This window comes from Amphiura filiformis, chromosome 13, assembly GCF_039555335.1.
Source record: "Amphiura filiformis chromosome 13, Afil_fr2py, whole genome shotgun sequence".
Taxonomy (NCBI): Eukaryota; Metazoa; Echinodermata; class Ophiuroidea; order Amphilepidida; family Amphiuridae; genus Amphiura; species Amphiura filiformis.
Genome location: NC_092640.1, coordinates 4401784 through 4473872, shown reverse-complemented (window position 1 = coordinate 4473872; position 72089 = coordinate 4401784). Strand labels below are relative to the sequence as shown.

Sequence of the window (72089 nt, the reverse complement as noted above, 5' to 3'; positions counted from 1 at the left end):
TGAATGTGAGTATATAAACCAGGAATATTATAAAATATGGAACCAATTGATACATCATTAAGGTGCGTAAATTTGATTTAGAGTTACGGCCAAATCGAGTTTTCAACTAGGCAGCATATGTACTTGCTATCGAGCGCTTTTGAAAACATGAAATTGTACCAAAGTCCGGCGCTTTACCAACTGAGCTAATGGGGTTGAGACACGCATTTGCAGGTTTACCTGTTCGTATATAACTATGTGTATCGCTGATTTGCACAAAACCCTTTTCACTTTTGTGGATTGGGCTCTTCATGTTTTCATGTATTAAAAGCACTCGATAGTATGCTAACTATCGGGTTTTTACAGTACTCATTTAGTCATGTTAGTGATCTGTGTTAATTAGACAGGTCAACCGCTCCCATTTACTCCACTCGGCTTTTTTTTTCAGCTACATACAGTGTAAGTACAAATCATTACATTTATAAAGTTTACTGTCCAAAAATGTCAATTTTGAATAATTTGCCATAATATTTGTTTACATCGCGAATTTAAAAAATAAACCTTTTTTTGATATCAGAAGGACAATCCTCGTATTATTGTTATTATTACAAAGGTGGGTGATGAGCCCTTAAGGGGTCGAGCTGTATTGTTTCAAATATCTCCGAAATGAGAGAAATTTGCCATGTTTGATGTGAATTTTTGCCTAGCAATATTGATCATAGGTTCAAAATTGATGGTACATATCAATGACCAAACTCTCTAGTTTTATATTTGAGCCTGATCACTTGTGTAAGGTCTTAGGAAATTATGTAAACAGGCGTGTATATTTGATGTTACATTATTGCTCACGCACTTTCTAGTGGCAACGAAGATTTCATGAATTGACTTTGTAGTTAGGGGAAAAAGTTCACTTTGGTGACCACTCTCTGGCTAGTAAGATTTGACGATTGATTCGACTTCTATGGACCATTTAGAAAAAAATAGCCACCATGTCCCTCGCGAAAATCCCGGCATTTTTCGCTAGAGGCCAAAATCCAAAATGGCCGCCACCACCATTTTGAAAATTTAAGTTTTGAACCAGAGCACCTATAATCATGCACAAAGACACTTTTTCGGATATGTCGAGTACAAGGATTCCGATTCTGACATTAGTTTGACATTACGGCATCATTTTCACCCAGAAATCCAAGATGGTGGCCGGCACCATCTTGAAAAATTTAGTTTTGAACAAGAGGACCTTAAATCGTGTACAAAGACACTTTTTTGGATAAGTCGACCACAAGGATTTCAAATTTGACATTACTTTGACATTACGAACTCATATTTACCCAGAAATCCAAGATGGTGGCCGCCGGCGCCATCTTTAAAAAAATAAGTTTTGAACCATATTACCTAAAAGCGTGTACAAAGACACTTTTTCCGGTAAGTCGACCCCAAGAAATCCGAATCTGACATTAATTTGACGTTACAAAATATTTTTTTTTTTGGTAGAGCGTAAATGTGATTTTTGAATGAAAGCAGAAGCATAAATGTGTCATTTCCGCCTTATCTGGGGTTCATGTCCCTTATATGGGGTTTAAACTGCCTTATCTTGGGTTTACATTCCTTATCTAGGGATAAGGCGCCTTACCTGTGGTTTAGACGGCCTTATCCTGGGTTTACGTTCCTTACCTGTGGCTAAGATGCCTTAACCTTAGCATATCGCAATCTAAACCCAGATAAGGCATCTAAACCCCAGATAATGCGCCGTAACCCCAGATAAGGGACGTAGACCGTCGATAAAGCAGTCCACCCCCAAATAAGGCGATTTAACCCTAAATGAGGAACATAAACATAAGATAAGGCATCTAAACCCCACATAAGGTGCCCAAACTCTAGATACGGGTCGTTAACCCCAGATAAGGGTCGTAAACCTCAGATAAGACATCTAAACCCAAGATAAGGCGCCTTAACCCCAGATAAGAGACGTAAACTCAGATATGACAGTTTAAACCCCCGATAAGGCGCCGTAACCCCAGATAAGGGACGTACACCTCAGATAAACCAGTCCCAACCCCAAATAAGGCGCCTTAACCATAAATAAGGAACATAAACCTAATATAAGAGAAGTAAACCCCAGACGGCGCCTTATATGGGGTTTAGACTGCCATATCTGAGTTTACGTCTCTTATCTGAGGTTAAGGCGCCTTATCTTGGGTTTAGATGCCTTATCTGAGGTTTACGACCCTTATCTGGGGTTAACAACCCTTATCTAGAGTTAAGGCACCTTATGTGGGGTTTAGATACCTTTTCTGGGGTTTATGTTCCTTATTTAGGGTTAAGGCGCCTTATTTGGGGTTTAGACTGCTTTATCTGGGGTCTACGTCGCTTATCTGGGGTTACGGCGCATTATCTGGGGTTTATATGCCTTATCTGGGTTTAGACTGCGATATGCTAAGGTTAAGGCATCTTAGCCACAGGTAAGGAACGTAAACCCAGGATAAGGCCGTCTAAACCACAGATAAGGCGCCTTATCCCTAGATAAGGGATGTAAACCCAAGATAAGGCAGTTGAAACCCCATATAAGAGACATGAACCCCAGATAAGGCGGAAATGACACATTTATGCTTCTGCTTTCATTCAAAAATCACATTTACGCTCTACCAAATGGGGGCCATCTTGGATTTCTGGGCAAAAAATATTTTGTAACGTCAAATTAATGTCAGATTCGGATTTCTTGGGGTCGACTTACCGGAAAAAGTGTCTTTGTACACGCTTTTAGGTAATCTGGTTCAAAACTTTTTTTTTTCAAGATGGCGCCGGCGGCCACCAACTTGGATTTCTGGGTAAATATGAGTTCGTAATGTCAAAGTAATGTCAAATTTGAAATCCTTGTGGTCGACTTATCCAAAAAAGTGTCTTTGTACACGATTTAAGGTCCTCTTGTTCAAAACTAAATTTTTCAAGATGGTGCCGGCCACCATCTTGGATTTCTGGGTGAAAATGATGCCGTAATGTCAAACTAATGTCAGAATCGGAATCCTTGTACTCGACATATCCGAAAACTGTGCATGATTATAGGTGCTCTGGTTCAAAACTTAAATTTTCAAAATGGTGGTGGCGGCCATTTTGGATTTTGGCCTCTAGCGAAAAATGCCGGGATTTTTGCGAGGGACATGGTGGCTATTTTTTTTTCTAAATGGTCCATAGAAGTCGAATCAATCGTCAAACCTTACTAGCCAGAGAGTGGTCACCAAAGTGAACTTTTTCCCCTAACTATTGCATCGATTTCGCCAGAAGTTCGCCTTAATATGTTGCACACTCTATATAAATAATTACGGTACTTACTTTCAACTTGAGGGTAAGGCATGTGTCTTAATTGGTATCGTTTGTGCACACAATTCATCGTAATTTTGCAACCTTGGAAACGCCTATTTCTTATTGCAATTTTGTCCATCAAAATTTAAAAAATGTCCCACTTTTTTAACGAAAAAGACTTCTACACCCATTCCGTTAGCGAAGAAACCCAAATTTGTTTGTATTTAGTAAATGCATCCTATTCAAAACGTCCACTTTAGTGCTGAGTTTTGCCTTTATATGTCATATCTACAGAATTGATGTTATGGAATTTTTTAGCATAAATTCATTGATTTTATTTTTTTTACTCACCGCCTTGCCTCGAAATTTCACACATAAGAAGGCCAAACACAAGCGTTGCACAGTAGTTACTATGTTTCTTCCGATTGGTGTCTTGAATTAGTCTAAATCCACATTTTCCTGGTAACAGTCCATTGCAATACTTCATAACTAAAAACATGTGTCACTCTGAGCAGCTCTGGATTCAGTGTCGATATATTTATCATCATTTCAAGGGGTCTCAATGTAGGTTGTAAATATACGCTTAATGTATAAAACCGAACTTAGTCTCTGGCCGCGATACTGCCCAGATCATTTTTCTACTGCCAAAATATGTTCTAAAAGCCTTCTAAACATTGATCGCTTCGGCTAACGACTAAAATTTACAGGGACCGGCTTATTCTATACACTGTTCAATAGCCTTATTGTGATCTGGAGCTAGCATTTTTCATAAATATCGCTTTCAGCCTCTATTGGACTATAAACCATTCGATAAAGTAGGCGGGGCATACATCGGAAAAAACGACAACCAATTTTTTATATTCCAACATGTATAATTATTTCTAGAGTAATTTAGTGAGAGTTATTAGTAGAATTTAGTGTCGAGTTATTAGTAGAATTAGAGTTAGACCCGAATGGGGTAGGCCTATTTGGGGGGTAGCCCGGGGTAGGTGTGTGTTTTAAGTCGACGGAGTGTGGATTTATTGATATGGGTGCTGTAGGGGGTGTGTGGGATGTGCGTGTGTGAGTATTAAGGGTTGCGAGGTGGAATGTGTGCATAGGTGAGGAGTTGGAAGTCAGAATTGGGATTCAGAGAGTCAGGGGTTAGATAAGGTTTGGGGCTAGGTTTAGGTTTAGGATTAAAACTTAGGTTACAGGTTAAGGCGACGTTTAGGGTTATGGTTGTGGTTAGGTTTAGGATATATTTGTGTCTTATCATTAATTGTGAACAAAAAGAAAGAAAGAAAAACAATAAAAAGATGCATTTCAGCATATACCTTCATATTACATAAATGTTTCATTCAGTCAAACATTTTACCTCAATCACCCTAAGAAAATAATACCACAAGGCAAGAGCAAAAATTAGGAAAATGTACATTTTTCGGCAGGCATAATTGATGACGTTTTAACGTGAAATGTGTACAATATTTCAAAACCAAATTGTTTTTGTATAGGACAACGGATCAAGTTTTAATATGCCACAAATGGCCATATTAAAAGATAAGCGCACCCTAAAACAAGCAACCCGCCCTACACACCATCACATGTTACGCCACACTATAGGCCTACATGCTACCACACAGAGAATGCTGCAGTAAACTCTGCAAAGTAAATCACAACTCGCCAATACTATATTCCACAAATATGGACATTAATGTATTCGGATCACTGAGGTGTGTCCAATTTAAACATTGGAACTGATTTCTATAAACCTTAACAATATCAATTGTTATACCTTTACGGTTAAGCTCGGTTGGTGTATTCAGGGATGAGACATGGGACAGCTTTAAGGTGATAGAGGCACAGGTGTGTAGTTCGATTCCAAAACCACTAACTACCATTCATACCCATCACCTGTTTTTATCTGTATTATCATTCGAATTGCCCGTGGTACCTTATACGATGTCAATATTTTATATTGATGATGAGGTTGACATGAGTGACATTATATTGTATACCCTCTGTTGCTTTAGACTTGACCAAGTCTTTTGACATGGTTAGAACAGTAAAATTAATTTGCAGAGAAAATTCATGATGTAGGCTGTATATGCCTAAGCCTAAATTACTAAGATATAAGAGGTGTGCGACATATTATCATTATCATTATCAAGATATCATAGGCCTATTATTTTGTATTTAACATAGGCCCTACTTTACAGTTAACATGGTACTTTATGAAGTAGTATTAATGAATCATCAAAAATTCAAAATTAAATTCATGTAGGCCTATATACCAAAATTATTAACTTCAAAATCTTCCAAACAGGACATAAAAGGTATAATTTACGAGGATACTATTTTGGTGCCACACTCTACATGCATGTAATCTAAGACCAATTGTAGGATATTGAGTTTGGATCTATGATTTGTTCAGTTTCTTGTGAGTACACAATTTTTGGTCCTACATGTATGTAATCATGGAAGTAAGAGACATGGAAGCTGGTCGATCCAACACCTATTGAATTATTTACGTAACATTCTATAGAGGGTACGTATCAAGCTATTGTGATAACAATGTAGTCATCGTGTCTTTGATGTGGATCAGACTTGCCGCCTTTATTGCCAGTTCGTTTATTTACAGGTTTATTATTTTGAGCAAAAATCGTGTTTTTCTTGATTATGTTTCAAGTATGTTGTTTTTATTCGGAGAAAAGTGACAGGGATGTTAGATTTGTAATCCATAATTACAGAAATCCAATCAAAATATCGATTTCTATCCTGTACTTGCAGATTTTCTTAAACTTCAAAATATTGGAAATCATGCATTTACGTCTAAACCGCTAATTAGCGGTAATAATTGATATGCGCACTTGGCACATGCTTTACATTATAAAATGAATCCCGCATCTATTTGTGTGCCCGGGGCTGCCCGAAATTGCTGTTGACCAGAATGTTCCAGAGTCGGGTATTATCTTTACATTTTGCGTAAAATAAATTGTATTTATTTCATTTTCTGTTTTAAAACTGCTATCTGAAAGTCTAGCATATATATACATTTAATCGGTAGGTTTTCACATAATTACATACTTTTAATAAAATTGTATAAATTAAACTGATAGCATTCTGACCATTACGTAGGGATTTTATAAAATCGGTTTGTGTTCATAAAACTAGTCATGCACTGCGGTAATATAACACAGCCCATTGTCAGGACTTGGTACACGACCTCGTACTGCTATTGATTTTTAAGCGGGAACTTTGATTTTAGACATGGTACACGTTGACCATGCGATGACTCAATTGTTCCACTTTCAACTGTACTGCTTTTGTTCAGTATCGCGGCAAGTATGATACTCACTTTAATGTAGTATTTGACCAGCTTCCATGTGTATTACTTCCATGATGTAATCTAACAGTATGGAAAATGGTGCCAGGTGCAATGCTAGCCATTTACATGTAAACATTAAAGAAACCACCATGAGTTAATATCAGCACATTTATATTTTTGCAAGCTGGATTTGACCAGAGATATGAGACAACACAAGGGGGGGGCATATAAGCAATTATTGAATAGGCCTATATTGTATGCTTTCCCACATGTGACTTATAGAACCAAAGCCTTGGGCCAAGGCTACTATAATTGCTTTAAGCAATGCATTATGTAAAGCCACAAAATTTATTATTCAAGGTCTGACCGTCTGTTAATGACCTGGCAAAAAACACGCCCACGGTACAAATAGTTGTAGCTTGTAAACATGGTAAAAGATACTGTTTGTCGCAAAAAACATTAAAAAATGATACTTTAAGGTATTGTTTTGTTAATTTTTGTATGGCACATCATACATACACATGTGCTGAGGTCAAAAAGGTATCAATTTTGCTTTTGACCCCTGACTCACCTGTCATTCAAAACAACCCCTTAATTGAGCAATGCGTTCAAGAATTATATTGTATTACTATAAATGTAATGTTTCAGACTTGTGAGCATCCTCATCACTTTATGCTTTCCTTGGGCCACATCCTTTCCTCATGTCTTAACCCTCTGACCAAGGATTCATAATATAATAATCTCCGATACATGTGGAATCAGGCTGATGGAGTTGTGCTTATATTTCGTCTAGCAACATATAAAATATTTATATATTTCATTAATAGTAATCCTAAAAAATAATGGAATATTCATCTTATTAATATAACCAAGTAGCACGGTGGCAATGCGGAACGGGCTCTGACTGATAATCGTAAGGTTGTGGGTTCGAGCCTCGGCGACGCCATTGTGTCGTGCTCTCGAGTAAGGCACTTTATCTCGATTACTCGTCTCCACCCAGGTGTATAAATGGGTAATGACATTCTTAAATGATGGGAAGGTAACAGACTCGCTGTGGAGGAGGTGTGGTGATCCCCACAACAACATTTCACTGTGGAGTCTGGTCTAATCGATAACGAAAGAGAGATGGGCACATTTACCTTAAAGTTAAGTAGCAATCTTGGTGAAAACCTTTTATCACATTTATTCCTCATCTCTCTTTGCAGTTACTGGTTCCCTGTGCGAATCATTACAATATGCAACCTGTACAGACACCACTCTGAATCCATACTGCATAGATGGGGTCATTCAATGTCAGTCTCCCTGTAAACATGGATATTGTAAGAATGACGGGGTCTGTCAACATGTGCAACAAAAATCACCGACATGCAGGTAAGTGTTACACTCCAACCAAAGAATGTGCTGTATTTAGAGAATAAAGGTGTTGTTTTTAGCCGCTGTCGTGCATCTATCGTCTCATATAACACGGGCAACATCATTATTTTAAGTAAAACAACGAGACGAAGCCGAGTTGTTTTACGCCTAAAATAATGGCGTGTTATCTGATTGGTCCAAATAGACCTGACCCGTGTGATATCGTGTCATATCACACGAGTAAAGCTGGGTAAGAACCAATAAGATTGCAGGAACGTTCTCGAGTGTTTAAGAATAAAATATACGGACATTTCCGGCAGTTATGAAGCGCAATACACAATAGTCTCAAATGTAGCCACACACTCGTTTATTTTCATTACTCAGCTGTCATTTCAAAGTGACGTAAGCGGCGATGTTTGGGTTAAAAATGAAGATTTTGTAATTTTTTTTACCATGTCATATATCAGAATATATTTACCAAAAATATTATAATAGTTATAACTGAATATAAATTATAGCAATAAGTGATTTGCATAAAGAATAGATTCCTATTTAAATGTTAGTTTTCACTAATGACATTTTCTATTTTTAATTTCGAGCCAAACAAACAAATGAGGTAAAACGAACAAAATCACTATTTCATTTCAATGCTTTAAACATTATTGTGAGGATTATTCATCCAGTAGTTTTAAACCTTAAAAAAATAATTGAATAGTGAAACTAAATGTTTGTAACTCATGTTGCCTCATTGAGTCCGATACTACCGGCCTTCTTCAGTCATCTAAATTGATGGTGGTGTGAAACTTCTACTCTGTCACACGCTTGGTACTCGGCACTGCGAGGCAATATCCTCGACGTCTTTCACACAACCGCCATTCAGTTGCCTGATGAATTCCGATGGAACGTAGCAAAGCGAGTTGCAAAAATTTAGTTCCAGCATTAGTAAAAAAAAACGAAAACAAAAGAGGTAGGGCTACTTTCAACAGTTAGGCATGTCCCTTTACAATAAATTATGTGTAGATTTGAATTTTTATTAATGCCTTACTTTTTTTTAATGTTATACTTTTTTAATGTTTTTATTTCAGCTGCCGACAAACACAAAATGGACATTTCATAGGAGACACTTGCCAATACTACGTTAATACCACAGGTGCTATAGTTGGTATAACGTTAGGTGCATTTTCTGTATTAGTCGTCATCATAATACTAAGTATATGTGTGTTACAACGAGGACGGCTACCGAATGTGTTGAAATCTAGATCGGACTCTAGGAGAAACGATTCAACATCCTACACATTAACGGAGAAAAGGTATATGATAAGAAACTCAGCAAACAGAATAAGTGTTCGAAAAAAAAAAGAGATAACAGTGTAAGAGACAGTGGCGGCACCGGGAATTTTTTTTCTGGGGGGGGGGGCAACGTGAATTTCAGGGGGTGCAAAAAAGAGAAAATATACGTAATTTGGGGCGTTTTCCTCAAAACTTGGGGGAGGGGCACGAAAAAAAATACGAAAAATGCCCCCTTGCCCCCCGTAGCGCCGCCACTGGTAAGAGAGAATATAATTAGGATAGCTGAGGAATAATATGAGCTTTATTAATATTCCGCGATCTTTTTATTATTCGTCTTACACTAATATAAAGTATACATCCAGAAATGATTGGTTTTTTAGAACCTCTTCTTTACCTAAAGTTAGATTAGGTTATAAATCTTTGCAACTGGACTTACTGTTTTTGTTGACTACAGTATCACGTCATATCTCTGACGCTTCATCAGGCCTAGTGATGTGAATTGGCTCTGTGTTATTGACCTGTGACGTCACGGTGGTAGGAGTGACGTCACACTGGAGTCGCCCAGGAATTTTCCTGATCGTTGGTTCGTAGCTGTGAGACAGGTTGTGGCGTAGTCCCCTCCGCGATTCAAAGTTGGTTCCTCCCTGCGAACATATATTGCTTCCTTTACCCCTCTTTCGAACCACCTATGTTCTTTGTCGAGCACAATAAGATTTATAACCTAATCTAACTTTATTCAACTACCTGGATGATTGAGAATATTCATAGATATACTCTTCTTTACCTGTTGGGTGTTGAAAAATGTTTTAAAAAGTTTGCAAAAACACTTTACAATATCATTTTGACAACAATCTATATAAATACTTTGTTGCAGTGTTCTTTCAAAACAAAGCCATTTAAAAACATGAAATGTTAGCACAATCGTTTTGACAAGTTAATGTTTAAAGAAAACATTTTTGTGTTTGTCGTGAAGCGTTATGGTTAATATAAAAAGCCATGAAAAACATAACACATAATACAAATGGTCAAATGCCTTAAAGAATAATGTTAAAAGAGGAAATGGCAAAATGGTGGCAACATTGTGTAAGCAATGGTGCGCTGTCAACGCTTGTTAACGATACTGCGTCGTTATCGGATCTGTAAAATATAAGCGCCGAGGTCAGTATTATCTGAAGGGATTTGTATGTAAATTGTATGTAAATTGTGTCCTGACATCTTCGTAAAAGCTGAAAATTCGACCCTTTATGAAAGATACCGAGATTCCCACAGACGATATACCTATGACGTCATCGGTAAGACTTTTTTTTAAATTATATGATTTTTGCAGCTAAATTTCAAATAATTTTGTATTATAATCTGTTTGCAGTTAAGTTAGCTCATGCAGTTGGTAAGCCTTTATAATAAGGCAGATGCATTGCCGACGAGAGTTCAAGTCCATGTTTGTTTTCGTGAACTGATTGAGCTAAGTTGCGATTCCCGTGGACAGGGAACAAACTGCTTATAGCTTCGAAGGCTCGGATTACCCCGCATAATAACTCGGGGAGCTGATCATGGCTGCGATGGTTCAATGTATAGTATGTAAATGTGTGCGTTTCTTAGCTGCAAGTCTCCGATTGTTGCTAAATGGTTTGCATTGTGTGCCTTGGGCCACAATGGTCAACAAATTCTTATGAAGTCGTTAAGGTGTGCTGAGTGTTTTGTTCACATGGTTCATTATACCACCATTTCAATCAATCAATCAAATTTATTTCCATCAAAATTAAAACATATAAAACACAAAACATGATAAAACACGATGAAGGAGACACAACGAGAAGCAGAAGCCTGTAAAATGCTGTGCCCCCTGAAATACTTAAAAGAAGGGCCTAAATATATAAACACAGATACACAAAATGAAAAAACAAACCAATATACCAAACCTGAAGGGAAAAAATAAAATACACTTGATTTCTCACCTCACACTCACACCCGCACACCCTACCACAAAAAAGGCATGTAATAAAAAGGTATACACATAAAATTAAATATAATAAATATTATTCATATCAAATTCAGTAGTATTAACCAAATGTTACCATATCAATGAATAAACATAATTCTACTTGTAAATATCAAAAACAGATTTCAAGTTTGACTTAAAATGACCTAAGGTTGCTGACATTTTAACATTTTTTGGCAATGTATTCCAAACTTTTGGTCCAACCGTTAAGACACTGTTGATTTTGTGGATAGGTATTTTATAATCATTCCTATTCCGTGTATTATAGTTATGATTTTCTTTGTGAGTCTGGAAGAAATTTTCAAAAGATCTTTTTCAAAAAACATTTTGTTATTATACTTAAAAATAAATATAGCAACTTCCTTAGTGAACATATCAAAGATATTTAATATCTTAAACATTTTGAAAATTGGTTCAGTGTGACTAAGATACTCACTATTGGAGATTACTCTTATGGCACGTTTTTGGAGGCGGTACATTTTATTCGTGTGTTCTCTATTTGCATTTCCCCACAATAAAAAACCATAATTAAGATAAGGTAATATTAGAGTACAATATAATTTATACATGGCGTCTCTTGGCAGGAATAATTTAACTTTGTTACACCAATATTTCTGGTACATATTTTACAAATATTTTGAACATGTTTTTTCCAAGTCAAATTTTCATCTATAGTAATTCCCAGAAATTTTGCTTCACTAACTCGACTTAATTTACACCCATCCAAGATGATATCAAATTCTTTGTTATTTATTACACTACTAGTCTGTGCACGTGTACCAAGATACGAAGGGGTGGGTGTAATATAGTCCTAACCCTCCCCCTTTTTCGGTGCACTTGTTACTGGTTTCAAATCAGTTGCAGTTTAAACATACAGATTGGACAACTACTTAATCCATTTTTATAAAAAGTAATCCTTATATTGTACTTATTAAAATAATGTGTAATTTTTGCACCAATATGAACTTATTGGCATGATTACAGCTATATTATGTTCCCTGTTTTTCTTCAAAAAAGAAATGTGGGTTAGCACTATATTGCTACCGACTTTAAACCTGGGGTTCTAGATATTCTATGAACAACAATTTTGATCTGGAATCATTGAGAATGAAATTGAGATATTTTTTTCAAAGAAATATCCATCTCATAAGTAGTTCTAGAAACTAGTGTGGAATTCTTGGGGCAAAAAGATCCTAACCCACAAATTTACAAGTGACCGGTTTGTGTGTAAAAATTGTACGAATGATTGCAACAAAACAGTTAGTCTGTTGAAGAAATCCTATACTTTATACTTATGGAAATTCTCATGTACTTGGTCAAAAAACAACTTATAACGAAACCAGTATCATGTGTTTTAGGTTGGTTAGGACTTTATAACACCCACCCCTTCATACATTAAATTTGTTTTCTTTGCATTTAATGACAATTTATTTGCTTTGAACCAATTTGAAACCTCTTGAATGTCTGTGTTTACACGTTTACATAATACAGACACATCTTTGTGAGAATAAAAAAACTGTGGTATCATCAGCAAACAAAATTGTATTTAAGATCGGTGATGTGTTGCTGATGTCATTCATATACAGAATGAATAAAAGAGGACCTAGTATTGATCCTTGCGGAACACCACAAGAAACGATTTCATGAGGAGATTTGCAGGAGTTATATAGAACATATTGTTTTCTATTAGAAAGATAATTTCGAAACCAGTCATGAGATACTCCCTAAAACCATAGTGATACAATTTATGCAATAAAATATTATGATCAATAGTGTCAAAGGCTTTTGATAAATCCATGAAGATACCTAAGGTCTTCATGCCTTCATCACTGGCCTTAGTAACATCATTTAAAAAATCTAAAACCGCCATATATGTTGAATGATTAGTTCTGAAACCATATTGTTTTTTATACAGAATATTATATTTTTGTAAGAAGTCATATGACCTATTGTATATTATGCGCTCAAGAATTTTTGACAGGCATGGTAGAACCGATACAGGTCTATAGTTGCCAAAAACTTCCGGATTATCTTTTTTATATATTGGCACAACTTTTGCGATCTTTAATTCGTCGGGTACAACTCCTGAATAAATTGATTGGTTGAAAATAAGCATGAGCGGATAGGCTATTTCATTTGCAACTTGCTTTACTAAATCAGATTTCATACCATCATAACCTGGACTTTTACCACTTCCAAGTTTGATGATAATTTCATCTTCATTAGTAGGTTTAAAAAAACAGGTCTTATCATTTGCCTCCTTAAGATATGATGAATAGTCATTTCCTGATTGCTTAAAAGTAGATGCTAAAGAAGGACCTATATTTGCAAAATATTTATTAAATTCAGTTGCAATCGCTGATGGGCATGTATAGGAACTATTTTTTGATACAAACTTTTCAGAACATTTACTGGTATTATTACTCAAATTTAACCTATACTTTTGTTTTTATTTATTACACAGAACAAAATTCCACGACCACAGGTTAGAATAACAAGTGAATCACTTGGGCGAGACAATATAGCATTAGAAACAGACGCTCTGGTAAGTTCTAAATTTACATTGCAATAAAGAATAACATAACTTTTGTTGCATATAGGGAGCCTATACATAATATGAAATGGATCATACACCAATAGTCTGACTATCTAATTACTGTGTAGCTCAGTGATTAGAGCATTCGCCCGACAAGCGAAAGGTCTGGGGTTCCGAAGTCCCCGCATATGCATGTATTTTCGCTGGTTGATCTGCCTATGCATGTTATGTTTCGATTGTAATTTCATGTTTAAGTGTGTTAGTGTGCGATGCGTGGTTTTCTTTCCCCTGTTTAATTAACTGAATATCGGTAATTCAGTAATAAAATTATATGCATGACTAAATGATGGAAACTTAATTAAAGGAGGATTTCGTGATTCTAGCATCCACTTTTTATGAAATTTTTCAGTAGATATCCACGAAAAAAGCTTATTTGCAAAATTTCAGTTAATTCCGACTTTTCGTTTGCGAGTTATATGCATGATTATGTGTATTACACTGTTCCATAGGCGACTGTTGTAATTTCGTTCTGGTATACCAGAACGACATTAAAATTTGACAATAATTTTGCTAAACGAATTAATCTGCAAGAAATCCCAGAATTTTTTTGTACATAAACATAAATGTAGCCAGAGGTTTCAAGTGGTATAAAAATCTCAACTTTTTTTGAGAAAAGTGTGGGGATGAGGCTGTGGATCACGAAATGCCCTTTTAATGTTGTGCTAAAGCCTATAATGAATGAATGGATGATTATTGTTCAGTAACTTGTTAATTAATAAACTAATCAATGAATAAAAAAAGAACATGACTGTCAGTTGAATGTCTGAATGAACGAAAGGAAGGAACGAAGTTACGAAGGAAAGAAATGAAGTAAGAAGGAAGGAATAAAGGAACCGGTACGAATTATTAAATGAAGGAAATTAATATTGATGAAGGGAGCAAAGAGCAAAAGAAAGAAAAAAAAAGAAAGAAATATAATGAATGAATTATGAACGAAATTAATATTGATAACGAAGGAAATGAGGAAGGAAGGAGGAAGGACAGAAAGAAAGAAAATGAAGGAAAGAAAAAAGCGACATGAATATCAAATGAACGTATCTAGATAAACACGCAACAAGCCATACTCGAATATTAATAGTTCATAATCTAAATTAAAGTTGAACCTGTGATCTTGATATTGCTGTGTTCATTGTTTGCATACACCCAGACACGCACGCGCCACAAGTTGATTCAACTTGGGTTTGCCTGACCTACATGTAATTCATTAAAAATATGAAAAGAGTGCAATGATCCATGAAATAGAATTCTGTTAGTTATTTTTTCAGAAAATATTTATTCTAATTGTAATGTCAAATACTGATTCGTGCAAGAAGTCAAGGTAAAGGGAAATATTCTATTTGACTGACTAATAACAGTGACTTGTTCCGTGCGAAATGTCAAGAAATTATAATAATCTAGAAAATGTTCTATTTATCCATGTTACCTGTCTTAATAACAGTGTATCGGCACCGTGCAAAATGTCAAGAAATTATGATTGTCTGCAAAATTGTTCTGTAAATAACAGTGAAATACAACATGACACGATGTCCCACAAACTACTAGCGCGATGCGCAGCCTTGCAATGGGTATAACTAGAGCTAAGATTTTGAACTATATTTACAATAACAAAACGATAAAGCGAATAGGAATTTCCAGTCGAAATCCATACATGCCTTATGAGAGACATAACCTTAATCTTCCACAAAATTATGTACTTAAATAGGTGACTCCATTTGAAATTTAAACCCACTGTCTGGGAGATTAACAACGTAACTACGGTATTATTATGTATGTATATTGCAGTGGGAACCCAAACTTTAATCACAATGTATGTCATCACACATAGGCCCATGTTAACAAGAACATGGAATTTGTATGTATGGTTGATCACAGATTCTAGAACTGTGGTTCCGATGCAGTTAATTACAAAAAGACGCAACTTAAAATGTCGCTTGACTTTAAAACTTCAGTTGAAAGGGATGACCTTTTTTTGTAAATCTGTTTCAATACAGAAAAACAAACAAACAAACAAAACACAACAACAACAACAAAAAAACAAAAACAAAAAAAACAAAAAAAAACAAATAAACAAACCAAAAATACCACTCAAACATCGCCCTCTAACCTGGGCCTGCAAAATAAAATCGGAGGTTTGCCATACAGTTTAAACGTGAAACTTGCAAAAGGTTGCTATATTTGAGGGCGGCATTCCTGTTAGCCTTTCGAAAGTACATCATAATAATTTAAATGGATAAAAAAACCCCATTAATTATGCCATGTAACTTCCATCAAAACTTTATAAATAAAGAAATAGAAATACATTAAAATTTATATTAATGTGAAAACCAAGGTAGAGGTTATAATTATGTCACTCAAGCCATGTGAGGTCCTTGTTTCAATTCCCGGGCAGGATTAGTTTTCCTTATTCCTTTAAAATGTATTGCTTTCCCACAGGAATTACATGACAGACCAAGAATAAGATTTGAAGAAGAAATAATTGACGAGATGAACCCAGGTGCTGTAGTTAGCGTAAGTTAAGTAGGAAGACTATTAGCAGACAAAATATGTCTACAGGTTTGTTTGTTTTTTCAAAAACAAAATACGAACATAACGGTAACTCACATCACAACCATGCACAGCTCATGTAACCTACTTCGTATAGCAACTATGCTCTGTGCATGACGTACCGCATGCACTCCGAACCAAGTTAACTGAAACTTGTAATTGTTAAAGGTAATTAAAGGTTAAAGTTGCCAACGTAACGTTAATCAATGTAGTTGCCAAAACAGGTAAAACTGCATTATCAATCGTTAATGATAGGTCGTAGCTAGTATAAACTATACCTGTTTTACATCCTTGTGATCGGACGAACAATCACTCAAAAAAGTTGGAGACACTTTTAATGTGTACCCCTGTATGACCTTTTGTGACCTCTAGTGGTCACTAGGAGTCAAGTCCAAAATACCTCAACATCTAAAATAAACTTTGGACCATGTATTACATGTGTGGAAATTCCGGAACAGGGAGGCTCACACTTGTAATTTAGGCCTATCGAAGAAAATCATGATTTCACCGGCGCGTGTTCTTGTCAACCATGTAACGTCCATACCCCTTTTAGTAGCGTACCGGCCCAAAATTTTAAATGGCTTTATAATTATGTCAGAAAATTTTATATCAAGCACGAATTACGTGGTTTTATTTGAAACAAACTCATATTGACCATAAAAACGAATTAATACATCAGCCGTCTCTCAACATGCGATATTCAAAATTCCCGGGCGCCGAAATTGTCCAGTGCAATGACGTTCCAGTATTACAATGAAGGCTGACAACAAGTGAGTACAAATATCAATGACGTCATTGCACTCGACAATTTCGGCGCGGGAATATTGAATATCGCGTGTTGAGAGCCTACTGTTTTTATTCGTTTTTATGGTCCAAATGAGTTTGTTTTAAATAAAACCATGCGATTCGTGCTTTTCTAACATAGGTATAAGGCATAATTTTGTGATTGCCGGAGACACCCTTTAATAGGTTACCTTTTGGAATGAAACAGCACAAAAAGACCATGATATCACTTGGCTATGCAGTCACAAACCCCCTCCCCATACCATATAATTTGTCACACTTGAACGTAATTGGTCACTTGTCTTTGTAAACTAATGGACAACAAAATGTGGCACTTTTTAATCGTTTGTTTCGTTTTTGTAATTCTATCTCGCAGGGCCCATGGGAGGATGTGGAGCTATAGTATTCACGGATCTACAGTGTCACAGTGTTAATGTATTTTATTAAACGATAGGCTGGCTCCTATCTTATGTATTCCAAATAGTGATAAAGTTCTACTTTGTCATTGATTAACTTATTTTTCTTAGACATTTAATGTAAATTTTATGTCATGCCCATTTAGGCAATAGAACCAAATTAGTTCGATCTTTCGTTCGACCATCGATATTTGGTCGATCCTTCCTATTTATAAAATCAGTTAATTGACTATTGTTATTTGTGATTACATAATTATTAATCGGTTCATATGATGATATTGACCAATATAAATTTACCAGTAATTCTAATTAAAGCCATATTATAACATTTGCTGAGGAGAACGCCCTCAAAAAAAAAATTCTGTTTTTTACACGATTGTAAGGGAACAACACAAAAGTTCGATGAAGCCCTATAAACGAAAGTCCTTTCGTTAGGGAGGGAGGGGGTCAAAAAGGCGGATTACGTTTGTAAAGAAGTAGTTAAAACATCGGTCAAAGTTGATCTTTTTTAAGGATTTAATATATAGGCCTAATTGTAAAATTTTAGTATTTTCTGAAGTACGATATTGACATTTTACAGTGGTTGCTTCAAAATGATTTCAAATAAATATAGAGTGCAGTACTCACAACCTGCAACTTGTAAGTTGATTTTTTTAAAGCAGCTGTACTGCACTTTGATTCTTTTTTATTTGAAAATCCAGCAAGTCCTAATTTTTTATGAAGAAAAATATTTCAAAATAAAATAGAATTATTGTTTCTTAAACGTGATCAATATCCTAGCAATGTCGCACCCCACACCGACATCCGCGCCCGGTTAATATATAATTACATTATACAGCCAGAGACACTGATGAATACCCGGGATCGATACACGTGAATGTGCTATGCACGATTGATATTCAGACGATAAATCTTTGGATACCGGGGTAGAAAATGATGAATATCTCCCGTAAATGATTTCGTATAAAGAAACCAGATTTGGTTCCTTGCACTTGAACATAATATGTTCAACGGATATTATCGTCGTTAGCTAGCGTCTTGAGAAAGAACCTTACGGCTTGACTCAAAAACTGACAGAAATATTATGATTTTCTGATGTGAGCGCTCACTCACATGGCGTATACACACAGAGGTCACACACAGCGTAGTGTGAGCACTCACTCACATGGCGTATACAAGCTCACTTTACACACAGAGAAGTCAATTACCGAGCTATTGTCAGTAGCCTTAGTCGGGATGTCCCTCGGCTCATTATGCGTCTCAAAGGTCGGAAAAAATGGCCATGCGTGGCTGTGGATTCAACCTACTATGACGATTTCTGCCATGAAGATATCGGGGCGATGACACTGTGCACCCCTCCACAACCCCATTCATCGACCATAGCGACGGCCCTGTGTCCAATGAAAACGGGTTGGATTTTTCGATATTTGACACTTACGTTAGAGGGGGGGGGGTTAGCCTTCTAACGAAAGGACTTTCGTTTATTGGGCTTCATCGAACTTTTGGGTTGTTCCCTAATGTACTTTAGTCAATAAAGATAGGCCTACTCTGCAAAAATCAAGACTTAGGTGCTGTAGATTTGTCAAAATCCGAGATTTTGAATAAAACGATGGAACCGGCGTTTTATTATTACGATGGAAATATTAGTCGAACACGTATGCACAGTACATACACGGCGTGCGGGATACACATACACACGCCCCGAGGATCGTACCGTATTACAACCGCGGGAGTAACATGCATGGGCGCTAGTAGTAAATTCCAATTTGTTATGCTTTACCTCACTCGTTCGGCTCAAAATTAAAAGGGGGCATATCTGACAGTAAAAGCTAACATGTTATGGAAAATAAATTTTATGGAAAATAAATACTAATCTATTTTTACAGAAATGTTATAATGCGGCTTTAATTAGTTGGTAGTTCATTAATTACAAACATAGAAGCAGCATCGAACAAATTTGGTTCTGATACCTTAAAGACCCATTCAGTGATCCCATAGAAAGTGTAAACAAATTAAAATTGTTTATAAATTGATTAAAAGTGAAGGATAAGTCATTCAAATTTTCATTTGGTATTTTTGACATGAAAAACTTAGCAAAAAACAAAGAAAACGGCAGTATTAACAAAGTTGAAGCCCCATTCGAATACATGTAGCTAATTTAGATACTGTCAGTATCTAAATTACAGATTCGTGTAAATTCCTTATTTTTGTCTTAAATACACGGCTTTCAGCTGAACCACTAGCAGGCTATGTTTACATATTTATGACAATGACAAAGGTACCAAAATCTGAATTTTGATGATTTTTACGATCATCCCGATGAGCAAATCACTGAATGGGTCTTTAAGTAGGCTAATATTTAGGCTATTTTATATGTCAAGAAGGTTATGTAAGTATAAACTATAATAATGATTCACACACGAAGAGCTTATACATAGGCTATTCCAGAAAATAGCTTCTATAGAGGAGTTCGGTTTTCCTGACTTTTAGTTCAGTTATGATTGCTGAAAATCCAGAGTTTCAGAGTAAAAATTAAAAACAAAACAGTAATAAATATAGTTCACAGTCGAAACTTTATATTATTTGAGAGGCTCATTGCGGACAATTCCGTGATTTTTATACACTTAAATGCATTTTTGAGGATTTTCAAGTAACATTGGTAATTGGAAATACAGTCGTTTACAGGAAGCAAACCTGGAAATCCAGACATTTCTTTTCTTGAAAATTTACTACTCTCATGATAATCATGTGCTCTTATTTCCTGGAATAGTTCGTTGATTGCATCGGGGAATCTTGGAAGAGGAGATATAATGCAACATAATAACACTCGTAGGAAAAGGTTCCAAACCGGGGGAGAACCTTACACCTGAACCCTCCAAAAGTTCATGAAATTAATTTCAAGAACCCCTAATGGACCCATGACTCATTACAGGTTCCTTTTTTGGTTCCCTTTAAGAGTCATCAATGATGCTCCTGAGAAGACAAATAAAGAACCTTTTGGAACCTTTTTTCTATATATGAGTGAACTATTATAGTTCACTCATATAATAGACATTGTTTAACATGATAAGGTACCGTTCACAAACACTTGTTAGGGAGACCTGATGCAAAAATATTTTAGAACGAAAGTTTTTCGAGGCCCACCTTTTGAGATCTAAAAATTTCAGCCCCCAGTTTTTTTTTACATGAAAATTATGGGTCAACCCGATAGAAAAGCATATACTCAATTTTCCCAGGAAAATTTGTGGTCATTTTTGTCAGGGCCCCCTTAGGAGGGTCAAAACGTTTCAGCCCCCCCCCTTTTTTTGCATCAGCCCCCCCCCCCCATAAGTGTTTGTGAACGGTCCCTAATAATTAGGGGAAAGGAGGAGTGACCAAATAACCTTTAGTATGGTTCCTTTTAAGAACCATCCAGGGTTCTCCTGAGAGAACAACTAAAGAACCCTTTTGAAACTTGTTTACTTAGAGTGAATCATAGGCACTATTCAACATGATAAAAAGGGAGAAAAGGAGGAGAACATACATGAAGATACCTTTGAAGAAATGGTGGCGAGGTTATACAAATTTGCCATCATTATCAATTAAGAAAGTGTGGCAGGTGTACGCTGTCAGGTACCATTGGTACAGAACATCCATTTTCACATCTAATTTCATTACATTACCAAATTGTGATGTCATATCACATTTGACGTCACAACATCATCAATCAGATGCCTGATGAAGTCCGATATTTTTGGACGTAACGAAACAAAGTGAGTTGCAAATTTCTTTCGGCTTGCAAAAAATTACTTGTCTCCCCTTTTTGGGTGGCCAAAAATAATTTGCCTCCCCCAATGAAATATATAAACATATTAAGTGAAATAGAGTTGTATGCATTAAAATACTATAAACCACAAAATATGCACCAATATATAGCATATAAACTGGCCTCAAAAAGAAACTTATAATTTTTCACAAGGTCATATCTTAAAATCCTGTCTTAAAATGAACCAAAATTACACATGATTACTTCAATACTCTACTCTAAACACATGTTAGTAACCAATCAGTTGTCCAACTGACACAACAGCAAAACGCACTGACACGGAACAGCTTCCTGGACCACATTCACAGGCGAATAATTGGCACACAGCAAAAGAAATCTGTGCGAATGCATACAAGATCCTTAAACAGGTGACAATTTCCAAAGAGTAGGTGGAATAGTGAGGAACGGGGCTGCTTCTGCTTTTCACACATTTTCTTCAAGAAACAGGTCTTGTTCCACACTATTCCACTTACTCACATATTTCTTGTGTTGGGTGCCAAATATTAAGCTGTGAATGTGGTCCAGGAAGCTGTTCCATATCAGTGCATTTTGCTGTTGTGTCAGTTGGCCAACTGTTTGGTTTAATATTGACCAGTGTTTAGAGAAGAGTATTGAAGTAATCATGTGTGCAATGTTGGTTCATTTTTATGGACAGGATTGTAAGATATAACCCAGTGGCTCCAGAACCGGGGGACTGGGGGCCCGGCCCCCTCAATAATTTTGGTGAGGGGGCTCAAGTACCCTAGGGCCCCCCAATAATCTGAGGTAAAATTCATAATTTTAGGGTAAAATTCTTAATTTTAGGTATAATTTATTTATAACAATTCGGTCAGAGACCAGGTGAAAACCCAATAGTGCCAGATGCACTAAATTAAAGGGTGGCCTAATTACACCAAACACAAAATAAAAGGGACAGACATAAAATGGATAAACCAAAAGGATGAGAAAAATAAATACAAGACAAAACAAATGAGGTGGAGGAGGAGATGGCTAGCACACCATAATTCAAAATGTAAGGAAAATGTAGAATTCATGTAAAAAATGTATGCATTTATTTAGCCTGTTGCCCTCATTTTAAAGTTGAATGGACGTGTTATGAACATTAACACGTATTGGTGGAGACAGCTTATTAAGCCTTATTCCACATTGTAGGCAGAATAGTAGGTACGCCTTCCAGGACATCGCCACTTCCGGTTACGGGACTCGAAGTCGACAGGGTCGCTTTCAGACATTATAATCAACATAATTATCAGTGCATATGAGATGTCCAAGACAAGTTGCTATCGAATTTGGTACTACCAAGAATGATACCAAGAATGAAATAGCAGAGCAGCACTTAATATATATTTGAACACTTAATAAACACTTAATTGTTAGCTACTTGTTTGTACATTGAAGGTACAGGGTGTTAATTTATAAACACTAGTGTTTATTAAGTGTTGCTCTGCTGTTTTGCCCCCCTCGCCCCGTCTCATTTCAACCTGCCCACCAAATTTAGCTTAGTTGCCCCCCTTTTTATAAGCTATAAAAATATTTTTGAAGACTCTTCTGGAGTATGCCTATTATGCCACTCAAATAAACCCCTTTGCCCTCAGTATTTTATGCATGCAGTCCCTTGTTCCTGCTTCGATTTCCGATTTCCAATACGTGGGGAATCCCCACCTCTTGCAAGTGACTGCTGCAATTGCGGGCTGCACATGTTCTGTCAAAGTTCATTTGGCTAAAGGTTGTAGCATACAAGATCGAGGCTGTGCAGATATAGGGAAGGCGTGACACCACGGTGCTACATCCCAGCAGTGTACTAATACATTTTCTCGGGCTGTTTTTGGCATCATTGTAATACTGAGTGGCTTACTTCTGAACTTGAGATCAACTGTTCATAGCAGCTGGCCCAGTCAGGTACAGTATAATCATGGTATATATAATGTACATGATGTAGTTATGTACGTAGAATAGCTTATAGAAAGAACAAGTACAGTCAGGGATCTACACGAAGGGATAAGCATCCTAGACTGCTGCCCTCATTCGGAATATGTATCCTAGGTCTAGACAATAGGCTGTTTGGCGGCCATTTTTTCTTCGACATGATTTTATTCACGTGTCCTTATACTTTAGTACACAAATATATAAGTTAACAGGTTTACAATATTAAAATTATATTTTAAATATACAATATATTCTGTAGTAAATCGATCAAATGACAATGATTGTTCAGGTATTATATTCCAGACACTCCACGTACCGTGTTGCGAAGGTGGAGGAGACTAAAGCTGTATTGACGAACACGCATGCGTTAAAAAATATGTAGCCTAGGTCGAACAATAGCGTGACGTAGTTTCCGGCATTGTTCATATGCACTTTCACCCTCCTGGTACTAGTGTACATGGACTCGTACGTACTGTGTGTATACTCATTTCGAGGGTTGAGAACCAGAAAGCCTCATATAAATACCCAATGGAAAACGATATGCATTGTGTGTTTAAGCTTTCTGTTTCTCAACCCTCGCTTTATATTAATTTATGTTGTGATGTGCCCTGAGTAATTTAATTTGATTATTTATATAAGCTATGTCATGAGAAATAAGCCAGAGAATGGGGAAAACAAAGAGTTAGTGTGTTATGACATGTTTTAGGGGAAACCCCTTTGGTTATACAGTAAACAAACTCAGTCAGAGTTATTAATAATCTTGGAAAATCCCCACTATTGTTCAGTGTTGTAAATGTTAACTGGGAAAACAACTTTTGCTACAATAAGCTGAATGTGACAGAATGGTCTATTTATAGATTGTGGGTTTTGGGGGAATATAAAAAGGTGAAAGCATTGGAGTTCGCTCTAGACAGAATATGAAGAGAGTTTGGGGACTCTCTATGTGTTGGTCGTCGTTGTGCTTAAAAAAGGAGGTACATTTGAACCAGTTTGCATAGCCAATAATGTGCTATTCTAATGCATAAACGAAGGAGATTTTGAGTGTATGAAAGACTTGCTAGAGTCTGGCCATGGTTTATAAAACAACACATCTGTCAATAAAGTGGAGCAGTGCAGAAAGAAGCCTGTTTCACGGAGAAAGAGAGTGATTGGTGAAAGAAGCACCATTTTTGCTGGGACATGGGCCTTTTCATCAATATATATTTTCTTTTTGTTTTGATCAATATAAATAGTATAGTTAAAGCCATATTATAACATTTCTGTAAAAATAGATTAGTATTTATTTTCCATAAAATGTTAGCCTTTACTGTCAGATATGTCCCTTTTAATTTTGAGCCGAACAAGCGAGGTAAAGCATAGAAATTGGAATTTACTACTAGCGCCCATGCATGTTAGGCTACTCCCGCGGTTGTAATACGGTACGATCCTCGGGGGGGGGGGGGTATGTGTATCCCGCACGCCGTGTACGTACTGTGCATACGTGTTCGACTAATATTTCCATCCTAATGATAAAACGCCGCGGCGTTTTACGTTCCATCGTTTTATTCAAAATCTCGGATTTTGACAAAACTACAGCACCTAAAGTCTTGATTTTTGGGGAGTATCTTTATTGACTAAAATACATTACAATCGTGTAGAAACCAGAATTCAAAATTTTTTGAGGGCGTTTTCCTCAGCAAATGTTATAATATGGCTTTAATGAGCTAAAATTACTGCAACGTTCTTTAATTTTTTTTTTGATAAAATTTTACTAAAAATCAATGCATTTTTTTTATTTTGCCTTGAAAATTGGTCGAAGTATTTCTAATGTGCTCTAATGTATTGTCTAGTCGCCATCATTTACATATTTCTAGTGATAATGTGGATCCATTGACATAAGAAATCAAGTTAAGTCTTCACTGAGAATTTGGGAACTTGAAAGTGACCGATTTTGAGAGAATAGCAGTAAATGGATTTTTCACTCAAAATGTTTGAACAACCATAATCTTAACATTTATAAATTATTTTTATCATATATTAATATTGTAGGAAGTCTGATATTACTCATTATAATTATCCCATTTATTTCAGCTCATTTTTAAATTATACAGAGTTCAACAAAGATGGCGTCTGCAGCACCACCGAGAGAAGATTTGACACGATGTAGTATCTGTAAAGAAATCATTAACCAACCCAAAGCCCTGCAATGTCTACACACGTTTTGCTTAGAGTGTCTAAGAGAATGGAGTCAACGTGACAAAGAATCTGTGACGTGTCCTGTCTTGTCTTGTAAAAAGACCACACTCATGCCATCTGATGGAGTGGATGGTCTTCCTGGAAACGTTTTTGTCGCATCTCTTATTGAGAACAGGTGAGTTAAAGTTACTCACAAATCAGCCTGTCTTGATGTGTTTTTTGTTGGTCGGTCGGGTCTTTGAACGTTTTTATTAGTTTCTCCATGTCTAAAATGTAACATCCTTGCATTGTGGGCATCAGGTCGGCATCAGGTCAGAAACGTTTACGTTTCTCTAATGGGTCTTTTAATCTGTTTAAATGGCGCTTATTAATGTGTGAACTTGTTTGAAACTCTTAAACAAAATTTTAAGCAACTGGCCGTTCTGTTTACCCGTTAATTAGCGCTGTTTAAACTTTTAAACAGCGTTTTAACAGTGTATATACAGTTATCTCTCAACTCTAATCTCTGGTCTATACTGATCAAATTGTCTGAACAGCATTTTGTTGTTGATATTTTGCAGCCCGACACGAAGCAAGAAGGTTCCATGTGTATGCTGTGAAGAAAAAGACAACGTTGTAATTGCGAAATGCCTGGATTGTAATGGGTTCTTATGTCAAGAATGCATCGATATGCACAAGAAACCATTCTTGAGGTCCCACCAGGTGATAAATTTAGAAGATATCAAGACTGGCAAGGTTGACTTAAAGAGGTTGTCTGGTAAGAAGAAACCCACCTGCAGCAAGCACGAAGGTCAGCCAATGTGGTTCTTCTGTGAGACGTGTCAAATACTCATATGTCGCGACTGTACCGTCGTTAACCATCGGAATCCCGAGCATAAGTACGTGGAACTTGAGAGCGTCGTTTCAGGACACAAGGAGAAACTTGAGCAACTTGTGAAACTGAACGAAGTCGTAAAGACAGAGGTCGAGAAGAGTATACAAGAAACGATAGACTTACGGAAAACGATAGGTGTTCATATGAATGATCTTACTGATGAAATTGATCAAATTACGGAGCAATTCAAAAAGCAAGTAGAAGCAGTTTGTCGCGCGGAAAAAGAAAGGTTGGCCAAAGAACGAGCTGATTTTGAATCTGAAGCAAATAAAGAGCTAGACTTCGCGGAAGAAAGTCTAAGTATTCAGAAAGAAGCGCTCCAAACTGCTTTAAATATGGCTAAGCAAGTCCTACAAGCAGGATCCGACTATGATATCGCTGCTGTGTATCAACAAATCTCTTCGGTACTAGAAACAAATAGTCAGATCAAACCAGTAATGTTGACACGAGCCACAAGAAATCCACCGGAGTTCTCAGCTAATCCTAGTTTTAACAGCTTTAGAAACATTGGAAACCTGAAACAAAGATTGCCTTTTACATCTTGCATTTCAGATGGTAGATTTGGTAAAGAAGATGCAATTAAAGAACCTGGGAAGCTTGGCAACGTCAGGGGCATTGCAAAATCCTCTGAAGGCGATATTGCTATTGCCAATCTGTCTCATGGCAGACCTGTTAAGGTGTTTAGCATCAATGGACAGTACAAATTTAGCCTAGACAAACAATCTGTCAATGCGTGGGACGTAGCGACCAGTTCCGATGGACGGTTCTATGTGACAACTACCACGAACAAATACGTCACAGTATACGGATCAGATGGCCATTACCAGTCTAAATTTGCAGCAGTGTCTCCAGGTGGTGTGACGTCAGATGCCGAAGATACAGAATTTAAAGGTATTGCTGTCAATAATGCCAAGAGTCAAGTTTTTATTGGAGAGATCAAGAAGAAGTATATCAGCATACATAGCCTGAATGGTGTACATTGCAGTAGCATTACACTTAAAATAGCTCCCCATTACATTACCACGACACGGCAAGGGGCAATTATCGTGAGTCCGTATAGCATAAATCAAGGCGTACAGATTCTTGACTGTAGTGGGGCAGTTTTGCATACAATCAATGCTCCTAAGGGTGTGTCCAAATGGTATCCGGTGGGAGTATGTTGCGATTATTATGACGGTATCTTTGTTTGCAATCGTGGATCCCCATTGGGCATCTATCGTTTCTCATCTTCTGGTAGCTACTTGGGTTGCATCAACGAAGCCATTGTAGGTAACATTGGTAGCTGCGGTGGACTTACCTTTTCGCAAAACGAAGAAAAACTTATTGTTGCTGATGCAGATGACACTATTCACGTTTGCCGTAGAGAATAGAGAGATTGCGATTTCCAAACGCAGTGATCGGACGCACGCCGATCTATTCAAAACCACTCTCCTGTATCGAAGCGAGGTCGCGTATTTAACCAGTTTTGAAGATTTTGCACGTGCGAAATTAACGTAAATACAATCGTTGAAAATGCACAGAATTTATCCATTTCCTAATTATGTTAAAGGCAATCAAGTATATATAATGAACATAAAAAGGAAATTCTAACTATTATTTTTGTCCTTTTTGTTTGTGACAAATCATTATAACAAAGCTACAGCGATGTGTTAAAAAATGACTTCATTTATACGCGATCTTCACACGCAGAGATTATCCATTGAACTTAAACATTTGTTACATGTGTGTTTCCGTATTAAATGACATTGCGATATCACATTTTGGACACCGACGTCGTATAAAACGCACGTGTTACGTGGAAATATGCTGATTTTACGCCCCTTCAAACTTGCCATTTGCCTGTGTATAATAAGATGAAAAAGGGGTCCGTTCCATCAAATTCAAGCTAACAATTTCAATAGTAAAACTATTTCAAGTGTTTGTCAACATCAAGTTGTCATTTGATACAGACTGAATAAAGTCATCAACTGAATGACAGATCAAAAATAAGAAGTCGCCATGACAAATTGTCTTTCTTCATTTGTTGCCCTACATCGCAGTATTTATGTATATTTTTGCCCCCTCGAGGTCATCATCAATTTGCTGTGACATATCTTTCCTCTTCTGTCGTTATCGTTTCATTTCAACCCTTGAAGGGTGCATTACGATCATGGCAAGGAAGTGTGTTGACAGCTTCCCATATGGTGATATCTGATTTGAACTGATATCTGTATCAAAATTAGCAGCCACAACTTGTACCAATCCTTCATGAGCACCTTAAATTAATATTAATATCAATTCCTTAACGACTAATATATACCATGTATACTCCAGTGGATTTCTTGAAGTGTATGACCGATCATTGATCATCGATCTTTGGGATCGGGGTCATTTTGAGTTTGAGTTTCTTTGTGATCAGGGTCATTCGGGACTTAAGTGTTGTATGCCATTGCAGGTTTTTTTCTTTTTTTGGGGGAGGGGTCATTTGAGGTCGGGGTTATTTGGGTCATTGTCATTTTGGACATGTGTCACTTTCACTGTTAGAAATGTTCTGTAAATTTTACGGTAAAATACATGGCAGTTCTATTACCAACCTTTTCCCCGTAAAAACAATGATTTAACATGCACTCCGAGTTAACTGAAACTTGTAATTGTTAAAAGTAATAAGGTTAAAAAAAAGTTGCCAACGTAACGTTAATCAATGTAGTTTCCAAAACAGGTAAAACTATATTACCAATCGTTAATGATAGGTCGCAGATAGTACAAACTATACCTTTTTGACATGTTCTTGCCAAGCATGTAACTTCCATCTCAGCAAACACAAAACGTTTTCGACATCATTCGCAAAAGGTTATAAAAGGTTGTCAGAAAACGTTTAAATGTCGGGTTATATAAAGGGTATATTAAGGTTATAAAACGTTTTCATAACCTTAAAAAACATTTTATGATAATCTACTGCTCAGCAAACAAAAATGTTCTACAAAAAACGTTTAAATGTCGGGTTATATAAAGGGTATAAAAACATTTTAATAAAATTCCAAAAACATTCTTGAAAACTTGATACAAAACATTCTAAACAGAATGTTATTTTGGGGTTGAAAAAAAATTTTGCGAAAAATGTTTGCCCAAAATATTTTCAATAACGTTTTAAAACATTTTCATGACCTTTATATAACACGACATTTAAATGTTATTAAAAGGTTTTGAAAAAAACATTTTAAGAACATTTCTGTGTTTGCTGGGTTCAAATATTTTAACATAATGTTATTTAAGTATTGACTCAATATTTGGCAAAAATGTTTGCAAAAATAGTTCACAATAACATTTTTTGAAAACATTTAAAAATATTGTTGTAGTGTGTTTTCATACAAAACGTTTTAAAACGTTATCATGACCTTTAAATAACCCGACATTTTAATGTTATTAAAACGTTTTTACCTGAACCAAAAGCCAAAATATAACTTATTTAAAACGTGTTTAAAACGTTTTTGTGTTTGCTGGGATGCCCCCATGGTAGTGCGTTGTATGGCGTATCGGCCCAAAATTTTAAAATGGCTTTATTAAATGTGCACGAAGCGTACTGAAATTTGTGATAATTATGAATGCTTAAAATTGGCAAACTTAAAGGGTGTCTCCGGCAATCACAACATTATGCCTTATATGTTAGAAAAATAATTATCAAGCACGAATCACGTGGTTTTATTTGAAACACTTAAACTGAAATTGACCATAAAAACGAATTATTCAGAGGCTCCGGAAGATTTTGAATATGGGGGGGGGGGGGGCCGCGACCGCGTGACGGTGAAGGGGTGGGTGCGGGAGGGGGCGAAGCGCGAAACCTTTTGAAATGCATACATTTTTACATGAATTGTACCTTACATTTTGAATTATATCCTAAAATTATGAATTTTACCTTAAAATTATGAAGCTGATTCTATAATTATGAATTTTACCCTAAAATTATGAATTTTACGTCAGATTATTGGGGGGCTCTAGGGTACTTGGGCCCCCTCACCAAAATTAATGAGGGGGCCGCCCCAAGGCCCCCCGGTTCCGGAGCCACTGTTAATAGAGGAGTCTCTCAACACGCGATATTCAAAGTTTCCGCGCCGAAATTGTCCAGTCCAATAACGTACCATTATCACAATGAAGGTTGACAACAATTGAGCACAAACAACAATGACGTCGCACAGTGTCATCACCCCGATATCTTCATGGCAGAAAATGCCATGGTAGGTTGAATGCACAGCCACGCATGGACATTGTGTTCTCACCTGTTTAATAGTTTTTAAACGGATAATGGGCTAAGGACATCCGACTAAGACTAATGACATTAGACTGTGACTGACCTCTGTACGGTCAGCGAGCATACATACGCCATTTTCATCTGCTTTTAAACTGCCTCTACGATAGTCTCCGACACAGCCAGTTTGTGTCAGTCGGTCTGACACTAGTCGATCCTGTATGTTCGTGATAGCCACATACAGTCTGGCCCGAGACTACCTCCACGAGGGTCTACGCTGCGCTATTTAAAATCTGAATTTTGGTCACTTTTTCAGCTCAAGACGCACGCTAGTTTCTCAAGCCGCTAGCTAACGACGATAATATCTGTTGAACATATATGTTCAAGTGCAAGGAACCAGATCTGGTTTCTTTATACGAAATCATTTACGGGAGATATTCATCATTTTGTACCCCGGTATCCAAAGATTTATCGTCTGAATATCAATCGTGCATAGCACATTTACGTGTATCGATCCCGTGTATTCATTTCAGTGTCTCTGGTTGTATAATGTAATTATTAACCGGGCGATGTCGGTGTGCGTCGTTGCACTCGACATATTTCGGCGCGGGGATTTTGAATATCGCGTGTTGAGGGCCGACTGTTTTTATTCGTTTTGATGGTCAAAATGAGTTTGTTTCAAATAAAACCATGCGATTCGTGCTTGATATTATTTATTATTTTGTTGTGATTGCCGGAGACACCCTTTAATAGGTTACTTTTTGGAATGGACCAGTACAAAAAGATCATGATATCACTTGGTTATGCAGTCACATCCCCCCTCCCCATACCATATAATTTGTCACACATGAACTTGAACCTAATTAGGTCACTTGTCTTCAAGAACCCCTAATGGACCCATTACTCATTACAGGTTCCTTTTTGATTCCCTTTTGAGACATCAATGATGCTCCTGAGAAGACAAATAAAGAACATTTTGGAACCTTTTTTCTATGAGTGAACTAGACATTGTTTAACATGATAAGGTACCGTTCACAAACACTTGTTAGGGGGGACCTGATGCAAAAAAAAAAAATCAGTGCGAAAAGTTTTCGAGGCCCTCTTAAAAAGAAAAAAAAATTTCAGTCCCCCGCCTCCCTTTTTTTTGACATGAAAATTAGGGTCAACCCAGAAAAGCATACTCAATTTTCAAAGGACAATTTGTGGTCATTTTTTAAGGGCCTCCTTAGGAGGGTCAAAACTTTTAAGGCCCCCTTTTTTGCATCAACCCCCCTAAGTGTTTGTGAACGGTCCCTTATAATTAAGAGGAAAGGAGGAGTGAGCAAATAACCTTTAGTATGGTTCCTTTTAAGAACCATCAAGAGTTCTCCTGAGAGACAAACTAAAGAACCCTTTTGAAACTAGATTTCTTAAAGTGAATCATAGGCACTATTCAACATGATGAAAAGGGAGAAAAGGAGGGGAAAATATGAAGATAGGCCTACCTTTGAAGAAATAGTCGTAAAGTTGTACTAATTACCAATGAAAAAAGTGTAGCTGGTCACCGCTGTCAGGTACAATGGGTACAGAACATCCATTTTCACATCTAATTTAACATTACCAAATTGTGACGTGATATCACATCTGACGTCACAACATCATCAATCAGATGCCTGATGAAGTCAGATATTTCGGACGCAACGAAGCAAAGTGAGTTGCAAATTTTAGTTCCAGTATTAGATTTGATTTACAGTATTAGATTTCATTTACAAAATAACGTTTCCGTACTGTTTTCTAAAGCCTTTTAGAGCGTTTTATTAAAAGGCGCCCGTGAATGTATGCTAAAAAATCGCTTGTTCTCGCTTCTCGGCTTGCAAAAATATGGCCGAAAATATTTTGCCTCCCCCAATGAATATATAAACATATTAAATGAAATAGAGTTGTATGCATTAAAATACTATAAACTACAAAATATGCACGCAATATATAGCATATAAACTGGCATCAAAAAGAAACTTATAATTTTTACAAGGTCATATCTTAAAATCCTGTCCTTAAAAATGAACCAAAATTACACACAGGATTACTTCAATACTCTACTCTAAACACATGTTTAGTAACCAATCAGTTGTCCAACTGACACAACAGCAAAATGCACTGACACGGAACAGCTTCCTGGACTACATTCACAGGCGAATAATTGGCACCCAGCAAAAGAAATTTGTGCGAATGCATACAAGATCCTTAAACAGGTGACAATTTCCAAAGAGTAGGTGGAATAGTGAGGAACGGGGCTGCTTCTGCTTTTCACACATTTTCTTAAAGAAACAGTTCTTGTTCCACACTTACTCACATATTTTTTGTGCCAATTATTAAGCTGTGAATGTGGTCTAGGAAGCTGTTCCATATCAGTGCATTTTGCTATTGTCGTTGGTCAACTGTTTAGTTACTGTCCGGTGTTTAGAGAAGAGTATTGAAGTAATCATGTGTGCAATGTTGCTTCATTTTTATGGACAGGATTTTAAGAAAAATTATAAGTTTCTTTTTGAGGCCAGTTTATTTAGCCTGTTGCCCTCATTTTAAGTTCTTGAATTGACGTGTTATGAACTTTAACACGTATTGATGGAGACAGCTTATTAAGTCTTATTCACATTGTAGGCAGAATTAGTAGGTACGCCTTCCAGGATATCGCCACTTCCGGTTACGGGTCTTGAAGTCAACAGGGTCACTTTATAATCAACATAATTATCAGTGCATATGAGATGTACAAGACAAGTTGCTATCGAATTTGGTACTACCAAGAATGATACCAAGAATGAAATAGCAGAGCAGCACTTAATATATACTTGAATACTTAATTAACACTTTTTTGTACAGTGAAGGTGCAGGGTGTTAATTTATAAACACTAAAATGACACTAAAATATGAAGATGTTTTTTAACAAGATAGTATTTAGGGGCACAGTTTTAACAATATCTTGTGCTAAAACATATTTAATTGTTAAAAAACATCTTCATATTTTTACGTGTTATTTTAGTGTTTATAAATTAACACCCCAAGTATACCTTCACTGTACAAACAAGTGTTTATTAAGTATTCTAGTGTTTATTAAGTGTTGCTCAGCTGTTTTGCCCCCCTCGCCCGTCTCATTTCAACCTGCCCACCAAATTTAGCTTGCCCCCCACCCTCCCTGTTTTACACCCGGCGGGAACAGATATAAGCTATAAAAATTATTTTGAAGACTCTGGAGTATGCCTATTATGCTACTCAAATAAACCCATTCGCTCTCATTACAGGGTGTCCCAGAATGATTTATACCGAGAAAGATGGAATTTGTTAGGTATGAACGGCATTTCTATTGGTCATATTGTTTTGCATTTTAAGTTTTACATATATTTAGCTTTCTTTAATAGATATTTTAGATTTTAAAAATGGGACGTTTCTAGTAGAAGTTAGAGAGGATTGCGTAAAAATGGTGAATTACAAGTTTTGACAAAACAACCCGGCCCTGATTTGGTAAAACGATCTAACTTGAAATTTGGACATTTTGAGATAAATCCATATCTTGGGTAATGTGAGGGAGCTCTTTCCATTGGTGACATCCTCAAACCACCACCGTGCTTCATTTTGAAGATAGCAGAACCTATCTCGACACTTTTTTGTCACTTTTCGTGTATTTAATGTGGTAAAATGAGCTATCTCAAAGTTAGATCATTTCTCCACATTAGCCAAGACCCTCTAGAGAGCGTCAGATAAACCCTACCGCATTGATGATAACACGGCAAAACAACCTATCTCAAGATAGATCATTTTACCAAATTAATGAGTCTCGCTATGTTAATTTTTGTTACAAGGTAAAACAATCTAACTTCCTAAAAATGGATGTCATTTCAAAATTACCCACATTTTTGCGAACAAAAAGATTTTTATATTTTCTAAGATATTAGATGTGTTTAATAATTTATTTTATTCAAAAAGAAAAACATCAAGTGTTCAAACTTAAATGCGCTTTTTCTTGAAACAGCTATTTTCAAGTTAGATCATTTTACCAAATCAGGGCCGAACCTATTTTGAAATAAAATTACTAACCGTTCAGCACAAAGTAATGCAGTATATTGCTGTGTCCTGTTCTTACTTCGACTATTCGATATTTATCGTTTATTTATGATGTTACGAAGCAATCATTGCATGATATAAGGATTTGCTGCGCTTGAGTGACCTTAAACTATTCTTTCTTTGGCAGCAATTGTGAAGACAATTATTGAGGTGTGTGAGTTTCATCATTTGAAATGGCGGCAGAGATGGATTTTTCATAAAAGTATAGAGAAGGTTCATCCTTAGTGTCACAGCATGCATTTATGTCAACAGTATATGGGCAATCCCACAGCTACGTAACGAAGAAGATTAAAATTTACTGCGGAGGATCCTTGAGGAAGTTATATCCTCTGTAATAATGACATTTTTGGGAAAAAATTGTGGTAAAAATCACATAAAAAGTATGTTTTTCAACCTTAACATCTAATGTCATATTGAAATGTTTCACTTAATCCCATATGAGGAATTATTGAGAATTGTAAGCTCTACATCTGTGCCAAATTTGGTGTATTTCCTATTAAAGAATGTAGGATTTCTCCAATATATTACACAGTGCGGCTGGAAGATAAAGGATCCATGTGTTATGCCTTTGCACTGTAAATTACACACATGCAGTTTTCGTCCATTTTCAGTAATAGCAATGTCACGCCAAAACGAATCAAGCTATTTCCATGAAAGTCACAGAATAAGTAGAAGACATGTGTGGCATATTGTATTGCACTTATTTAAATTAGATACACTGTTGACTATATATTTTTGATATTTTGTTCAAACACGGTATAAATCATTCTGGGACACTCCACACGGAGTGTTACTTTTTATCGAGTTTCGAGTTTCGAGTATCGAGTTTCGAGTTTCGAGTTACAATTTTCGAGTTTCGAGTTTCGAGTTCGAGTTTCGAGTTTCAAGTTCGAGTTTCGAGTTCAAGTTTCGAGTTTCGAGTTCGAGTTTCGAGTTCGAGGTTCGAGTTTCGAGTTCGAGTTTCGAGTTCGAGTTTCGAGTTCGAGTTTCGAGTTCGAGTTTCGAGTTCGAGTTTCGAGTTTCGAGTTTCGAGTTCGAGTTTCGAGTTCGAGTTTCGAGTTGCAACCTCAGTATCAACATTGGATCATAAATATTATCATTATCATCATTCTCATTATCATCATTCTCATTACAAGAAACAAACCTTCTTTTCTAAGCCTTATTGCTTCATAATAACGTTAATGTTTCATAATAATGGTTCATAAAAAGTACGTCATATGATAGCTTGATTGTTATAATACAATTTTATTCACTGTGTTTATTTGCATTTCAATGTGCCCAGTCCCGCTTTTGTGACGTTCTTTCTTCCTTTCTTGCTTCTTTTCTCTTTGTTTCTTTCTTTTCTTTCTTTCTTTCTTTCTTTCTTTCTTTCTTTCTTTCTTTCTTTCTTTCTTTCTTTCTTTCTTTCTTTATTTCATTCTTTCTCTATTTATTCATTTAATTCTTTCATTCTGTTTCCTTCCTACTGTTTCTTTCTTTGATGATTCAATCTTTCTTTTTTCTTTCATCCTTTCTTTGATGATCATTTCACACACTTTCTTTCACAATGTTCAAGAAAGAAGGAAAGAATTTCGAGGTTGACATTGTGAAAGAACGAAAGAAAAAGAAAGAAAGAAAGAAAGAAAGAAAGAACAAAGAACGAAAAAAAATGGCATTGATGGCGACTCACTAATGGCTTTAGGGAATTTATTCCATTCCCTTGGGCCAGAGACAGAGAAGGTATACCAGCTGCTCTACATGCCCTAGGCTGACTAAGCAGAGTCTTATCGGAAGAAGATCTCAATCCTTCTCTTCCGGGAGCACAGGCTGAAAGAAGCTCACAATTAGGGGCACGGCCCTGAGAGCACTTGAAAACATAAAGCAGAAGTTTAAAAAGAATAATTCGGTTCTGGATTGGAAACCAATGCAATTGAATGAGAAGGTTGGAGGTACCAGTTGAGCGAGGGACAGAGAATATCAAACGCACCTTGAGTGATACCATAGAGGATTGCATTACCATAAGATGTAGCAAGGCGAGATGTTAATAAATAAACATTTGTACATAAATTAACACGGAATAAAGCTAAATTAACTTTGAAATATGATTTTCTCAAAATCAATTGATTTTACAAATGATCTACCACAAAAAAAAAATGTCGAATGATACCAGCCTCTTTCGTCACGCCTAATAATGAAACTGCTGTTGAAATATTAATTTAACCATTTTTACACTCAAACGGTACTCATCGTAGGCCTATGCAAGGTTATAAATAAAAATATGTAGGCCTAGGTCTAGGTATAATCATTTTCAAATAAACGCAATCTACAGCTGCTATAATAAGTTCTCAAGAAAGTTTTTTATATTTTTTGCTTACGTTACTTGAATTCAATGTTGTTTATTACTAATTACCCACAAATTTATTTTAACATACGTCAAGTATATTCAAATAATTTACCTTTTTTATTTTGATAATTTCATAATAGTTAAAATCATAACAAACTGACAAAAACAGTTATGTTTTATCTTTTCAAACCTATACACCGCGCACCACTTGACATGTACATACGGAAGTAAATAAGGGCCATGTGGGTTCGCTTTGTAGCGCAAGAAGTCAGGATCTTGTGATCACAAATCCCGACTTCTTGCGTTCCTGACTTAGCCAGTTTGAAATAAAGATATAGTAAAGATATAAAAATAAAGAAATAGTTAAGACAACTCAGGATCTCAAGAACTCATGAAATCTGTTCAACTTTCACGGCGTTAGTATTTTAATTGTAAGCCCATCCACTTTAGTTATCTCGAGATCCTATTTTCATGACTTAAAGTCAGGAACTCGTGAACTCAAGCCGCGCTTGAGTTCCTGACTTGACTTCAAGTCAGACTTCATGACTTTAAAGAACATGCTGTTCGAAGAAAATCGAAACTTATTTAGGCCTATATATTTGTTGTTGTTTTTATTAATATTGAGAACATCCAAAAGTACAAAAAGTTACTACTACAAATTTGGGCAATTTCGACCGTAGCCTTCACCCCAGTGTTGCGATTCTCTCATTTCTTCTTCCCCTCAAAAAAAGGCGTACGTGTAACATCTACACAAACAGGCCTGTAGGCAGGATTTTGGATATTTTGAACAGCTCAAATTAGCACGAAGAGCAGTCCTTTATGAAATCTTTTTTTACTTGGGATCTCCTTTGATATTTTACCCCCCCCCCCCCTCCATCACCCCTTTTTGGTGGATTTTCGCCCAGTATAAAATTAAAGATAGTTTGTTGAGTACAAATTTCACTGTGCATGTGTTTGAATATAGTTGGGGTTTTTGAAAATTTTACCCATTCATATTTTGACAACTAACCATGCAATGCACAGTGTAAATTGAATCTGTCATCACTGCTCAGCAGGTAGGCCTTATTCCTAATTATTTTGAACATGGAGTTTTAACTCGAAATTTGAACAAACTGAATATCGCGTTTAAACTCGAAATTTGAACAAATTGAATATCGAGTTTCGAGTTCGAGTTTCGAGTTCGAGTTTCGAGTTCGAGTTTCGAGTTCGAGTTTCGAGTTCGAGTTTCGAGTTCGAGTTTCGAGTTTTAAACAAAATACAAATATCAACTTTAGATGATAAACAACTTTATCATCTAAATCAACTTTAAATGGACGGGTGTAGCCTACCGGCGTCGAGAAGTAGGGACCTATCGGTATTAAATTATGTTTTTAAAAAGGGGTTATATTGGGTACAACAAAAGAATAAAAAATACATTCATACATAAAGATATTTATAAAGCGTCTTTAATATTTATCAAAGCGCTGAACAACGAGAGAAAAGATGTGAAAAAGAAACACAGAAGAAGCTAACTGAAAAGGTGAGTTTTCAGTTTCTTTCTGAAAACTGGCATTGATGGCGACTCACTAATGGCTTTAGGGAGTTTATTCCATTCCATCGGGCCAGACACAGAGAAGGTATAATACCAGCTGCTCTACGTGCCCTAGGCTGACTAAGCAAAGTCTTATCGGAAGAAGATCTCAATCCTTCTCTTCCGGGAGCACAGGCTGAAAGAAGCTCACAATTAGGGGCACGGCCCTGACAGGGGGGGGGGTCCAAATTTGAGGTGACGCGTATGTAGGGCTGTTAAGACCCCCTTTTTCAGCGTCGCTGTCACCCAAAGACCCCATATTTTTGTACGATTACATGCTCTGTCACCCGAAGACCTCATATTGTTCCATTTGATCTGTCACCCAAAGACTCTTACTATAGTTCAATTTGAACAGCAACTTTCATTTATCACTGATTTTGTTACTTATTTTGAAAAAAAAACAAAGAAATATGAAGCCATTTAGAACTAGAAATTCGATTTTCAAGGTTTCTGTGGCGCTTTTTCGGCTCTCACCCAAAGATTCCATTTTAAAAAGGTCATGTTCTCACCCAATGACCCCATATTTTTTACATTTTGCTCTCACCGAATGCCAAAAATCATGCTCTCACCCAATGACCTCATATTTTTTACATTTTGCTCTCACCGAATGCCCCTTAGTGCGAAAGTGCCAGCCCTACACCTATATCCATTTCATATTGAAGTGCCCCCCCCCGGGCCCTGAGAGCACCTGAAAACATAAAGCAGAAGTTTAAAAAGAATTCGGTCCTGGATTGGAAGCCAATGCAATTGAATGAGAAGGTTGGAGGTACCAGTAGAGCGAGGGACAGAGAATATCAAACGCACCTTGAGTGATACCATAGAGGATTGCATTGCCATAAGATGTAGCAAGGCGAGATGTTAATAAATAAACATAAACATTTGTACATAAATTAACACGGAATAAAGCTAAATTAACTTTGAAATGTGATTTTCTCAAAATCATTTGATTTTGCAAATGATCTACGACAAACGAAAAAATGTCGAATGATACCAGCCTCTTTCGTCATGCCTAATAATGAAACTGCTGTTGAAATATTAATTTAACCATTGTTACACTCAAACGGTAGTTATCGTAGGCCTACTCATGGTTATAAATAAAAATAAGTAGGCCTAGGCCTAGGTATAATCATTTTCAAATAAACGCAATCTACAGCTGCTATAACTTTTCTCAAGAAAGTTTTTATATTTTTTGCTTACGTTACTTGAATTCAATGTTGTTTATTATTAATTTACCCAAAAATTTATTTTAACATACGTCAAGTATATTCGAATAATTTACCTTTTTTATTTTGATAATTTCATAGTAGTTTAAATCATAACAAACTGACATAAACAGTTATGTTTTATCTTTTCAAACCTACACGCCGCGCGCCACTTGACATGTACATAAATTATACGGAAGTAACTAAGGGCCATATGGGTTCGCTTTGTAACGCAAGAAGTTAGGATCTTGTGATCACAAATCCCGACTTCTTGTGTTCCTGTCTTAGCCACTTTGAAATAAAGAGATAGTAAAGATATAAAAATAAAGAAATAGTTAAGACAACTCAGGATCTCAAGAACTCATGAAATCTGTTCAACTTTCACGGCGTTAGTATTGTAATTGCAAGCCCATCGAGATCCTATTTTCATGACTTAAAGTCAGGAACTCGTGAACTCAAGCCGCGCTTGAGTTCCTGACTTCAAGTCAGGAACACAGGATCACGAGATCCTGACTTCATGACTTTAAAGAACATGCTGTTCGAAGAAATCGAAACTTATTTAGGCCTATATATTTGTTGTTGTTTTTATATAAATATTGAGAACATCCAAAAAGTTACTACAAATATACTACAAATTTGGGCAATTTCGACCCTAGCCCTCACCCAGTGTTGCGATTCTCTCATTTCTTCTTCCCTCAAAAAAGGCGTACGTGTAACATCTACACAAACAGGCCTGTAGGCAGGATTTTGGATATTTTGAACAGCTCAAATTAGCATGAAAAGCAGTCCTTTGTGAAATATTCTTTTTACTTGGGATCTTCTTTGATATTTACCCCCCCATCACCCCTTTTTGGTGGATTTTCTCCCAGTATAAAATTAAAGAAGATAGTTTGTTGAGTGCAAATTTCACTGTGCATGTGTTTGAATTTAGTTGGGTTTTTTGAAAATTTTACCCATACATATTTTGACAACTAACCATGCAATGCACAGTGTAAATTGAATCTGTCATCACTGCTCAGCAGGTAGGTCTTATTCCTAATTATTTTGAACATGGAGTTTTAACTCGAAATTTAAACAAACTGAATATCGAGTTTAAACTCGAAATTTGAACAAATTGAATATCGAGTTTCGAGTTCGAGTTTCGAGTTCGAGTTTCGAGTTCGAGTTTCGAGTTCGAGTTTCGAGTTTTAAACAAAAATACAAATATCAACTTTAGATGATAAACAACTTTATCATCTAAATCAACTTTAAATGGACGGGTGTGTGCCTACCGGCGTCGAGAGGTAGGGACCTATCGGTATTAAAATGGGGGTGGGGGTGTTATATTGGGTACAACAAAAGAAGAAAAAATACATTCACACATAAAGATATTTATAAAGCGTCTTTAATATTTATCAAAGCGCTGAACAACGAGAGAAAAGATGTGAAAAAGAAACACAGAAGAAGCTAACTGAAAAGGTGAGTTTTCAGTTTCTTTCTGAAAACTGGCATTGATGGCGACTCACTAATGGCTTTAGGGAGTTTATTCCATTCCCTCGGGCCAGACACAGAGAAGGTATACCAGCTGCTCTACGTGCCATAGGCTGACTAAGCAGAGTCTTATCGGAAGAAGATCTCGATCCTTCTCTTCCGGGAGAACAGGCTGAAGGAAGCTCACAATTAGGGACACTGCCCTGCCCCGGGGGGGGGGGGGGCACTCCAACATTGGAGGTGACGCGTATGTAGGGCTGTTAAGACCCCCCTTTTCAGCGTCGCTGTCACCCAAAGACCCCATATTTTTAACGAACACATGCTCTGTCACCCGAAGACCCCTATTTTTCCATTTGATCTGTCACCCAAAGACCCTTGCTAGTTCAATTTGAACAGCAACTCATTTATCACTGATTTTGTTACTTATTTTGAAAAAACAAAGAAATTTGAAGCCATTTAGAACTAGAAATTCGATTTTCAAGGTTTCTGTGGCGCTATTTCGGCTCTCACCCAAAGATTCCATTTTAAAAAAGGTCATGTTCTCACCCAATGACCCCATAGTTTTTATATTTGCTCTCACCGAATGCCAAAAATCATGCTCTCACCCAATGACCTCATATTTTTTACATTTTGCTCTCACGGAATTCCCCTTAGTGCGAAAGTGCCAGCCCTACACCTATATCCATTTCATATTGAAGTATCCCCACCCCCCGGAGGCCCTGAGAGCACTTGAAAACATAAAGCAGAAGTTTAAAAAGAATTCGGTCCTGGATTGGAAGTCAATGTAATTCAATGAGATGGTTGGAGGTACCAGTTGAGCGAGGGACAGAGAATATCAAACGCACCTTGAGTGATACCATAGAGGATTGCATTGCCATAAGATGTAGCAAGGCGAGATGTTAATAAATAAACATAAACATTTGTACATAAATTAACGCGGAATAAAGCTAAATTAACTTTGAAATATGATTTTCTCAAAATCAATTGATATTGCAAATGATCTACGACAAACGAAAAAATGTCGAATGATACCAGCCTCTTTCGTCATGCCTAATAATGAAACTGCTGTTGAAATATTAATTTAACCATTATTTACACTCAAACGGTAGGCCTACTCATCGTAGGCCTACTCATGGTTATAAATAAAAATATGTAGGCCTAGGCCTAGGTATAATCATTTTTAAATAAACGCAATCTACAGCTGCTATAATAAGTTCTCAAGAAAGTTTTTATATTTTTTGCTTACGTTACTTGAATTCAATGTTGTTTAATATTAATTTACCCACAAATTTATTTTAACATACGTCAAGTATATTCGAATAATTAACCTTTTTTATTTTGATAATTTCATAGTAGTTTAAATCATAACAAACTGACAAAAACAGTTATGTTTTATCTTTTCAAACCTACACGCCGCGCGCCACTTGACATGTACATAAATTATACGGAAGTAACTAAGGGCCATATGGGTTCGCTTTGTAACGCAAGAAGTTAGGATCTTGTGATCACAAATCCCGACTTCTTGTGTTCCTGTCTTAGCCAGTTTGAAATAAAAAGATAGTAAAGATATAAAAATAAAGAAATAGTTAAGACAACTCAGGATCTCAAGAACTCATGAAATCTGTTCAACTTTCACGGCGTTAGTATTGTAATTGCAAGCCCATCGAGATCCTATTTTCATGACTTAAAGTCAGGAACTCGTGAACTCAAGCCGCGCTTGAGTTCCTGACTTCAAGTCAGGAACACAGGATCACGAGATCCTGACTTCATGACTTTAAAGAACATGCTGTTCGAAGAAAATCGAAACTTTTTTAGGCCTATATATTTGTTCTTGTTTTTATATAAATATTGAGAACATCCAAAAGTAGAAAAAGTTACTACAAATATACTACAAATTTGGGCAATTTCGACCCTAGCCCTCACCCAGTGTTACGATTCTCTCATTTCTTCTTCCCCTCAAAAAGGGCGTACGTGTAAGATCTACACAAACAGGCCTGTAGGCAGGATTTTGGATATATTGAACAGCTCAAATTAGCATGAAAAGCAGTCCTTTGTGAAATCTTCTTTTTACTTGGGATCTTCTTTGATATTTTACCCCCCCCCCCTCCCCATCACCCCTTTTTGGTGGATTTTTTCTCCCAGTATAAAATTAAAGAAGATAGTTTGTTGAGTGCAAATTTCACTGTGCATGTGTTTGAATTTAGTTGGGGTTTTTGACAATTTTACCCATACATATTTTGACAACTAACCATGCAATGCACAGTGTAAATTGAATCTGTCATCACTGCTCAGCAGGTAGGCCTTATTCCTAATTATTTTGAACATGGAGTTTTAACTCGAAATTTGAACAAATTGAATATCGAGTTTGAACTCGAAATTTGAACATATTGAATATTGAGTTTAAACTCGAAATTTGAACAAATTGAATATCGAGTTTAAACTCGAAATTTGAACAAATTGAATATCGAGTTTAAACTCGAAATTTGATTTATGTGATGTGCTTTATTTGAGTTTCAATGTGCTCAGCTCGCTTGTGTGATATTCGTTCTTCTTCAATACATTCCTTTCTTTCTTTTTTCCTTCTTTCCTTCCTTTCTTCATTTAATTCTTTCTTTTTTATTTTTTCTCCCTCCCTCCCTCCCTCTTTCTTTCTTTCTTTCTTTCTTTCTTTCTTTCCACCTTTCTTTCCACCTTTCTTTCAACCTTTCTTTTCACCTTTCTTTCTTTCCACCTTTCTTTCAACCTTTCTTTCCACCTTTCTTTCTTTCCACCTTTCTTCCTTCTTTATAGCTTTCACTTTCTCGTTCCTTTCTTTAATTTTCCTTGATAATTCATTCTTTTAATTTCTTTCTTTCGTACTTCGTTTAATTCTTTCTTATTTTCTTGTTCATTCATTCTTTCTTTCATTTTCATTCGTTTTTTCACAATGTCATGATCTATGATTTCTTTCTCTCTTCCTTTCTCTGATGATTCTTTCTTGCCTTCTCTCCTTATTTTTTTCTTTTTTCATTTAATTCTCTCATTCTTTTCCTTTCTTTCTTTGATACTTTTTTGTTCCTTCTCTCTTTCTTTCTTTCTTTCTTTCTTTCTTTCTTTCTGCCTTTCTTTTACTTTCTTCAAGTTTCTTTCTTTCTTCATTTATGTGCTCAGAAAGAAATTAAAAACTATCATAAGACGTACATTTTATAAAACCATTATTATGAAACATTAAAATGATATAAGAGAGTAAGGCTTAGAAAAGAAGGTTTGTTTCTTGTAATGATAATGAGAATGATAATAATGATAAATTATTATGATCCAATGTTGTTAAGCTTGCAACTCGAAACTCGAACTCGAAACTCGAAACTCGAACTCGAAACTCGAACTCGAAACTCGAACTCGAAACTCGAACTCGAACTTATTCGTTGCATCATGTGGACGCGCTGTGATTTCCTATGGAGCATCAGTCTAACGTAACACTTTCATATTCGTCGAAATAACGACTTCAGGTTACACAGTGGATTTTTCAAGGCTTGATTCGAATGATACCAGAGCACACCACTCTTCGCCATACATACATTCTCCCAGCCACATTTCCCTAACATAATATGAAATTTAAAAAAAGAAGGAAATTTAATTAGGCAGAGGCGGGGCTCGAACCCACGCTGCACTGCGCCGCTATCACGTACCGGTATACCATATGACCAGCGCCTTAGACCACTCGACCACGAAGGACTTGATAGTGTCATCGTGAACATTGAAACATATATAATATTAATAGATCGCAACTTCATTACTACATCATATTTTGGAATTTTATCTGCTTAAAACATTAATGTGTATTATAATAAAGCTACCATTATTTTATTTTATATTGTTAAATTCTCAAGCGCATAGAGACAATTAATACGAGGGTCCTATGAATAGGCCTACATACACAATACATAAAATCGATTTTGATATGGCGGCCACGTGCTCTGCTGTGCATGTGGTTTCCCGCAAATAGCGGAAGTTGTATTACGAAGTGCATCCGAACTCCATTTTGAAGCAAATGCTTTTGACAAGGCATTGGATTGTTCCAGTTTGCATCCTAAATCCACATTAGTCCCCTAATTTTATTTACGAAATCAAAAGATTAGATTATCATAACAACAAAACGGTAATCTTTTGTTGGGTCTAATGTGAAAATTACATTAAAAAATTACAGTTTTTACAGAATTAATTTTCACTTAATTCCAAAAACAAATGGCGTATATAAGATTGAAATAAATTCTCTACCTTCTATACTAGATCAATTGTGACGCAAGTTGTTATCAAAAATTGTTATGATAGATGTACAATTAATATTCATATATTACATTACATTACATTACATCTGATGGTACAGTTTTTACACAGAAAATATTTATTTGAAAAACCTGCCACTCGGCTTTTTCCGGAAAGGTCACAGGGTTGCCGTGACCTGTGCAATAATTACAATTAAAATTTTTCTTATTCTAACAGCAAGCGTTTCTAAAATGCAGTATGGCGAAATGTGGTGTAATTCCAGAGGGGCGTAAGTTAATAATAGAAAAGAAAAGAATCCCGGGGAGGGGGGGGCACTTCAATTTGAAATGGATATAGGTGTAGGGCTGGCACTTTCGCACTAAGGGGCATTCGGTGAGAGCAAAATGTAAAAAATATGGGGGTCATTGGGTGAGAACATGACCTTTTTTTAAATGGAATCTTTGGGTGAGAGCCGAAACAGCGCAACAGAAACCTCGAAAATTGAATTTCTAGTTCTAAATGGCTTCAAATTTCTTTGTTTTTTCAAAATAAGTAACAAAATCAGTGATAAATGAAAGTTGCTGTTCAAATTGAACTATAGTAAGAGTCTTTGGGTGCCGATCAAATGGAAATATAGGAGGTCTTCGGGTGACAGAGCATGTAATCGTAAAAAAATATGGAGTCTTTGGGTGACAGCGACGCTGAAAAGGGGTCTTAACAGCCCTACATACGCGTCACCTCCAAAGTTGGAGCCCCCCCCCGGGTCAGGGCCGTGCCCCTAATTGTGCACCCCGTTGTCACACTTTAGCACTCTTCGTAGCGATCAAAAAGGTGTTTTGGGATTCGCTCCGTAGCGTCCATTAGGTACCAGTTTGCCTAATGAAACATGCACAGCGCAGCACAGCACATTTAGGGTTAGGGTTTAGGGTTAGGGTTAGGGTTAGGGTTTAGAGTTAGGGTTTAGGGTTAGGGTTAGGGTTAGGGTTTAGGGTTAGGGTTAGGTTAGGGTTAGGGTTAGGGTTTAGGTTAGGGTTTAGGGTTAGGGTTAGGGTTTAGGTTAGGGTTAGGGTTCATTATTGATCGTAGATTATATACGTATTCATTGGTAATATATTAATAATAGTATATCGTGTATATGATAAATAGACGGCTTTCTGGCAGGACAACTCGTAGCGTAGTGATAGAGCGTCTAACTGTGAATACATAGGTTGCTGGTTCGAACCCCGGTCGCACCTTGGTAGAATTTTAAATCTAACATGTTTCGTTTCTTTTTATTAAGTAAGAGGAAATAGCCTAAGTACCAACGCAACGGTAGTAAGCATTTCGTTAGGTGTGAACAGGCACGCTTCGTAGCGCTTGTTAGGTACCTAATCGCCTGTCGTGAAAGTGTGACGGGGTTGGACAAAAGGCTGAATTGTGAGCTTCTTTCAGCCTGTGCTCCCGGAAGAGAAGGATTGAGATCTTCTTCCGATAAGACTTTGCTCAGTCAGCCTAGGGCACGTAGAGCAGCTGGTATTATACCTTCTCTGTGTCTGGCCCGAGGGAATGGAATAAACTCCCTAAAGCCATTAGTGAGTCGCCATCAATGCCAGTTTTCAGAAAGAAACTGAAAACTCACCTTTTCAGTTAGCTTCTTCTGTGTTTCTTTTTCACATCTTTTCTCTCGTTGTTCAGCGCTTTGATAAATATTAAAGACGCTTTATAAATATCTTTATGTGTGAATGTATTTTTTTCTTCTTTTGTTGTACCCAATATAACACCCCCACCCCCCCATTTTAATACCGATAGGTCCCTACCTCTCGACGCCGGTAGGCACACACCCGTCCATTTAAAGTTGATTTAGATGATAAAGTTGTTTATCATCTAAAGTTGATATTTGTATTTTTGTATAAAACTCGAAACTCGAACTCGAAACTCGAACTCGAAACTCGAACTCGAAACTCGAACTCGAAACTCGAACTCGAAACTCGATATTCAATTTGTTCAAATTTCGAGTTTAAACTCGATATTCAGTTTGTTCAAATTTCGAGTTAAAACTCCCATGTTCAAAATAATTAGGAATAAGGCCTACCTGCTGAGCAGTGATGACAGATTCAATTTACACTGTGCATTGCATGGTTAGTTGTCAAAATATGTATGGGTAAAATTTTCAAAAAACCCAACTAAATTCAAACACATGCACAGTGAAATTTGTACTCAACAAACTATCTTTAATTTTACACTGGGAGAAAATCCACCAAAAAGGGGTGATGGAGGGGGGGGTAAATATCAAAGAAGATCCCAAGTAAAAAGAAGATTTCACAAAGGACTGCTTTTCGTGTTAATTTTAGCTGTTCAAAATATCCAAAATCCTGCCTACAGGCCTGTTTGTGTGGATGTTACACGTACGCCTTTTTTGAGGGGAAGAAGAAATGAGAGAATCGCAACACTGGGTGAGGGCTACGGTCGAAATTGCCCAAATTTGTAGTATATTTGTAGTAACTTTTTGTACTTTTGGATGTTCTCAATATTTACAACAACAAATATATAGGCCTAAATAAGTTTCGATTTTCTTCGAACAGCATGTTCTTTAAAGTCATGAAGTCTGACTTGAAGTCAAGTCAGGAACTCAAGCGCGGCTTGAGTTCACGAGTTCCTGACTTTAAGTCATGAAAATAGGATCTCGAGATAACTAAAGTGGATGGGCTTACAATTAAAATTCTAACGCCGTGAAAGTTGAACAGATTTCATGAGTTCTTGAGATCCTGAGTTGTCTTAACTATTTCTTTATTTTTATATCTTTACTATCTCTTTATTTCAAACTGGCTAAGTCAGGAACACAAGAAGTCGGGATTTGTGATCACAAGATCCTGACTTCTTGCGCTACAAAGCGAACCCACATGGCCCTTATTTACTTCCGTATGTACATGTCAAGTGGCGCGGCGTATAGGTTTGAAAAGATAAAACATAACTGTTTTTGTCAGTTTGTTATGATTTAAACTATTATGAAATTATCAAAATAAAAAAGGTAAATTATTTGAATATACTTGACGTATGTTAAAATAAATTTGTGGGTAATTAGTAATAAACAACATTGAATTCAAGTAACGTAAGCAAACAATATAAAAACTTTCTTGAGAACTTATTATAGCAGCTGTAGATTGCGTTTATTTGAAAATGATTATACCTAGGCCTAGACCTACATATTTTTATTTATAACCATGCGTAGGCCTACGATGAGTACCGTTTGAGTGTAAAAATGGTTAAATTAATATTTCAACAGCAGTTTCATTATTAGGCGTGACGAAAGAGGCTGGTATCATTCGACATTTTTTCGTTTGTGGTAGATCATTTGTAAAATCAATTGATTTTGAGAAAATCATATTTCAAAGTTAATTTAGCTTTATTCCGTGTTAATTTATGTACAAATGTTTATTTATTAACATCTCGCCTTGTAAACATCTTATGGTAATGCAATCCTCTATGGTATCACTCAAGGTGCGTTTGATATTCTCTGTCCCTCGCTCAACTGGTACCTCCAACCTTCTCATTCAATTGCATTGGTTTCCAATCCAGAACCGAATTATTCTTTTAAACTTCTGCTTTATGTTTTCAAGTGCTCTCAGGGCCGTGCCCCTAATTGTGAGCTTCTTTCAGCCTGTGCTCCCGGAAGAGAAGGATTGAGATCTTCTTCCGATAAGACTCTGCTTAGTCAGCTTAGGGCATGTAGAGCAGCTGGTATACCTTCTCTGTCTCTGGCCCAAGGGAATGGAATAAACTCCCTAAAGCCATTAGTGAGTCGCCATCAATGACATTTTTTTCGTTCTTTTGTTCTTTCTTTCTTTTTCTTTCGTTCTTTCACAATGTCAAACTCGAAATTCTTTCCTTCTTTCTTGAACATTGTGAAAGAAAGTGTGTGAAATGATCATCAAAGAAAGGATGAAAGAAAAAAAGAAAGATTGAATCATCAAAGAAAGAAACAGTAGGAAGGAAACAGAATGAAAGAATTAAATGAATAAATAGAGAAAGAATGAAATAAAGAAAGAAAGAAAGAAAGAAAGAAAGAAAGAAAGAAAGAAAGAAAGAAAGAAAGAAAGAAAGAAAGAAAGAAAGAAAGAAAAAGGAGGGCGAAAGAAAGAAACAAAGAGAGAAGAAGCAAGAAAGGAAGAAAGAACGTCACAAAAGCGGGACTGGGCACATTGAAATGCAAATAAACGTAGTAAATAAAATTGTATTATAACAATCAAGCTATCATAAGACGTACGGTACTTTTTATGAACCATTATTATGAAACATTAACGTTATTATGAAGCAATAAGGCTTAGAAAAGAAGGTTTGTTTCTTGTAGTGAGAATGATGATAATGAGAATGATGATAATGATAATATTTATGATCCAATGTTGATACTGAGGTTGCAACTCGAAACTGGAACTCGAAACTCGAACTCGAAACTGGAACTCGAAACTCGAACTCGAAACTCGAACTCGAAACTCGAACTCGAAACTCGAACTCGAAACTCGAACTCGAAACTCGAACTCGAAACTCGAACTCGAACTCGAACTCGAACTCGAAACTCGAACTCGAAACTCGAACTCGAAACTCGAACTTGAAACTTGAAACTCGAAACTCGAAACTCGAACTCGAAACTCGAACTTGAAACTCGAAACTCGAACTCGAAACTCGAAACTCGAAAATTGTAACTCGAAACTCGAAACTCGATAAAAAGTAACACTCCCTCACACCATGTATTTTATGCATGCAGTCCCTTATTCCTGCTTCGATTTCCGATTTCCAATACATGGGGAATCCCCCACCTCATGCAAGTGGCAGCTGTAATTGCGGGCTGTACATGTTCTGTCAAAGTTCATTTGGATAAAGGTCGTAGATAGTATACACGATCGAGGCTGTGCAGATATAGAGAAGGCGTGACACCACGGTGCTACATCCCAGCAGAAATTGTGCAATAATTACGGTGTACTTATACATTTTCTCGGGCTGTTTTTAGCATCATTGTAACACTGAGTGGCTTATATACTTCTGAACTTGAGATCAACTGTTCATAGCAGCTGGCACAGTCAGGTACAGTATAATCATGGTATATATATAATGTACATGATGTAGTTATGTACGTAGAATATAGCTTATAGAAAGAACAAGTACAGTGTACATGGACTCGTACGTACTGTGTGTATACTCATTTCGAGGGTTGAGAACCAGAAAGCCTCATATAAATACCCAATGGAAAACCATGTGTTTAAGGTTTCTGTTTCTCAACCCTCTCTTTATATTAATTTATGTTGTGATGTGCCCTGAGCTGAGTAATTTAATTTGATTATTTATATTTGTTTTACAACTTAAAGCTATGTCATGAGAAATATGAGAAAGGGGAAAACCAAGAGTTTGTGTGTTCAGAATTTGAAGAGAGTTTGGGGGCTCTCTATGTGTTGGTCGTCGTTGTGCTTCAAAAGGAGGTACATTTGCAAATGTGCTATTTTAATACAGCAACGAAGGCGATTTTGAGTGTATGAAAGACTTGCTGGAGTCTGGCCATGGTTTATAAAACAACACATCTGTCAATAAAGTGGGAGCAGTGCAGAAAGAAGCCTATTTCATGGAGAAAGAGAGTGATTGGTGAAAGAAGCACAATTTTTGGTGGGACATAATACCAGGGTTGGCGCGATTTAAATCACGATTTAAATCAAATGATTTTTTTAAATCACTGATTTAAATCAACTTTTTCATTTTCTACACCTTTTGGATACAATAAAATACCTCTATGATGTCATTTTATCTATTGCTAAAAAATCATTTTCAAGGTGCAGAATTCAACAGGTTTTTTCCCATGAGTTTACCAATTTTTTTCTTTGAAATTTTCACATCTGAAAACACGTTTTGATTTTTTGTAAACACCTGATTGGATTGTGCATATATGTCTAGCATTCCACTGGTCTCTTTAGACTTTATCATGGGGTATAGCAGTTCTTGGGATAAAAAAAAATATAAAAAAACAATTTAAATAAAAAAAATCCGATTTAAATCAAATAAATCGATTTTTTTTAATTTTTGGCAAATATTTTACTAAAAAGCATTTATTTTGCAGACTTTTGCCTTGAAAATTGGTCAAAGTATTTCTAATGTACTCTAATGTATTGTCTAGTCACCCTCAAATTTGCATATTTATGGGGAACAAATATAACACATAACTGTCTAACCAGTGATAATGTGGAATCCAAATGACGTAAGAAATCCAATTAATCATTACTGAGAATTTGGGAACTTGAAAGTGACCGATTTAGAGAGAATCGCAGCAAATGGATTTTACACTCAAAATGTTCGAACAAACATAATTATTCTTTACACTTATCAATTATTTTTACCATAATATTGATATTAAAGGAAATCTGGTGTTACTCATTGTAATCCTCCGTTTTATTTCAGCTCCTTTCTAAATTATACAGAGTTCGAAGATGGCGTCTGCAGCACCACCGAGAGAAGATTTGACTCGATGTGGCATTTGTAAAGAAATCATTAACCAACCTAAAGCCCTGTCATGTCTGCACACGTTCTGCTTAGAGTGTCTTAGAGAATGGAGTCAGCATGACAAAGAATATGTGACATGTCCTGTCTTGTCTTGTAAAAAGACCACACCCATGCCATCTGATGGAGTGGGTGGTCTTCCTGGAAATGTCTTTGTCGCATCTCTTATTGAGAACAGGTTAGTCTATAATTAAAGACAGAGATAAAAAGAATTTATCGCGTCTGATGTCACTGTCAATTACGATCCTTGATTGGTTTACATAGGTTAATCAGCGCGTAAAAGGAAGATCGATCTATCTGGTGCTGATCGGAGAAAAGGAATAGCAGCAAATGGCGAAAAAATTACGTACTTTTACAAGGCAAAAAGCAGCTTTTCTAGGCATTGTGGACATGGTGCCTTCGGTTAAGAAAGTTTCCTACTATAAAGACTTAACTTTCGAGATGGTTTGCATGTCGAAAGGTGCAAAATTGACAATAAGGCGCCCGGTTATAAATTCGCGTTCAGCAAGTCATCATCACGACACTTGTAAACAAACCGTGCTCGAGTTTGATTGACAGATGACGTCAGACGCGATAAATTCTCTTTATCTTTGTCTTTCATTATAATAGAAACCACCTGCTTGGTAAATAAAAAGTACGTTATGTTATGCAATAAAGCCAGAAATGTGCACATAATGATGATCGTTTAGTAATTTCGAAGCTTGCTATTATTTATAGTGCCCATGTGATTTATGATAAGGATAATTCACTGAGCAGAGTACATTAGTCAAGATAATCGCACGAGTCTGATGAAAATGTGATATTTGGTTGTTATTATGTTGGTTAAATCAAATACGGATTTGGTACGTCGGAAACGGATAAGAACTGAAGCCAAAGGTTTTTAAGCATCATACTGTAGCTTTGGATAATATGCATAAAAATGTTTAAGATGATTTTGTCCAACTCCTTACTCAGGATAAATATCTTGTTCTTTTTTTAGCTCCCTGACATGCCTTGGGACTTCAAAACAAAATAAAACATGTTTTAGATGAGAAGAAAACATCGAAAGATTCAACAGACACGCACATGTTAGTGAGGTTTGCTAGATTTCGACAAAACCACGTTTAAGGTTAATTTGTTATTATGTCCTTATTTTAAGCAATGGATGCATACGACTTGACTCAACAAGTGCTCACCCAATCGAAGTCAATTACCTATGGAAAAAGATCAATATGAAGGATATTCTGAAGATGCATCGGTTTTGATGTGCAAAAGACACGATACCCTACAATTCGTACTTCTACTCTAGTGCCCGTTTCTATTCATCGTTATGTATTCTTCTCCCGTGCATTATATTCGCGAACTACCCTTCCAAACTAGCCCAAATTATATAAACCTGCACGCTAAACAATGCATTATCTGAAACCAGCACGCTAAATAATATATTTTAGATAATACGTGCACGCTCAAATACTAGAATACTACTTTCACATAACTAATAACTTGCCTGTTCGATATATGTGATGCGATCAAGCAAAATCAGTCGGAACTCGGAAATATTGATTTTGAGATATAGCCAAAAAAGGAAATTTCCTTTTGTTTCCTCTTGTTTTGGAAACTCTTAAAACTGCTCATATCTTTGGGACTGGTTGTTCAGTTTCAATGGGGTTTTCTACAAAATCCAGCTTTGTAAATGCTTTTTAACATCTGATATGAAACTGACAATTTAATATTTAAATAAAAAGTACAAATATACATTTTGTGGTGTTAAAATAATTATAGGTTACCGGTTATGGTATTTTTTCATGCGCATGATGTAAATCATAGGTTACAAATTATGTTCTATTTTGCAACTATCATTGCCATAAATTATGTTAAATTAAAAAGAGCTAAACAAACAGGGGTGACCATATGCAAGATGACGCCATTACAAAATATTCAGAAATTGTATAAGCTACCTGTCAATGGTATCGATTGCGACATACGTCATACCTTTTTATAGCAACTTGTTCACGCATGGTTTTCAACCAATTGACTTTACGTTGTGACCATTTTTATCGTGGTTCCGAACACAGCATGAACCAGTTGACCTGGAAACTATCGATTTTGACGTCCCACTAGATATAGGCCTACGTGTATTTCGTTTGAAAAATGCTGAATATTTTGTATTTTCTTGCAGCCCAACACGAAACAAAAAGATACCATGTGCCTGTTGCGAAGAAACAGATAACGTAGTTCTAGCAAAATGCTTGGACTGTAATGGGTTCCTCTGTCAAGTAGGAGTTGATATGCACAAGACACCACTTCTGAGATCCCACCAGATGATTAAGCTGGAAGATATCGCGACTGGTAAGGTTGACATAAAGAGGTTATCTGGTAAGAAGGAACCCACCTGCAGCAAGCATAAAGGTCAGGCTTTGTGGTTCTTCTGTGAGACGTGTCAAATACTCATCTGTCGCGATTGTACCGTTGTTAACCATCGGAATCCTGGACATGAGTACGTGGAACTTGAGAGCGTCGTTGCAGGACACAGGGAGAAACTTGAACGACTTGTGAAAGAGAACGAAGTCATAAAAGCAGAGGTCGAGAAGAGTATAAATGAAACAATCGACGTAGAGGAAGAGATAAGTGTCCATATGAAAGTTATTAGTGAGGAAATCGATCAAATTACGGAGCAATTCAAAAGGCACGTCGATGAAGTTTGTCGCGCGGAAAAAGCAAGGTTGGCCAAAGAACAAGCTGACTTTGAATCTAAGGCAAGTAAAGAGCTAGAATCAGTAAAAGAAAGTCTAGGTTCTCAGAAGGAAGCACTTCGAACGGGTCTAAATATGACGAACCAAGTCCTCAATGCTGGATCGGACTATGATATCGCGTCTGTGTATCAACAATTTTCTTCGGTCCTAGAAACGAATAGCCAGATCAAACCAACAAAATTGTCGCGAGAAACAACAAGTCCACTCGAGTTCTCTGTCAATCGTATAGTTAATGATCTTAAAGTCATTGGAGACTTGAGACAAAGATTTCCATTTACAGCTTGCATATTCGAGGGTAGATTTGGAAATGAAGATACTGCTAAAGAACCGGGAAAGCTTTCGAGTGTTAGGGGCATTGCAACGACCTGTGAGGGCGATATTGCTATTGCACATTCAAGTTCTAACACACCTGTAAAGGTTTACAGCATAAGTGGAAAGTACAAATTTAGCTTAGACAAACAATCTGTAAAGGCGAGCGATGTAGCAACCAGTACCGATGGACGCTTCTTTGTGACCACTAACAAGAACAAATACGTCACGGTTTATGCACCAGATGGCCATTACCAGTCTCAAATCGCAGCAGTTTCGCCATCAGGAGTACCGTCGGATACCGAAGAAACACAACTTAAAGGTATTGCTGTCAACAGTTACAAGAGTCAAGTTGTCATCGGAGAGATCAACAAGAAGTATATCAGCATACATGGCATGAATGGTGCTCATTGCTGTAGCGTTCCACTTATAGTAGCACCCCATTACATTGCCACCACACGACAAGGCTCAATAATCGTAAGTCCTAATGAAGCAGAACAAGGAGTACAAATTCTTGACTGTATTGGAACACTTTTGCATACCATTAATGCACCTGCAGAGGGTGTATCCAAATGGCATCCAGTGGGGGTATGCTGTAATTCTGATGACGACATCTTCGTCTTCAATCGTGGATCAACAGTTGGCATATATCGGTTCTCGACGTCTGGTAGCTACTTGGGTTGCATCAACAAAGACATAAAGTACGAATATATGTACGGGGGACTTACCTTTTCGCAAGACGGAGAAAAGCTTCTTGTTGCTGATGGAGGTTCCCATGTCCACATGTTCCGTAGAGAATAATGATATTTCAATGTCCGTACCCGCGCCTTGATTAGTTGGCAAAAACGTTGGGAGCAATGCTAGCGTTATTGGAAGAAGAGTAAAGGGCATCATCAAGAGCATAAGAGTCGGTCCAATATATTCACACCGTGAAATCAGATTGTAAAATACGTGGCATGGTAATTTTCACAAGTTCGTAATACAAAGATTTCCTTACATCTTGCATTTTGGGGGAAGATTTGGTAGAGAAGATGCAGCTAGGGAGCGTGGCAACGACCTCTGAAGGAGACATTGCTATTGCAAATAAGAAAAATAACGTACCCGTCAAGGTCTACAGCATAAGCGGAAAGTACAAATGTATCTGTCAATGCGTGGGACGTAACGACCAGTCCCGATGGGCAATTCTTTGTGACAACTACCAACAACAGATACGTCACGGTGTATGGATCAGATGGCAGTTACACGTCTCAATTCGCAGCGGTATCTCCAGCAAGTGTATCATCAGATGCCGCAGACACAAAACTTAGAGGTATTGCTGTCAACAGTACCAAGAGTCAAGTTGTTATCGGAGAGACAAACCAGAAATATGTCAGCATACATGGCCTGACTGGTGTACATTGTTTTAGCATATCACTCAAAGTAGCCCCGCGATACATAGCACTCACCCAGCAAGGTGGAATTATTGTGAGTCCTAATGATGACAATCAAGGAGTACAAATTCTTGACTGTAGTGGGTCAGTTTTGCATACCATTAATGCTCCTACGAGGGTAACAAAATGGTATCCGGTGGGATTATGCTGCAATTTTCAAGACGACATCTTCGTTTTCAATCGTGGATCTCCAGTTGGCATCTATCGTTTCTCGTCGTCTGGTAGCTTCTTGGGTTGTATCAACAAAGACACGAAGTACGACAATATGAACGGGGGACTTACCTTCTCGCAAGACGAAGAAAAGCTTCTTGTTGCTGATGGCTATGACACGGTGCAAATTTTCCATAGAGAATAAAGACGAAGTCAATTTCCTTACACCCGCTTCGTGTATAATAGCCAATACTCTGGGAATAATGTGGAAGAGGAATTCGTTATATTGAAGAAACATCGTCAACAGTGCACGAGCCAGTTCAATATATATTGACAAGAGAAATCGGATTGACCCTTTTTACCGCAAGTGTCATTAGGAAAGAAGAGTATAGGCATCATTTTCTGTCCATTGAACTAATATATACCGCATAATTATTATCGGAATTTGAGATTCCATAAATATATAATTGAAACTTCTAGAGGCCAGTTTTGTCTCACCGCCGTCTATCTCACTTGTCTTGTCCAGTCTTGTCTTTACACCATGTGGTTTACGTCACTGTTAAATATGTTCCTTGCACGTAGCGTAAGATCTTATTTAGACCCCGTAACTTATTTTAGGGTGGCCAGACTTTGTCCGAGCATTGCTCTTTTTTGGTCAACCCACCATTGTATACTTCTTTTTCTGCTTTTTTGTCTAATGGTAAATAAACTAAAACTGAAACTGTTAATAATCATTAATTAAGAATATATCGCATGAGTAAATAAAAGTATTTCTTTATTCAAAATATGAGTTAACGGAATAACTACTGATACCTTCCGCACCCTAACACTATAACCCTAACCTTTAACCTAAAGCCAAGAATTCTCCGCGTTGCGGAAATTCCGCGAAAATCGCGGAATTCAGAGGTAAAGCGGAAAACGCATTTCTGAGAAAAAATATAAACAATAAGCAAAAATGGCTAGAAAAAGAAAAAAAATACAATTGAAAAGAAATAAATAAAATACTAAATGAAATGGGTCTTCAAAATTCATCAAAATAAAGTAAAATCCGTCATAGATTTACCGTACAACGCTCGAGTATCCCACAATCCTTTGCGCGCCCGACTAAAAAGTAAGATGCTTGTGAAATTTTATTATGTCAGAAATGTGCTAAAATTACAAAGCGGAGAAAAGCGGAATTTAGCATTTGTAAAGCAGAAAATTCTTGGCTTTACTTTAACCCTACATCCTAACACTAACCTTAACGCTAAAACCTAACCTGCATCATACATCTGTATTTTTTCATATACTAGTCCAGGTTATGTATTCCATATAGTGATAAAGTTATACTTTGTCATTAATTAACTTATTTTTCTTAGATGTAACATTTATGTCATGCTCCTTTCAGTAGGTTAATATTTATGTCAAGAAGGCTATGTAAGTACTTAAAACTTGATGATTTTCGCATCCAAAGAGCTCATGGGCTATTCCAGAAAATAGCCCACAGAGGAGTTCAGTTTTTCTGACTTTTTGACCAACTATGATTTCTGAAAATCCAGACTTTCGAAGTGTCTGAATAATAATAATAATGATAATTTAAAAAAAAAACCAGTAAAAATAGTTCACAATCGAAACCATTTAAGACTTATTTCGTTATTTTTGATACACTTTATTACAGTTTCAAGCTCATTCCAATAACATTGGTATAGAAATTACCGTCGTTATCCAGACATTTTATTATTGAAAATTTACTCCCCACTTATTTTCTGGAATAGTCCTTTGATTGCGCTAGAGAATCTTGGAAATAAATACAACATAATAACACTCGTAGAAAAAGGTTCCAAACGGGGGAGAACCCTTACACTTGCACGCTCAAAAAGTTCATGAAAATTAAAGAACTCTTAGGGACCCAACAGGTTCTGCAGCTTCTAATAGAGAACTACTAGAGTTACCAAATATCCGTTTTTGGCTCCTTTAAGAACCATCAAGGATTCTACTTAGAAGACAAATTATTAACAACCTTTTGGAACCTTTTTATAAGAGTGAATCATAGGCACTATTCATATGATATAAAGGAGAAAAGGATGAGAACATAATACGAAGATACCTTTGATAAATGGTGGTAAAGTTATACAAATTGGCCATCATTATCAATTAAGAAAGTGTGGCAGGTACAGAACATCAATTTTCACATCTAATTTCATTACGTTACCACCGCCTTAAAAGATGTTTTCATTTTCACTTCACAAATTAAGTTCTCCCTGTCAGAGGTGATTATCTGTCACTGAGGTAACAAAATATATTATCATATATCAGTCAGAGGACGATCATGACACTGATTGATCTTGTACAGTCATTTTGTTCCCCTGGTTCTTCGCATGAGGCTTTACCAGGTGTAATGTAATACAGGCAATGTTTGACTATAATAAAATGTGTTAACATGGATTTGACTGAACAAGATGGTGTACCATTTCATATTTGTTTAAATTTTAGGCGCGTGTAATGTTAATTTTTTTAACAAGATTTGATAAATGTAATATTAGTCTATAATATATTCCAGAAAACTAGATGCACATTCCCTCCCTATAGAGGAGTTCGGATTTCCAGATCTTTTGTCCAGTCGTGATTAATGGAAATCCAGATTTTTAAAGTTTCCAAAGGAGCAAAAAATATCCAGCAGAAAAATAGTTCAGAATCCTCAATATGAGAGCCCATTTAATTGCATTTCCAACCAACGCTTTTCCAGAACATTGGCAGGTGGAATTCCAGTCGTTTTCAGAAAGCAAACTTGGAAATCCAGACATTTCATTTATTGAAAAGTGATTCCTCGATAGGGGACTTTGCATTTTTTTAATAGCCCAATAGAGCATATAGCAAAACATCATGCAAAATTGGGATCCAATTAGCAACGCGTCTCTAGATGTATATGGTCGAATCCAACCAAAAGTGTCCACGGGCCAAAAATAAAAGTCCGAAATAAAAATGTCTCCACAATTTGTTCATTTTGCCCATTGATTGATGACATATTGGCCTTATAGGAACCAAAAGTGCCATTACTAATCTTGAAAAATAAATCCAGGACGTGTGATAGTAAATGTGATATCAAAACCCAATGTTACCTACGAATACCACTAGGATGCTTTCACTATCGCAATACTAATCAACCTAAAACAAATGGAATATTCCCATTAACGCTTTTTTCGTGTAATGTAGACCACAGGGTGTCAGGAAAATGCTAGCTCAGCCAGTAAATATTTGTTTTTATTTTTATAATGCTATCAATATGATCTTAGTCAATTTATGCTAGTTTATTTTTGAAAATGAAGTTTAGGTCAGTTTCTGTATTTTATTTATCAAATGAGTATGAATCAATTTACACATTGTATAAGAACGAGTAGGATATATGTTTTCAAGAATATTAGGAATTATACGCATACACCTAACGCTTTATACAATGAAAAGGTGAAGAAACCCGGGTATTCGTAGGTAACATGAGCGATTTAACAATATCTATATTGAGTTTAGAGGTTTAAATTTTGCTATTATGGTAATGAATTAATAAAATGGTAGTTTTAGATCTCTTTCAGATGGTACGTCCAAATGAATAAATGTATTACCTTAGATCAAAAAATTTTTGATGCTTTTAGCAAGATTTTGACCACTTCATTTTGATATACAAGTAGTTAATCAGCAATTTTACATAATAAATAATTGTTGACTGAATCCGTATATGGGTAATAATAGTGTCCTGGGGTACCGCTTAAAGTTTTTGACAATTAATTTCCATTGGTAGGGACACTTCATTACACATGTCATGTATTATGCTGTATTCGTAAGTAACATTTCAGTATTTGTAGGTAAGAATTAGACTTTTGGTGGGTATCGCAATCAAAACTTCATTTTATAAAGCACTTTGAATGTATTATTTTCTTTATGTGCGTTTATTGATACTTTAGACCCTATCATGTATTAATAATGTCGGTTCACAGCGGTTGAAAGAGGATTGAAGTAAGAAACAAAGGCACTAAAGTGACTTTAATTTGCTTAATTGCACACAAATCGCTTAAAACCGTTATTGCAGACTTGTGAAGTCCATCTTGGAGTCAGTTACGTCTTGTGGCCTTTCGTTTGAGGGCAACTACAATTAGCTTTATACCAGGGTCCATCACTGTGTTGTCTACATCATGAAACAATGAGAACAGTCGTTTTTTCCATGGTATTCGTAGGTAACCTTAGCGAAAACGTCAAAAGTTACCTTCGAATAAATCAATTTGGACACAAATTACTCAGAAACCAGAAGGTCGGTAAACATTTAAAATGAAGCACACATGACAGTTGACAAATCCAAGTATTTATCCCCTTCTAATCTTCTTTGAATCTGATTTTTCTTTCAAATGAGCAGACCGTCGTCTATTTCAGTACATATTTTTCAACAATTAAGCCGTATTCACTTTTGCATGGTGGGCATGTATGTGAATTCGCAACTTTCATTGACATATGATTTGATAGCAAACACACAGGCCTTCGTTTTGTACCAATATGGGCATTGGCATGAATGGCGGTGTTTCACCATACTGTCATGATGTCAAATTGTATTCGTAGGTAACATTCGGTTACCGAAATTTACCTACGAATACTTGCTTTTATTGTTGACATCTCAGAAATATTTAAACGCAGGCTATTGAAACTTGGTAGAAATAAAGAGTGTATTACCCTGCACCTATTGCTTAACTATTGTTTACTATTCTCTCACTTTGTGGAAATGACACAGCTTTTAACATGTATTCGGAGGTAATGCATATTTTTTACCAAACCTACCTTTGTGCCATTTAGAATTTCTGGCAGCTAAACACAATAATAAAGATGTCCGAATGCAATGCATTTCAGTATTTGACATATCAAAGCTTGTATCAATTGCGCATTTATTAGTGATTTCCATTTTTAAAGATATATCTAGTGCTATGAAAAATTGTATTCGTAGGTAATGTAAAAAATACCACTCAAAAAATTATCACAAAAAATTCATAATTATGTACAAATATGTGAAAAATTGAACAGGCAATCTTTGAATACACACCTTTCAGAAAATCAATTTAGATTCAATCCAATGACTTCTTTTCATAACTGATTTAGATGTTTTTAAAAATACTTTAAGAAATATTTTGAAAAAATGGGTAAAAATAGCATGTTTTGGGTCTCTGTGTCTAAGTTTTTCACAGAAGGGGTCTTATTATATATGGCGCGAAGCGTATGATCAAGGCGAATAAACACAATACAAAAACGAATGCCAATTGATTAATACTTTTAAGTTATGGCCCTGAACATGCCGTGTACACTTTTCGTTGGATTCGACCATATGCAAGCGCGGCGAGCAGGAACATTCGCATACTTAACCGTTTCCGTATTCTAAAACCCTTAGAGCGTTTTATTTAAAAGACGCCCATGAATGTGTGCTAGAAATCGCTCGCCCTCGCCTCTCGGCTTGCAAAATATTGCTTACCCCACCCTTTTGGTTGGCCTAAAAAAATTTTGCCTCCCTCAATGAATATATAAACATCATGAAATAGAGCTGTATGTATTACAATACTATGAACCACAAAATATGCACGCAATACAGGGTGTAACAATAAAATTTGTACAATTTTGATATTAGAATGGCACAAGTATGCCGCTTATTTTTGGTTTGATATTTATATGTCTATCAAAATCATTCTTTTAGCCACCAGATAAGCTTTATTCCAATAAAATCGATGGTATACAAGTGAAGATATGGCCAATTATGTAACTTAGTCTTAAAACCGCGTGGGCCACTTTTGTCCAAGTGTTACAAAAGTGACTGACTGGAGTTGAACCCTGGACCAGTTGGACGGTGCTCTTATGATACATAGTTTTAAACAATTGAGTATTCGAAGTGGTAGAAATGATTACATAATAGATTATCTCCTTGAGTTTTTGAAAATCACAACTGAGCACTGACATAACAACCTCATTTACTAGAAATCGTGGCTGCAGCTCAACAACTTCAACCCCAATTCACGTTAGAAGAACGCATTTTTATGGTTGTGACATTCGGTAGCCCATGGAGTCAAGCAGAAACCATACAATTGTTTATATCTCATTTTCCAAACTCACGTCTTCCATCAAGACATACTATTACATAGAACTATGATAAGTATGTAGAATTTGTCAACAGAAATGCTGGCAATAGTGGGCACCCTAGAACAGATAGATGCCCAGCTGAATTTAATTTCAAAATTTTATTGTTTTGTACTTATGGATGCAAAAACTGTTCTCAAAGTTTTACCAATGATATCTCAGGGATATGAGAAATTACTTTATAAGATTATTTGAAAGAAATTTCATGACTTCCTTTATTTTAAAGAAATATCATATCATTATTAAGTTCATGTTAATTATATGCAGAAACACCACTTATAATTCTTTTGTGTCAGTTCTTTGATGTTTAATGCACGATATCTACGCGGTTCAAAATTGATATGCGCAAACATGGCAAAAGTGGCCCAACACGTTTTCTGGACGATTTAATTAATCGGACATAACTTTTGAACCCAAGCTAGTAAAGAAACCAACTAAACGTCTTCTTTTAGCCAAGATAGTACTGATTGTATTGCATATAACATTTGTGCCATAACTCTTTTAGTTTTTTCTTGAGAAGTCAATATGCAATTGTATAAATTTTATTGTTACACCCTGTATAGCATATTTGCCTGTTAAATTCTTGAATTGACATGTTATGCACCTTAACTCATCTTGATGGAGACAACTTCCATCAAGTAGGCAGAATAGTAGGCATAAGTACGCCTTCCAGGACATCGCCACTTCCGGTTACGGGTCTCGAGGTCAAAGATCACGAGATCAAATGTCAACAGGGTCAGTTTCCAAACAGTATAATCAACATATGATTTGAAAAAATGAGTTTAATAAATCCAGAGAATATTTTGGCGTATATAAAATTGACTAATTCTCTGCCTCATAAACCACATAAACTGTAACACGATTGGGTATCACAAATCGTTATACAGGGTGTATCAAAATTAAGTATACAGTTTGAAAAATGCCACTAGATTAAAAAGTATGTCTTTGGTCAAAATTCTCTAGTTGATAACTTAATCAACATCTTGTCCTCCTACAGCTGAAAAATCAATGGCGTGTGACCATTAATTAGGATTTGGTGGCTACTTTTGTGAGCCGAGTACAAAAAGCAGTGCGCGAAGTCAATTGGGTTTAAATGCCCGGTGCTTGTTATTGTTGTGCAGCCAAGAGAAACATGCAGGTGTACAGATCATTTGTCCTCATTGTTAGGGTTCCAATCCTGTGCATGTGTGAGTTACATAACACGTGACTTATGGTAAATCTGGGGAACTATCTCCTTACATATGCTAGGTTTTACTTGACAAGGAGAATAGCAACATTAAAATAGATGCTCCACAGTACACGCCAGAGCAAAGGGCCTTCCTTGTTGCAGCGTACCATCACACCTAGATCTACAGTGCAACAAGGCATAAATGCCCTAAACTGCAATTTTGGACAGATTGACACGTAATTTAAAATCTAGATTAAAGTGAAAGATGTCACTTACAACATTTTTGATCAACCTCTGATCTTTACTAAGGTTGCAAAATTTCACACATTTTCGTACATTTTCATATAATTAACATAATAATAAGAAATGTATGAAAAAAATTAATTTATTTTTTTATCGCAAAAATTAAATATGTTATAAGAATCAAACTTACAAGAAATATTGACTCTTGTCAAATCCTACAATTCTGTCAGAGAAAATCTGCATATTTGTATTAATTTTTTTAATTAATGGACATAATTGATTAATTAATAAATATTTTTTTCAATGATTTACCATAACTCCAAACACGTCAAGAAATATGTCAAATTAAAGCTAATGTAATGCTTTATAAATTGGTCAGAGCACATTTTGCAAAATGCATTTAGTATTTTAGTTATAAAATTCCAAACATTCTATTCCAAATTTTTGCTATACACGCACAGGAGCTGTACTTTTAAAATCCGCGCCTAATCAATAATGAGTCTTTCACTCCATTGTTAAAGGTCTGTGCTCCCTGTTGCATTATAGAGTGACCAGGTCCAAGCCTGTCAAGGTCAGTTATTAGCCACTTGCTGAATGGCTGGGCATTATAAGAGCTATCAAAGAGATGCCGTATGCAGCTGCCAATCACAGTAGAGGTTTGATAACATTTTGTTAAAAAAACCAAAAGTGATATAAGGACAAAGCTGTGCATGTTGGTACTTGATTGTTTGGATTCCTATATGTTGAAAATCCCTTGTAGTAGTATTTTTGTATGTGTAGTGAATACTGTTCATAAATTATATAGCTTTTAAATTTAGGGCATTTATGCCCTGTTGCACTGTAGCAGAAGTGCTTCGGAGATTCTGTCAGCAGTACCCAAATGCACGCCCCCTTCACGTGGCACAGTGTCAACACCCTGTATTATAAATAATAATCCGTTGAAATCAATATTCTATTATTGACACAGATAAAGAACGTTTCCATATGCATTGTGTTATAGGACGTGCACCTGGAACTTAACTAAATGGGCTAAACGCATTCCTTTATACCTATAAAGTATAATTGTCATTCTCAAAATTAAATATATCTCAATTTTTACATTGGATTTCAAATTTTTTACATTAAAAATGCAGTAAAAGATATCCACAGCAAGCTCCAAGGCCCCGCTAATTAGTGTACTGCTTTTCGAGTGAGTGTACTGGAAACAAAACCCTGGTTTTACCTGAAAACAATTTTTTTCTTGTAATAGAAACATCATATGGGGTACTAGAGCATGCACAAATCGTAATAATGTGTAGAATATAGAAACGCTGTGGTATCTCATATGATAGTCATGGTATGCTTAGCCTGAGTCGCTCGGCCTATCTCGAACAAAATCGCGATGCGTAGCTGTTAAAAACGAGAGGATTCGCTGTACTATCACGGCAATTTTTAACACGAAGATATAGGGATGATGACGATGTGCGTGGCGCTATTTACAAAAATGTTGCGAAGTATCAGATAACTGGAATGAGTCGTAATCTGAACAGAGAACATTGTGGTCGCCCCCGAACTGGAAGATCTGCTGCTAATATCCTAGCAGTCCGTAACACTCTGCAAATTAGCTGCCATCGAAATGGACTTGGAATACCATCTGCAACCTTTAACAGAATAACTCGTCTATGACTCGTCTAATCTCATCCCTATCAGACGATAAGGAGACATCAACTTCAGCAAGCAGATCATTCACCAACGTCGCATTGTGTTCTGTCAGTGGCTTCTTGTCCGTCTACGTTTCCTGGAAGATTTCATCATTGGCGATGAAGCAGAGTTTGCATTAAATGTTTTCGCAAGTCCTCCTGCAGACCTTGATGAACTTCAGAGGCGCATAATTGCACAAGTTGACATTCTCAGGCAGGACAGACCTCTCATTAGACGTGGTGTGAACGCCATGTTGAGAAGAGCCGAAATCTGCATACAGAAGAATTGTGGGCTTGTGGAAGACTAAGACTAAAACTGTCAATAACTGTAAACAGTAAAGAAAGTGGTGAGACTTTTCTGTGATTTGCATGTTGTTTTGATTTTAATTGACTTCGCGCAACTGCTTTTTGTACTCGGTTCACAAAAGTAGCCACCAAATCTTTATTATTTGTCACACGTCAGTAATTGTTCAGCTATAGGAGGACAAGATGTTGATTAAGTTAGAGAAATTTGACCACAGACCTCATACTTTTTAATCTAGCAGCATTTTTCAAACTGTATACTTAGCTTTGATACACCCTGTATAATGATGTACAGTTAATATTCAAATATTCTTTTGTACATATGATGCTTTAGTTTTTACACAAAAAGCATTTCATTGAAAACAGGCTTCCTCAGCATGTGCAATAAATTAGCATTAAATTTTTTCTTATTCTAGCAGGATTTTAGAAACACTTGCTGATCGCGGCCACTGCTGTACTTTCAAGCGAATGATCCTGGGATTGGTTGGACGGACTATAGTGTCCAACCAGCTTCTCGAAAATTTCTTTAAATAAGATTATCAATCTGTTGAGAAGTTAATTCAATTACCGAATACAACATGTCATTGACTTGCAGCTGGTGTTCTATGAGTATGATATCAGCTGAATTGTTTGCTAGTCTATTACGAAGTAGGGCCTATCTGAAGTTGAGTCTGATCAAGAGAACATTATGAGCAAATACTACTCTCCTAATCAAAATGTGGTAAATTAAATGAAAAGAGCATTAGAAAGCATAACTAGAATTTGATGTGAAGGAAAATGTTTTACACGTTTGAACACCATTTGTTCGAAATATTTCAGACATTATGATCAACCATGAACATATGAGATGACCAAATTACTATCGAATTCAGTACTACGTACCTAGATACTTGAATACATTTACTCTTTTAAAGGATGACTCCGGCAATCACAACATGATGCCTTATATGTTAGAAAAATAATTATCAAGCACAAATCACAAGGTTTTATTTAAAACAAACTCATATTGACCATACAAATGAATAAAAACAGCTGGCTCTCAACACGCGATATTCAAAATTCCCGCGCCGAAATTGTCTAAGTGCAACGAGGTCGTGGTAATGTATGCTCAATTGTTGTCGGTTTTATGGTCAATATGAGTTTGTTCAAAATAAACCACGTGATTCGTGCTTGATAATTAATTTTCTAACATAAGGCATAATGTTTTGATTGTTGGAGTCATCCTTTAATCACCTAGCTACACTGCAAAAACAGCAGAGCAACACTTAATAAACACTTTGAACACTTGTTTGTACAGTGAAGGGATAGGGGTGTTAATTTATAATCACTAAAATAACACTAAAACAAGTAAAAAAATAAAGATGTTTGTTTTTTAACACAAGATTGTGTTTAAAAGCACACTTTTAACACTATCTTGTGTTAAAAACATAAACATCTTCATATTTTACGTGCTCAAGTATTATTTTAGAGTTTATAAATGAACACCCCTATTATATACCTTCACTGTACAAACAAGTGTTAGTTAAGTGTTGCTCTGCTGTTTTTGAAGTGTAGTCTTCAAAATTAATAGTTTATCATAGATACCATGCACAGATTATCATAATAAATTATTTACTAAGCAAATAACTAATTGGGGTCTATTAACGACAAAAGCAATTAAATTTAAATGCAAATGTCTTTCACTGTGTACGGCAAATATCATTGAAGCTAGGATGCGAGCAGGATACTTGTTTCAATAGTCTTTTCCCTACTGTTTTCCTTAAAATAAGCATTTTTTTTTATAGAGCGAAATGAATGTTAGCCAAAATATCTTTCCACCCTCTCATTTCAACCTGCCAATGATTTTTCTCCAACTTTCGCTTAACCGCCCCCGTTTCGCACCCGGGCTATAATAGCTATAATAAATTTGTGAAGGCATCTGAACAAAATGGCACTCAAATAACCCCCCTTTCAGTAAATATATTAATGCTCACTGAGCCCCTTCGGCCTAAAGAATTGTTTTTAGCGTAACCCGACCGACCCTAAAAATAGGCCAGACCCTAGACTTTTTATCTAATTTTTTGGCAAAATAATACTACTAATAATAATAACACTATAATACTACTACTACTACTACTACTACTACTACTACTACTACTACTACTACTACTACTACTACTACTACTACTACTACTACTACTACTACTACTACTACTACTACTACTAATAATAATAATAATAATAATAATAATAATAATAATAATAATAATAATAATAATAATAATAATAATAATAATAATAATAATAATAATAATAATAATAATAATAATAATAATATTAAAAAAATGCCGACTGACCTACCCTAATTTTTTTAAATTTATGTTACGCCAATCAAACAATTTTTAGGCCTATATTCTGTCTCGATTTCTGATTCCCAATCCCCTACCTCATGCAAGTGGCTGCTACGGTAATTGCGACCTGTGCATGTTCTGTCAAAGTTCATTTGGATAAAGGTCGTACCAGGAATAGCTAAGAATAAACGAGGCGAGGTGGTTCAACTATTATAAGGAAGGCGTGTGCTACACCACGGCGCTACGGCTCCAGCAGAAATTGTGCAATAATTACGGTAAGCTACCTGTACATTTCCCGGGCTGTTTTTGGCATCATTTTAATATCAAGTGGCTTACTTCTGTTGAGATTTTAGATCAACTGTTCATAGTAGCTGGCCCAGCAGTCAGGTAATCGTGGTAGCCTATATAAAGGGTTCAAAAGAAATAACCCCCCCCCCCTAAAATTACAAAACATTTCTTAGCATAACTTAACATACATTTGGTTGATTTGAAAAACTTAAAAACCTGTAAATAGAGGAATTTTTTTGCTACCCTCCCAACTTCCTTTTTTGGAAAAATCATTTTTTGTTGGTTAAAAATTATCACATTTTCCAAAAATGATGCTTTCAGAAAAAGTTGCACTTTTCAACATCCTATACATGTAATGTACAAAAATGTTCTCGATGTCAATGTTTTGATTGATTTAATTGTTAGTTAATTTTCTTAAATTTTGTGCATCCGATTACTCAGCCACCCATGCAATCATCTTTCAGTGTAAAACAATGATTCATCGACATGAATTTTGGCATGAATGGGGTTTTCAGTCGGTGCTTCAAAAATGGTAAAATCACTATACCAGTAGAAATAAGGTTTGTAGTGTGATGCTTATTTCTTTCGTTGGCTAGAAGAGATGAAAAATTTACTTGCAAATGGTAGACAGAAACGGTTGCAAAGATCTATAGCAACGGATCTCTTGAATAAAGGCGTACATAACAAAGAAGAAATGGCCAACAAAGATTGGAGGTTGAAAGTCAGCATCCAGCAAATTAACTGCATGCAGCCAATCTCTTGTGGACACATCATGAGTGTTACACCTTTATCCAAGAAAGCCATAATTTTAAATCAAAATGCAAGATGCTTCAACTGACCCAATACAGGTAAATGTTCACCATTTTGGTCAAATTTATGCGTGGAGAGCTCATTTCTCCTTCCTAGTGATTTTATCATTTTGAAACAACTGATGATTAAAAACATCAAAGAAAATCTAATTTTAGGCCAAAATTAAGTTCAACAAATCTTTCTTTTGCACTGAATGATGGTTGCATGGGTGCCTGAAGGATCAGAGACAGAATGGTTAAGGGAAAAAACAAGAATTAAATCAACCATAACATTAATATCGAGAACGTTTTGTACAAAATGTGGTAAACTTTTTCTGAAAGCATCATTTTTGGAAAATGTGATTATTTTTGACCAAAAATATTGCTTTTGCAAATGAAACAACTTTGGGAGGGTTGAAAAACGATTCCTCTATTCACAGCTTTTTGAATTACTCAAATCAACAAAATAAATGTCAAGTTATGCAAAGAAATGTTTTGTAATTTTAGGGGGGAGTTATTTCTTTTGAACCCTGTACATGATAGTCATGTGCATGTAGAAAGCTTATGAGTGCACACCAGTAAATACAAGTCTCCTACACCCTGGGAGAAAAAAAATTCAATCCATTAGAAAAGGCTTAAAACCCAACTATTAGGCCCTGATTCATATTTAATCCTCATTTAGGCCTGGGAAATAGATTGTCTGTGAAAAATGAGCAGGATCTGACTTTTTATTACAATTTGGCTAAACTTTCAAAATGTGTTACATTTCAGAAACACCAAGCTATTTGTAAGGTGGCGTACGCTGTATGGGCTATAGGGTGATCTAGTCGGCATTTTTCTGGAAAAAAATGCTGGACTCCGTATATAATTTCTACAATAGATGACTTCATCTGACCTTTGACTTGCAGAAAGGGTAAGTTTTGAAGAACTGAGTCGCTCTGGAGTCAAGAAAATGACGTTTTCCTGGACCCTGTTTGTACAGAAAGTCAATGGGAGCTATTTACTGGTGTGCACCCTGTACAATTTTGACCTTTTGACCTCGGTCACATTGTTTTCCTTCGAGTTTTAAATTGTTATCGATAAAATCCTTCAAAGCGAAGCTACAAATGACTGTGTAGCATATCAATTAGGTGGTTTCTAGCTTGTTTAGCAAACTACCTGCAGATTTTTGACTATTGAGGGAGTATAAAGGTAAGATTTGTGTACAAAATCAGTGAAATGCATACTCGGATCACTCGATCACTGATAGCATTGTAAGACGATGCATGATCATGCATCGCATGAGACTTCCAAATTTGGCACTGCTGTCGTTCTCTATCATATAGAACTGCAAAAGCTTAAGAAAATCATTCCCACCATGGTTCGAGCATGCATTTAGAAGGCTGTCATTGGCTGAATGGAACCTGCATTGGACACAATGTTGGTAAGCTTAAAAATTACACTGACCATTTTTGGTCAGCTTGTTTTAGGCAAGATAATTTTCATCACTGTACCCAGGCTCTACTCCCAGGGCTTATGTTATATAGTTACTAGCCATGTACAGGGGTGTAGCATGAGATATCCTGTGGGTGGGGGTGGGGGTGTCACAGATCACTATTGGGGAGGGAGCATCACCAGGCCCTAGGGGCACCCAAGCACCTTTTCTGCAATTTTCCTCAGGGATTTTCAAAATTTTAAATCGATTGACAGGGGACATGATGCCCTTTCACCCCCCCACACACACCCCTGCAACCACCCCCTCCCCACCCCTATGATGCTACACCACTGGCCATGTATTTTCTCCTCATTTGCTTTTGCAATTTGCTTATCTTCATGTTTGCTTGCTCTTATTTAGAGAGATTAAAATGGGAAATCATGAAATTAGAATTTTTGTCATTGCTATCAGCAGTAGATAGCAAAATATTCTAAAAATAGTACCATGTCAATTAGCTGATTTGCAAAGTAAAATCCCCTTCAAACTGAAGAAACCAGTATAATTAAGTTTACCAATGTCCAAATTCATGATTTATTAAATAAACTTAAAAACATAAAAATTCTTTACAATTTTGACCTTTTGACCTCGGTCACATTGTTTTCCTTCGAGTTTTAAATTGTTATCGATAAAATCCTTCAAAGCGAAGCTACAAATGACTGTGTAGCATATCAGTTAGGTGGTTTCTAGCTTGTTTAGCAAACTACCTGCAGATTTTTGACTATTGAGGAGTATAAAGGTAAGATTTGTGTACAAAATCAGTGAAATGCATACTCGGATCACTCGATCACTGATAGCATTGTAAGACGATGCATGATCATGCATCGCGAGACTTCCAAATTTGGCACTGCTGTCGTTCTCTATCATATAGAACTGCAAAAGCTTAAGAAAATCATTCCCACCATGGTTCGAGCATGCATTTAGAAGGCTGTCATTGGCTGAATGGAACCTGCATTGGACACAATGTTGGTAAGCTTAAAAATTACACTGACCATTTTTGGTCAGCTTGTTTTAGGCAAGATAATTTTCATCACTGTACCCAGGCTCTACTCCCAGGGCTTATGTTATATAGTTAC

The 72089-nt window shown here is 36.3% G+C and overlaps 2 protein-coding genes across 4 annotated transcripts; both read left to right on the top strand.

The window, feature by feature from the left end:
- The first annotated feature begins 23172 nt into the window (after window positions 1-23172).
- Window positions 23173-59037, top strand: LOC140167914 (uncharacterized). Of its 3 annotated transcripts, none has more exons than XM_072191204.1 (3): window positions 23173-23268; window positions 51889-52165; window positions 54146-59037. In XM_072191204.1, exons 2-3 carry the CDS (start codon window positions 51918-51920, stop codon window positions 55827-55829), a joined length of 1932 nt encoding a protein of 643 aa, XP_072047305.1. In that variant the 5' UTR covers window positions 23173-23268; window positions 51889-51917; the 3' UTR covers window positions 55830-59037. The 3 variants fall into 3 exon arrangements, with proteins under 3 accessions (XP_072047305.1, XP_072047304.1, XP_072047306.1); XM_072191203.1 differs by lacking the exon at window positions 23173-23268 and adding an exon at window positions 50335-50529; XM_072191205.1 differs by lacking the exon at window positions 23173-23268 and adding an exon at window positions 50397-50422.
- LOC140168783 (uncharacterized) lies at window positions 25389-27714 on the top strand. Its single transcript, XM_072192193.1, has 2 exons — window positions 25389-25645; window positions 26031-27714. The coding sequence occupies exons 1-2, from the start codon at window positions 25398-25400 to the stop codon at window positions 27712-27714; spliced, it is 1932 nt and encodes a 643-aa protein (XP_072048294.1). The 5' UTR covers window positions 25389-25397.
- Window positions 59038-72089: the final 13052 nt, after the last annotated feature.

Bases quoted from the DNA above. Each gene is read 5' to 3' on its own strand.
- LOC140168783 (XM_072192193.1), top strand. From the start codon at position 25,398: ATGGCGTCTGCAGCACCACCGAGAGAAGATTTGACACGATGTAGTATC. The intron at 25,646-26,030 runs GTGAGTTAAAGT...GATATTTTGCAG, and splicing joins GCATCTCTTATTGAGAACAG to CCCGACACGAAGCAAGAAGG.
- LOC140167914 (XM_072191204.1), top strand. From the start codon at position 51,918: ATGGCGTCTGCAGCACCACCGAGAGAAGATTTGACTCGATGTGGCATT. The intron at 52,166-54,145 runs GTTAGTCTATAA...ATTTTCTTGCAG, and splicing joins GCATCTCTTATTGAGAACAG to CCCAACACGAAACAAAAAGA.